The 66,053-nt window shown below is 31.8% G+C and overlaps 4 protein-coding genes across 7 annotated transcripts in view; 2 read left to right on the forward strand and 2 right to left on the reverse strand.

Annotated features, from left to right (window-relative positions):
* Nucleotides 1-23,090: 23,090 nt before the first annotated feature.
* Nucleotides 23,091-32,135, reverse strand: LOC126662050 (ribonuclease II, chloroplastic/mitochondrial). Of its 2 annotated transcripts, XR_007635693.2 has the most exons (15): nt 31,685-32,135; nt 30,806-30,950; nt 30,554-30,667; nt 30,379-30,456; nt 30,181-30,312; nt 29,115-29,336; nt 28,675-28,857; nt 28,492-28,554; nt 28,307-28,413; nt 28,065-28,214; nt 27,301-27,460; nt 26,038-26,433; nt 25,568-25,792; nt 23,877-24,356; nt 23,091-23,327 (listed from the first exon to the last, which is right to left on the reverse strand). XR_007635693.2 is itself a non-coding variant. In XM_050355941.2 (14 exons), the coding sequence occupies exons 1-14, from the start codon at nt 32,002-32,004 to the stop codon at nt 24,237-24,239; spliced, it is 2,415 nt and encodes an 804-aa protein (XP_050211898.1). In that variant the 5' UTR covers nt 32,005-32,135; the 3' UTR covers nt 23,659-24,236. The 2 variants fall into 2 exon arrangements, 1 of the variants encoding a protein (XP_050211898.1); XM_050355941.2 differs by lacking the exon at nt 23,091-23,327 and having other exon boundaries at nt 23,659-24,356.
* An 822-nt stretch (nt 32,136-32,957) lies between these two features.
* On the reverse strand, nt 32,958-36,118 carry LOC126665922 (RHOMBOID-like protein 1). The gene is made up of 6 exons (XM_050358851.2): nt 35,505-36,118; nt 35,149-35,312; nt 34,639-34,802; nt 34,283-34,542; nt 33,909-34,035; nt 32,958-33,314 (listed from the first exon to the last, which is right to left on the reverse strand). Exons 1-6 carry the CDS (start codon nt 35,891-35,893, stop codon nt 33,192-33,194), a joined length of 1,227 nt encoding a protein of 408 aa, XP_050214808.1. The 5' UTR covers nt 35,894-36,118; the 3' UTR covers nt 32,958-33,191.
* Nucleotides 36,119-56,218: 20,100 nt separating this feature from the next.
* LOC126661590 (oxysterol-binding protein-related protein 3B-like) lies at nt 56,219-61,717 on the forward strand. Its single transcript, XM_050355446.2, has 10 exons — nt 56,219-56,567; nt 57,048-57,141; nt 57,711-57,827; nt 57,920-57,992; nt 58,084-58,202; nt 58,333-58,454; nt 59,340-59,516; nt 60,237-60,381; nt 60,916-61,094; nt 61,327-61,717. The coding sequence occupies exons 1-10, from the start codon at nt 56,464-56,466 to the stop codon at nt 61,574-61,576; spliced, it is 1,380 nt and encodes a 459-aa protein (XP_050211403.1). The 5' UTR covers nt 56,219-56,463; the 3' UTR covers nt 61,577-61,717.
* A 2,934-nt stretch (nt 61,718-64,651) lies between these two features.
* LOC126665506 (E3 ubiquitin-protein ligase PRT6) overlaps nt 64,652-66,053 on the forward strand; it is a 13,491-nt gene continuing 12,089 nt past the window's right edge. For 2 of the 3 annotated variants that reach the window (XM_050358327.2, XM_050358326.2), the window contains exons 1-2: nt 64,652-65,155; nt 65,299-66,053. The exon at nt 65,299-66,053 is cut by the window's right edge and continues 367 nt beyond it. In XM_050358327.2, coding sequence (XP_050214284.1) covers nt 65,063-65,155; nt 65,299-66,053 — 848 coding nt within the window. In that variant the 5' untranslated portion in view covers nt 64,652-65,062. The remainder of the gene's footprint in view (nt 65,156-65,298) is intronic. The other variant, XM_050358325.2, reaches the window with a different exon arrangement.

A 66,053-nucleotide genomic window follows, 5' to 3' on the forward strand; every position in this document is an offset into this window, starting at 1 on the left:
GGCTTACTTGATCCAGACCCCAAACCTTAGGGGCATGAATGACCCTTTTCTCTTAAAGAAAAGAACAAACAGTCAAAAGCGCCCCTGAAGTTGTGTCACATAATCATTTAATACAAGCTGTACTTTTTTGGATGCAATTGATGATTTTACAACGTCAGTGTAAATTGAAAAAGGGCAATGTTGTCAAAACCGACCCGGTCATTGAACCGGTGAAAACAAAGGGTGAAGGGTTAGAGGTTGAACCGGGGTCCAACCGGGGGTCAAAAATAATAATACATTTAATAACTATTGATGTAATTTTATAAGAATAAATATTTTATATAATAAATATAGAAAAATAAAATTATATATAACAAATTATTACATACTATTAAAATAATAAATTAAAAAAATTAAGTGCAAAACTTCAAGTAATCTATTAATAAAATTAAACTCGTATTATTAAGGTCAAATCGATATTAAAATTATAGTATAGAAATAAATTAAATAAAAATGTAACAATTAAAATCTTTTCATTAATTATGTATGTATAATTTAATTAAAAAATAAAAGCGAATTTTATTTATCTAATTTAATTTTAAATTATAATCATATTTTTTTAAATTAAATAGCTATTATAAACCGTTAAATTAAATATATAATAAAAAGGAGTATTAAACACATAAATCAAGTTAGCTCAGTGGTAAAGAAGAAAATAAACATCGTTAGTGGGGTGGATTCGACCTGCCACTATTATTTTTTTAATAAAAGGTTTTTATACTTTGGTAGTGCTCTCGGAATGTAATCTATAAATCAGAGTACATGGGCCCACGTGATCTATAGCTACCATTTACTGGCCAACTATTCAACAAGAAGGAAGTCTGCAAGGTTGGTCCAGGACGGAGCAAAATGTAGTCTCTGTATAGGATATTGATGCATTGACTACACGCACGCGCCCGCCAGAATGCCTCCCTGGTTCGGGACGAAGCCACGCCGATACATACGATAGGCGAAGGAAAGACCCCCATTTTTTTTAATAGCGTCAAGACGTGGAAGAGGAGATATCGTATAAGCACTAGCTTCCTCGACCGAATCAAATAAAATTACAAAAGTACCGAATCCGAACCGGTTTAACCGTTTAATTTCAACGGTTACCTGGCCGGTCCCTTAAAAAAACCGCGGGTCCTTTATAATTCGGTTGTCAGTCCATTCCGAACCGGTGCTGTCACCGATTCTGAATTTTCTAGTCGAACCGGCCGGTCCGATTCGATTATGACAACCATGAAAAAGGGTTTAAAAATTGAGATTTTTAGGCATTAAACTTCAGAATTTTTGTCACTTACTGTCAGACTATCACATTTAAATGAAATGAGAAAAATAAAAAAATAAATTAAAAATTAGAATTAAAAAAAAATTGGCTCATCAAAAAGAAGATATAGGAGAATAAATAAAGCTAAATTCATTTTGGGTTCTTTAAATTATACTATTTTAGTTCATCGATCACTCAATTTCTATTTGATTTCTTCAGATTTCTAAATTTTTAATTTTTAGTTTATTTAAATTTTTAAACAGAGATCCATTAAAGAATTTAATGAAGCAAAAAAGAAATTTTAATTCCTAATAAAAAAACAAAAATTTAAATATTTGAGAAAGTCAAATAAAAATTGAAATACGATTAATTAAAATCGTATAATTTAAAGAGCTCATGATTAATTTAGCCAATAGACAGTAGAAGAAAGACGCGTAAAACGCAGGGACCATTAGTGCATACGTAAATAGCCGTAGCAATGGGAATAGCAGCCTCCGATGTGTATGGCCCCTCCCATAACCGTAAGTGGGACCCTTATCTTTCAAGCCATACTTTTGTGCTGAGATTCAGATACAATTCTTCCTTTTGAACCATAAATAATTGTATTACTATTATCCATAATTTAAAATGGTTGTTATATTAAAAAATATTTGTTTAAATTAAATTAGATGTAATTAAATATAACTTTAGTATTTTTTATAAAATGTAAATAATATTTATATATAATTAAAAAGGGGATCGCTTGGAGGAGGATTTTTACCAATTTGTTGCTTAGGGCTTATATCATTTAATATAGGGTTAATTGCACCAAAATTCACCAACTTCTGCGTGTTTTTGGTATTTAATATAATCTTTTTTTCTTAACATATTTAATATTAACTTTCATTTTTTTGGCATATTTATCTACGACACTGTTTTTGATGGAAAACGACGTCGTTTTGGATGTAAAACGACGCCGATTTGCATCCAAACCAGTACATTTTTTCAAAAAAATGCAACTGTGGAAAAATATGACAAAAAGTAAAAGTTAATGTTAAATATGCGAAGAAAAAAAAAATGTTAAATACCAAAAACACTCGAAAGTTGGTGATTTTTGGTGCAATTAAGCTTTTATATATAGCTCATTAGTTATAAATAGTTTTTAAAATATTTTTTTAAAGTTTCATTTTATCTTTTTAATTTAATAAATAGCTAGCATAGTACTCTATGTTTTCTCACATATATTATAGTTTTTTTAGTTTATTAGATATTAAATAGCGGAGCGGGATTCGGAGGCCAAAACTTATGGCTCGCCCAAAACTTATGGCTAACTTCTCGAAAAATAAAGTCGTCACCTAGTTCAACTAGAAAATGCCTGTAATTGACTAAGTAACCTTACTCACTTATGGGTAAGATTACCGTGCATCAGACCAAATACTATGATTTGTGGACCTCCTCGGGACTCTTGTGCTTGGTTTATCTGTTACTGCCTTTATTTACTTGACATATTCGTTTTAATCTCATATCAACAGTATATGCAGTTCATAGGATATGAAAACTGGAAATAAATAGGTATAAAAGCAGTAAACATGTTTGACGCGCTTGATCTGGACTGGCATCAGAGGCAAGTAACATGTACTTCTAAGCATGCATCTAACTTTAGAGATTTCTAGCAAGTAGCAAAGTCTGACTGGTCTGGATCGATTACATGCACAAAACCTAAAACCGGATGTCTAAGTTTGATTGATTTTATTAGGTGTTCTTGAATAACCTATACAACTGTTACTACTTTTTCGTATTAATCCTAAGATGTCTAAGTGACTGACTTGCATTATTTGGCTAATTTACGTGATTAGTCCTTTTAAGCAGTTAATATTTGATTTGGCATGCTTTTGGAATTATCGACTGGCCCATGTACAGTTGGTATACATACAAGGTTAGAGATATTTTGAAACCTCGTTCCCTTTTTGAGTGTCTTGCACTCGCACGAGTTTGATCGTCGGTGTGGTCAGGATTAGTTCTCGGTCAGAACAAGAAAGTTGCCTGTCTCATCGATATGGTTCTATCGGTTTAAACCACGATTGATTTTGAGTTTTGGTGAACCCGGAACCTACTCTGGAAGTTTCTGGGTTTAAGGGCCTCGAGCTCGTGGGTCCGGTTTATACTTTATGTTACATATTTGGGCTCATGGGCCCGATTTTTATTTGTTATAACCCATTACAGTACATAAAATTAAACTACATTAAATTATTTACGTTTGGGTTCAAACCGGGCCTGATTTTGAGCCCGAACGAGCCCGGAAACGTGTCTGGAAGTCTGGATCGAAGTCTAGAAGATATGAGAAGCGATTCTGGGAAGCCGGCAGGTTGGAGCGGCGGCGCCGCCAGTTACAGTGGCGGCGGCGGAGGGACTGAGGGCAGCAGTAATTTCCAGCATTCGCTTTTGAGCCTTTTTAGCTAGTTTCAGCTCATTTTTGAGTGTGTTTTTCATGCAAAAATAGTCATAAAGGTTAAAAAAGATCAAATAATACAAATAAAACAAGTAATGAGTATTTGGAGGTTATTTATAACATCAAAATCAGCAATTTAATTACAACAATTCGCAAATTAAGTAAATTTTGGCAGTTAAACTAAAAATAACCTAAACGTGCATCCTAAGTGATTTAATTGTCTAGATTTCTGGAATTAAACATTTGAAACACATTAATCTAACTATTAACATGCATTTTCATCGATTTTCATGGAAATTTCATAAAAACACATACTTTGGCAATTGTGGAAAATATAATGAAAATAACCTAATCATGCATCCCAACTCACAAAAATTTAGCAAATATGAACATAATACATAAAAAGTAATACAGGAAATATAGAGGGTCCTCAAAATTACCGGTCTGAGTCCTTGTCTCATTTGCTGGCGAAGTGGATGCGGAATCCAGTTTCGAGTTTGTGCAGGGCTGTGTTCTTGGAGAATCAAAGCGTAGTTAGGTGTTTTAGGGACTGAATTGAATTAAATTTGTTTGTGTATGTGCTATAGTGTTCGGCCAACTAGTTTTTTAAAGGCATTGATCGAATTTCTTAAGCTAGGGTTTATGTGTTTTTGGTCCGACCTCCGAATCAGCTGACTTAAGGCTGAATATATAGTGGTGAATTAGGTCTAGGGTTTAGGTTAAATCCATTTACATTTTCGTCCTTTTAGAGTTTGATTAGGCGTTGAAGAAGTGTTAAGTAATATGCTTCTAAGATTAGGATTACATTTTTAATTAACTAATTAGATTTTTCATTTTAATTGTCGGATTTTGAATTGCTAGCTAATTAAAAAGGTGCTAAAAGTATTAAAAAGGCTAATAAGATCCTATAGGTTTGGGTATGGTCAATTTTAGTCCATAAAACTTGTAAATTGGCCCATAAACTTCTAAAACATTGCAATTAGTCCAATTTTTGGACTTAAACTACAATCTCTTTGGACTTTTATGGGCTATTTACGGCTAATTGCATTTTAATCCTCCAAATTTGCAGCTGTGCACAGATTACGTTTGCTTGGATTCCAGGAAGCAAATCGATGGCTCGTCACCCAGACAAATTTCTCTTGAAATCATCATTAGACGCTTCAGTCCCTTATCACTTTTTACCTGTCCGGAAAATAGGTGTCTACACAATCTTACACCCAACCGTCTCTATAGCTAAAAATAAATCCATATCATTAACATTAATTTCCATAATGGAGCTTTTATGAAAATTAACTGTCAACCCATAAGTTAAATCATAGCAATGAAGAATCCGAGTTAAATTTTTTAGTTGCTCAATACCAAAAGGAAGAAACAGTAAAGTGTCATCCGTAAACCGAAATAGCGAGATAGGTTTATGCTTTGCTGTAAAATCATAACCCCAAGTAAACCCCAGTTGGCCAGATTTATCTACAATGCGTTTTAACCCCTCCACAGCAATAACAAATAAATAAGGCGAAATATGGTCACCCTGAGGGACAAATTTTCTTAAAGTAATCAGGTCTATAGGACTACTATTAACCAGAACAACCATTTTGCCGAAGACAAGCACACAAATATCCAATCAAGCCATTTATCTGAAAATTTCATACATCTTATAACAGAAAGCAGGTAAACCTAATTAATATTGTCAAAGCCTTATGAAAATCAAGATTAACAACCAACAAATTATCCTTTCTCCTAGTTGCCAAATGAGCAAATACATTAGCAATCATAGAACAACCCATAATGCTTATGCCCTTTAAAATAGCATGTTGGCCATCCGAGACCACCTCAGAAAGTAAATGAGCTAACCTCTTTGAGAGTAGCTTGAAGAAACTATTTACTAAACTAATATGTCTATAGTCCTTAATATTAGCCGACCTTGCCACTTTCAGGACCAACACTATAAACAATATATTAATACCTTTAGACAAGGTATTAGAATTGTGAAAATTCACAAAAAACTATAGAATAACCTCTTTCGTAAAAGAACAAGCGCGTCGATAGAAGTAGAAATTAAATCCATCACGATCCGAGGCCTTTCTTTCACCACAAGAAGAAAGAGCTATAAAAGTTTCAGCCTCATCAAAAGGCACGATCAAGGAAGATGCCTGCTCACTTGAAATACATAAAAAAATCCAAATCACATAGATCAAACTAAACACTATTTTGATGCCGATAAAGAGATTTAAATAAATCTCTTATAAAAAATATATGATATCCTTGGGCTCTAAAAACGTACCATCATCTAGTTAGACAAACGAAATAAAATTGATTTTATAGTGCTTGGAGGCCACACCATGAAAGAATTCAATATTCATGTCTCCTACTTCATTCCAATTTAGTCTTAATTTATGAATCCAAATAGCCTCCATCCCTTTTTTTCAGCCGACCCTAGCTCAGATTTAAGGCTATGAATCCATAAAATTCTCCTCCTCAGTTGACAGAATAGAATCAGCTAGAGCCTCCGACGAGAAAATTTCAGTCGTAATCTCCTCATTTATATTGTTTTGATCTCCAAAGATATTATGATTACAGGCTTTAATAAGGCGCCTCTACTCTTTTAATCTCAAGGTGAGATTGATAGAGTTTGCACAAACTGAGACCTAATTATCTGTAAGTAATTTTGTAAAATCTTCATGGTCCCACCAAGCATTTACTGAGCGAAAAGGTTTAGGATCCCAATCAAAACTGTTGGCGGACCAAAAACAAATGGGAACATATTCGGAAAGGAGCCTCAGCCAAAACAGATAAAGATGCATGAGGCCATAAAACCTTTGAAACAGCAGAAATCAAACATCTGTCAATCAACAATCTGGAATAAGACTTTTACCAGCTAAAACCTGCTATAACAGATCACAAACACTCGTTTGATATAATTAAAGAAGTTTAAACATTTAATTGAACAAAAAATAAATATATAAATCAAAATAGAAAATTTTAAAAATTTCAAACAGCGTTGATACAATTTTTTAAAAAAACAAGTCACAAATTGCCGCAACTTCTTTCTTTTTCAAATTCTTCTTTTGTCTCATCTCCATGTGCTTCCACTAATTGCTTCAATCTCTTTCCTAAATTATTTTTTAGAATTCTGAATGCATCCATTTGTTCTTTCCTCTCCTTTTTTTTAATTTATAATAGTAGCAATTTGAATAAATCTAGTTACAAAATTGTTTCTCCAAATTCCACGCAAGCCGGAAGCAACATATATATGAAGATCTAATTTAAGTAGTTGAGTTATTTACCATGCATTCTGGAGCTGTAGCTTTGAATTTATATTGAATAGAATTTATAAATTAATTATATTTTTTTAAAATTGTGTAATAGTATCAGCTTTGTTGAGATGAAGAGAGTAGTATCTTATAAAAAAATGTATTCATTAGAATTGCATTTTCTCATTATGACTAAATTAAATTCGTTATAAATTATTATTATTTTTGTTCTGTTTAAAAATATGTTACATTCCATTTTTACTTGTTTCATTGTAGAAGTTATATCATATTTTTTGTGTCAATTTATTTTTAACTTCCATTTTCTATTCCTTTAATAGTTTCAAATATGTAGAGGTAGCCACGGTTCATAATCCGGTGGTTCTGGTTCATAACCCGGCGGTTCCGGTTCGGAACCGCCGGGTCACGGTTCAAAAAAAAGTGAAACCGGCCCGGAACCGTCTAAGAGACGGTTCCATGACGGTTCGGAACCCGACGGTTCCGGTTTAAGACGGTTTAAAAAAACAATTAAAAATTGAATTAGATTTTAATTATTAAAAAATATAATTTCACAATAAAATAGCTCATAGATATAGTATTATAAGAAAATAAAGAATTTTTAAAAAAATTATAATATTAACCAAAAATTTAACTAAAACAAATATAACATATATTTTATTGTGAAAATAAAGATATTATATGATAAAGATATAATATGTATTTTAAATATATAATATATATTTTTTATCAACGGGTTCGATCCTTGAACCGCCGGTTCCGACCCGGAACCGCTGGTTCCGACCCGGAACCGCTGGTTCCGACCCGGGGTTCCGGGTTTGACCGGTTCCGGGGCGGGTTTGACGAGATTGCACTAATTAATAAGGATAAATATTTCATTAATTTGGCGTAAAACGCATCCGTCCATTTTTAAACGGGACGGAAGAAATATCCTTTTTGTATCAATTATTATTCAAAAATTCAATGTTAGGGTGCTTATTCCATTATTTTTTTTTGTGACAAATTTAATTTAAGATTAGTTTCTATTAATTGTTACTAAATAATTTAAATTTATGTAATTCTCTAAATTAATATATGTGTTAAGCTAAACTTATGTATCAAACTATCAATAAACAAAAATATAGAAATATGGCAGAAATGTATTAATTTGAAATAAACACGTCATACTACCAGAAGGTAAAAATTAAAAAAAGGACTAACCCACCGACCAACCAGATCTACAGAATCGAACACGTAGGCAAAGTGTAGTTCAATAACTTAGCAGCAGCAACCTCATCTCATCTCATGCACCTCTTCACACGTGAACGTGCTCTCCATCTATCCCGTCTCAAACTCAATCCAAACTACAATAGCCAACTTAATGTCTTGGAAAGAGTAATATTTATGACTCATCAAATTATTGGCTCTATAGTTTGATTTATTAAATTTGTTTAATTTCTTTTTGTAAGTTTTTTATATTTTCTTTTTAACAAATTCATTCATTTTTAGTTTTTATTCAATAATTAAGTTTATATTTAATAACGTAGTAATAACATAACATATGCTAGGGCGGAACTACTCTTAGACTCGGATAGGCTCGAGCCTGGACTGCCGTCGGAAAGTGGAAGGACTGGGACCGATGAAGCCGATGGAGAAGTGGACTGTGGAAAGCTTTGTTTACAGCATCCATGGCTGCATGCTGCTGTACCTGTGCAAAGAAAAAAAGATGTAGCGCGTCTTTTTTTTAAGTTTTAAATGAACCGAGCGACGCATCGTTCGGTCCATTTTTAAAAAAAAAATTGTTAAAGGCCAAACGACATGAAAAGAATAAAAAAAAGAAGCCAAACGATGTCGTTTGACCCCTTGCTGTTGTTTCAATTGTTTATAGTTGAAACAGCAGCTGAACGGGACAAAGAATATTGTTCCGTTCATCAGCACAAAAAGAGAATTAATTTCTCTTTTCAATTTCATTAACCCCACTACCAACTAGGGGTGAGCATAAACAGAACCAAATCGAGAAACCAGACCGAATCATTGTTTCCTAGAAACTTGTCCAGCCGTTCCCAGATATTTCATGATCCCTGCCTTCCGTTATCCCACGTAAACCTATTCCAAAATAGCCCAAATTTTATAGGCCGCATTTATCCACTATTTGATAAAACGCCTTCCAGGATGTATCTCAATGAGAAATTAAGAAGAAGCAAATGAAATGATAAGAGGAAATAATAACACTACATCAAAGAAAAATAAAATATTCAACAATTTAGATGTACGTATAATTGATTTTCCACAAATAAAATTTGAATTTAAATAGTGTCAAAATTAAAATTTTATTTCAGTCCGAGTATAATCTCTAATTCATCTCTTATCTCTTGGTTGTCCGAGTTTTATAATTCGGAATCCACTATAAACCTTATTTAAAAAAAAATTACAGTACGGATAAAAATCTATTCTAATTTTTTGATAGATCCGCCATTGAATTTAAGTTTTATTAATGAGCAAAATATATTGGAAGAATTTACTTTAGAATGGATTTTAAATCGGAGTAAAAAATTAACTTTTTTTTCGTTAAGAAATTAAAATACTTATTTTTCATCATAGTATCAATAGTTTTGGCTTTTTCTATAAATTAATTAGAGTAAACATATAACTAAATATAGAATTATGGTCAAAATTATGGTAAATTCAATTTGGCTAAAAATGAACATGTTTGGATTCTCATATTAATCACAGAACATAACAATTTAGGTTTGACTTTGCATGTATAGCAAGGGAGTTCATACACTTTTTGGGATCAAAAAAACTACATGCATGTGGAATTATATTTTATGATTTCTTATTATTAGTCCCATAATAAAACCTTCATCACCAAGTCTTAGGTAGATTACGCCATCCCACTAAGTGGCCACCAAAACTTAATTATTTATTAGATTATCCTTACTTTTGTGTATAAGCTTAATTATTTTTATTTAATCAAAAAAATTGAATTCGAGCCTTGTGTAATATTATTAAAATCTAATGGAGATAAGTTTTCATACATATGGTCATATTAGGTTCCAACGAGAATGTGTCAGTACTCAATACAATAAATTTGGATGATTGAACAATTTTTTTTTTCATTGTAATCAAATTGTAAATGGTTATACAATGAAATTTAAAAATCATACTGATTTTTGTTGTTATTACATTTATATAACTAAAATTCTAAGGATTAAGATAGATAGAAAAAATACATATCTGTTAATTGTTTTATATAATTCTTAATAGTTTGTATTTCTGTTTAACTGAAACCTTAATTTATGCTAAAACAATAAACAGAAATCAAGTTAAAACTTAAAGTTAGTGAGCACAATGGTCAATACATTAAAGGGACGTTTGGTTAAAATTGGGAATCGGAATCGAAATTGGAATCGAAATAAAAAGGAATGAAAATGGAAATGATTTTCATTTTTTGTCTGATTCAAAATTAATGTATAAATGAGAATGGATAAAGTATAATAAAAAAAATTATTTTTTATTTATTAAAATTATTTTTTATTTTTTTAAATTATTAAAAAATTATTTTAAAAAAAATATTCATTTTCTTTATTATTTTAAATATTTTTTTAATAAATATTTAAAAATAGTTTTTTAATAATTATATATTTATTATTAAAATATTTTGTTAAATTTTGACTGTCATTACCAAAAGTACATTCTCATACGGTAAGGGGGAAATTGGTGATTCTTATTGAAGGGGTAATCACGTTCCCATTTTCTAGTACAATTTGACAAAATAAACACAAACAATGGGAAGCATTTTTATTCCTATTCTACCTTTTTTTTGGCGAACCAAACGGCTCGTAAATATAATTTTTTGCTCGTGTACATGACTAATCATTTTTATGAACCAGTAAACAATCATTATTTATCTGAAAATTTAAAATAAGACTGTTTAATTAATTTAGAAGTTGACTGTTTAATCATTGTAAAATGAGTTTTTCTTGTTCGGAATTGGATTTCTTTGAAAATTCTCAGTTGTATTTTATTTTTGGATTTACAACTTTTTTAGTTAACTTCTAATCCTCTAATGTGCCATTAAAAGTGTGCCACTTTTTGTGTTTTTTAATTCATAAAAAAAAAATCTTATCAGTTAGTTTTATATATTCTCATTGTCTTTCAACAGTCGAGTAAATAAAAAAAAAAACAGGTGAATGTCCTTCTTGTTCTTTAATCATAGAAGTTAAAAACAGGTAAACAACAATTACTCAAATTTCTAAATTTATAATTTTAGTTTATCTTATGTAGATACAAACATTATTAAACTACCTATGTAATTTGTAAAAGGTTTAATGGCAAAAAAAACCCAAACCTTTATGACTTGTTGCAATTATATCTAAACCTTTTAATTTTTACAATAATATCCAAATTATATTATTTTGTTGCAATAATATCCAAATTGCACTTTTTATGTGAATTTTTTTAAATTTTTTACCATTTTTTGGGACTTTTACTATATTCTTATACATCAAAACATAATAATAGCCTAATATCTTAATCGAAAACAACAAGTTTAGCCATCAATTTGACTATTATTGCTACAAAAAATGCAATTTGGATATTATTACAACAACAAAATGCAATTTGGATATTATTGTAAAAATTAAAAGGTTTGGATATAATGCAACAAATCGTAAAGGTTTGGGTTTTTTTACCATTAGACCTTTGTAAAAAGGGTACCGATAAAACAAATAGTAACGTTTCTTTTCTGTAACGATTTAATCTTAATGTTCAAACCGTCACAAAACAAATAGCTTTTCATTTCTGTCTATTTTTGATGTATGCATCCCAATTCAAGTTCGTGAAGAGAGCTGGACGACTACAATGACAGAGAGATCTTCAATCGTTCCCAATTTTTCCTATTTTTACATTTTGAAGTCCAATTTTAATTCTCGCAAAGAATATGAGGTCGAAATTGAACGGAAAACGAGTTTGGAGAAGAAGAACGGATTTAATATGTTTTATATATTAGTTGTTTAGGTTAGAAGAAGAGCAATGGTACCATTTTGTTCATAATCAATTAGTTATGTTATGATCAAAACGACATCGTTTTTTTTTTTGAAATTAAAACTCAAAAAAAAAGGGAAATCTTGCCACGCTGCCCATGACCTAGCAATCCGACTTTTCATATATGTAAAAAATGGTCGAAAATCAAAATTGGGGCTGCAAAATGTAAAGAAAAAAAGGAAAGGGTGAGATTTATTTTGCAGCGTTTTAAACACTAGAATTAATTAACCTATTGCCAAAATAGTCCAAAATAATTGTATACGACATAAAATATAAAATAAAATATGGATATTCAGCTTTGAGAATCAAGGATAATAGAATCATTGAGTTTAGCATCAATGTAAAGATAAAATAATCAGACTTCACTACCTTTCTAAGTTGCATATCTATTAAGGGATACAACTTTTAATAGAAAATATCATTAGATTTCAAGAAGCAAAATCAAATGAATATGAACAAATTTTGTATACAAAACATCAACTTCATCATACATGAGATATAATTGTGTAAATAAAGGATCTAAAGAACCAAAAAAAATAACATCAAATATGTAGCAGAAGATGAAGAAATGCAAATTAAAAAATAAAGAAAAAAATAGTAACAAATACAAAGCATAAAAAAATAATTTGGCAGAAATGTCAAACGCAAAAAATACTCATATTGAAAGTGGTTCCATCATCAAAAATTTATGTTTTGATTGTCCTAATGATATCATTTAATCCTTTTAAAAATCTTATCACATGATCATTTGATATATTTATTTTTATAGTATCTAGAACTCTACAAGAGCATTTAGGATCACAAGAACATATAAGAAAATTTCTTAGACTCATCAATTCATCACAAAGAGTTTTAAAATATCTATAAAACTCAGTAACGCTAAAAACATTCAGTTTAAAAGTGAAAGTCTCCTCTTAAAAATCACCAATTTTGTGAGCATCATCTTATGAAAATCAATGTCTCATATCAATCCAAATTTACAATGTTCTATCAAGGAAAAAAAATACTTTCAGCCCGCGTTGTTCAATAAATCAAAGACATTACAAGAGTGTTACATCTTTTTCATGCTGAAAAATTGACATCATCCAGATTTGGAGTGATAATTGAATCATTAACAAATTTATATTTTTCTATAAAATTAAAGCCATTAATATAGATCTATATCTATCATTCAAAAAATTAAAAATAAAAACAAGCAAAGGATACTCATCCGGATGGACAAAGTAATGATTGGATAAATATTTATCCTAAATAATGATTAAATCAAGAAGAAAAAAATAATTGTTTTCTAAGAGCTCAAAGCTCCGACGTCATAATAAATTTTAAGAGAAGAAAAATTATTTTATTGATTAAAAAAGATAGCTCTTAAGACAGACTAATCAAGCAACCATTGGGTTCAACTCAGCAGAGTATCCATATTTTTAATCTTGAATTAATACAAAGAGTTTGATTTAAAAAAAGGTTTAATGAACAAAAAAAGCAAAAGGTTTGCTGAAAGATCATATTTTGTCCAAACTTTAAGACATCTCGATAATATCCAAAACTGTATTATATCAAATGTCCCAACTCGAAATGTAGTGTGTTGATGCTGATGTGTCGTTGACGTGTACTGTCATATATTTATCATGTATGAAAAAGATTTTTAAAATTTGTAAAGAACATGAACTTTCACTATAAATGTTTGTCCTTTATGGATCATTGTGAGGTTATTGAACTATATTATTTGAACAAAGGGTCAACGCGCCCTCTAAACTTATGACACGGGGTCATCTAACCCCATTTATATTTTTTTGAGTAATTAACCCCAAAACTCTTCGTTTTTGGGTCAAATAACCCAATAATTATATTTTAAAATGCGTAAAATACAAATCGGAGGTGAGGGATGCAAAAAAGTAATTAGATACTTCCCTGATTGCTGCGATATAATTATCCTAAATCTATTTTTTAAAATAAAAAATGTAAATTATGGGTTATTTGACCCAAAAATGAAGAGTTTTGGGGTTAGTTGCTCAAAAAAGTATAAATTGGGGTAGATGATCTTGTGTCACTAGTTTAGGGGGCGCGTTGAACCTTTGTTCTATATTGTTTTGACAAAACGAATACCAAAATATAAAAAGTTACGAAATGGTATCGAACTATAGTTTTTTTTAAAATAGTTACCGAATTATTATTATTTTTACAAAATGGTTACAATTTTGATGATGTGGACAAAAAAACATATTTTTGTAAAAAATAATTGTTCAATAACCGTCTTGTAACTTTTTAAAGTTCGGTAACCGATTTATTAAAAAATAATAGTCCGATTTCCTTTTTATAGTTCGATATTCTTTTTGTAAAAAAGTTATAGTTCATTGCCTTTCAAAAATATTAAACTCATTTTTCACAATTGGGAAATAAATAGCAGTCTATGTCAATGGCATATCAGCATCAACACACTCCTTTTTGAGTCAGAACATTTTTAAAACGATATAATATGGTATTAGCCATTAGTGAGATGTTTGAAACGTTAGGACAGAAAGTTGACTTCTATAAACGATTGGTCTTTTGAGTCATTGTGTTTTAAAAGTATTAAAAGTTTTGAAAAATTATATTTTATATAAAATTTATAATCATTAAGTATATATTTTAAATTCTTTATTTTTTGAACAATATTAAATATATTCGTTTTGTTTTTTTTTTCTTCTTAAAATAATTTAGTTAGTTTTAGGTGTCAACTAGAATGTTGGGAAACATTTAATAAAGTTGGATTTTTCTCTAAGGTTACCAAAGGACAGTACTTTCACCCTTAAAAAAACCCATTTTCCGTACCAATTCAATGGCAGATTAGGGTTCTTAATTATTTACTTATTTCTTACTACATAGTAATTATATAATACCACCGGCCTTGTCGGTCACTCATTTAATCATATGAAGGGAATAAATTAATTGCTTAATTAGAAAAATGTACATTAGAAGCTAAATGATAATGCATGGAATGGAATGGAATTTAGTAACATGTAATTGGTTGTTTATAATTCAATCTTTTGTATTCTTATTAGTAATTTAATTTTCTCAGTTGACTTGGGGCTTTCTAAAATAATGTATAACCTGTTTATTGTCGTCTGCATCAGATTTTGACTTTCCAATTTGTGCAGGAAAATATAAATTTATAAGTTAATTAACCATAGCAATTAGTTTCCCATGCATGCATGCGTGAATTAGGGCACAACATGGAGGCCATAATGCAAATTTGTATTAGTGTATCTAAATTTTTATTTAGGATCATCAATCAACCATTATGCCGACTATATATTTTATATAATCTGTTATGTACTAACTAATGCAATTTTTTTATTAGTTTCGTATCAGCAATAATAGTTTGCAAAACCTATATTAATATTGTTGATAATACTCTAAATTGGCAGTCAATCCTTTGATCCATTTTTTTTATTGAATTATCAAAATTCTGATTTTACATTTTCAAAATGAAAAAAGAAAAATCACCCCAAAAGAATAGTACGAGGATAGCAGCCCTCTGCTGCCCATCACCATTTACTTTCTATTATTTTCTCTATCTTATTTCGACAATTTTTCCTCAATAATTATCTCATTTCACTGCTTTATTGATACAATGTAAAGGTTGTGGCACGTTATTTGTGCAACAACTAAATGAAACATTTGTCATGCTGAAATTTATAATAAAAAGAGTAATAATTAAAATTATTACAAATGTTCATTAATTTATTGTAAAAATAACAAGAGATAACCGTTGCGTGAAATAAACACTTTTTTATTGATCATTAATTAGTTGTGTGTTGGTTTTGATGTGGTCATCGCCATATCTGATCATCATCAGTGGGGGTGTCAAAATGGGTAATGACGCGATAACACGATTCGTCTAACACGTAAATTTGAAAAATCTGAGTTGAGGCTTAGATAGTTCGTGTTGAAAATATGTCAACCCTTTTATGACATGAAATAAATAGGTCTTGTCACGGGTTGACTAGCCAACTCCTCTAACCCGCCTAACCCGTTTACAAATTTTATTATTTATAATAATATATAAATAAAATAGTTTTACAATTTCATAAAATTAAGAATAAAATTATATAATATATAAATAAAATTAATTGTATTAAAATTTTATAATTTGAGCATTAAATAAAAAATTTGAGAGTAAAATTATATTTATATGGTGTGTATATTTTTAAATGTTAAGTGGGCCGTGTTAGTCGTGTAATTATATTAATCATGTTAACCGTTTATTTTAACGTGTTAATCGTGTCATATCGATTCGTGTTGTGTTAGAATTGAAGATTTTGACACGATTACCCTAATTGTGTCAACAGAGTGGGTCGACACGAACACCACTCGTCAATCCATTTTGACACCCCTAATAATCAGACACTCAATATTTCTTTGTATTTAAAAATGTTTAATTAGGACAGAAGGCCACTTCTCTTTTAAACTATATCAAGAGATTTTCCATGATCACCAAAAAGCAAATCATGGCTTCTCATGCATAAGTCGAAATAAGTATAGGGAAGTTTAGGTATTTACTCCAAAAATGAAAATATTTGCACTTTATACCTCAACACGGAAAAGTTATAGAAAATACCTCATGTTTTTTTCAGATTTATGTTTTTACTCTGGGTTTTAAAATATTTATAATTTTACTCCGTTATCATCAGATTATCATAAACCCTTATATAATTTATTTATTTTCGTAGGTTATCATACAATTATCATAACCTTATCATACTTCATTATCATCTAATTATCATACTGCAGTGTTATGATATCGACATGATAATGTAGTGATACTGACATGATAATCAGACATTGTTTTATCATAACATAATCATAGATATTATCATAACATTATCATCTAGGTACCATAAATATTATCATCTCGGTATCATATGATAATATTATGATAACGACATGATAATATTATGATAACGATATGATAATCAAACATTATTTTCTCCATAAAATTATTTTTTTTCTTGCAGTGTCATGATAACAACACGATAATATATTGATACTCATATGATAATCAGACGTTATCTTTTAAAAAAAATCATTTTTTTTCTGCAGTGTTATGATAATGCAGTGATACTTATATGATAATCAGATGCTGTTTTTGTGCAGAAAATCGTTTTTTGTGCAGAAAATCGTTTTTTTCATCATAAAATCGTTTTTCATGCAGAATTTTAGATCTAAAATTGAGAAAATCAAAGAGCAATTTATTTAGAAATAAAAGTTAATATAAATCGTATTAATCACCACAAATTTAAGAAAAACTAAAATCAAATATGAAAAGTACGGCGGAGCGACGGTTGAGTGATGGCGGAGTGACGACGACCGATGAAGGAATGGTGAAGAAGAAGAGAAGAAATAAAGAACAAGAAGAAAGAAAAAAAAAGAAGAAGAAGAAGAAGAAAAAATGGCGAAAAAAACAGAGAAGAAGAGAAGAAGAAGAAGAAAGAGGAGAGAGAAAAGAGAGAGAAAAAAAAGAAAATAATGACAATTGTCATTAGTTGTCATTTGAGAGTAAAAAAATTATAATTAGAGTAAAATAATAATAAAAACTAAGTATAATTATAATATAAATATTTGTTAGAGTAAAAAAATAAAAACAATATAAAGATGAGGTATTTTCTTTAACTTTTCCTTATTGAGGTAGGAAATCAAATTATTTTTAAAAATGGAATATTTATCCTAATTTACCCATAAGTATATTCTGTGCATTAAATCTATATATTATATAATTGAGAGGACCAACGGAGAGCTCTCATTGATTCTCACCAAATAGTGCATTCTGGTGAGTTTCCAATTTAATTAAACTACTTAATTTTATTTTATTTTAATAAATATTATATTTATATTAATTTATATAAATAAATTGTGTTTGGATAGAGCCTAAACTCTATCAATGTAACTTTAACAAAATTAAAGTGTAAACGGTAAATTTTTTAATAAATTCTATATTTATGTTAATTTAATAAATTCTATATTTATGTTAATATATATAAATAAATTGTGTTTGGATAGAGCCTAAACTCTATCGATGTAACTTTAATAAAGTTAAAGTGTAAATTGTAAAAAAAAAATAAGTTACAAAGCAAAGGTTTGGGTTCCGTTTTAAATTGCAAAAGATAAAAGAAAAAAAAGGAAAAAGAACAACATTTGAATCTATATGTGAAAATAAACAAGTAATTTGCGGATTAGTTTCATAAGCAATTACATAAAAAGTGTTTGACAATGAAGCATGCAGAAGGTGAAGTTATTTGCTATTTTGCTTCATAAGTTTGAAATTTAACATGAGTAGATTTGGAGTTAAGAGCCAATGATCTTGCTCTGTCATTGTTTTTACAAAATTTGACTATAATAAATCAAATCTCTTTGAAAAGAATTAAAGATATTGATTTTAATTAAGGCAAAAATACTTAAAAAAAAACTCACCTTTAACTTTGTTTTCAATTGCACCACCACGTAGGAGAATTTTCAATTACACCCTATTTAGGGTTTTCAGTTTTGAATGTACCCCAATTGACTAAAATGACCTCATTTTATTTAGAAAAAAGTTTAAATTAATCCTTCATATACTAATTTATTTATTTTTTTCAAATGGAAAAAATAATGATACAATCTCCCTATTTAATTGGTTTTAATAATTTTATCATTAAATTAATTAAATTATCAATTTTTTTTATTTTAGGGTACAGATGAAAACTGAACATCCTAAATAGAGTGTAATTGAAAATTCTCCTAGGTGGTGGAATTAAAAAAAGTTTAAAGATGGAGGATTTTTCAGTATTTTTGCCTTTAATTAATTATATAAAAGAATCATACTATCAAATTTACTTATTCAAGAAAACGTTAAAAAATACATTTGAATGGGTTTGGTTATGTACATATAGTGTAGTTCAATTAAAATTTAAATTATTATCATGATAAGAAAAAAGTAAAAGTTTAATGTCAAATGATTTTACTAAATAAGCAATTAAATTCTTATTTTCTACATAAATTTATTTTAGTATGATAAAACGCAGTTTAAAAGCAATTTAAATTACAATATATTTTTATTGATGTAGCATACTATTTGGATGTAGTTAAAATAAACATATTTCTAACTTTTTGTATGATCGAGATTAACCAACGGATAAAAATATTAGAATCATGAATTGATATGTGAATGCATTATTAATTTAAAATATGTATTTCATTTTTATCAAATTTTCTTTGCTGAAGCATAAATATAATTAGTTAAGTCGTTTGAAATTCAAAATCATAAAATGAAAAATATATTTTACAATTTTATCGTAAATAAATATAATCAGAAGCAATGTGGAAATAAACATGTTTGTAGTTCCTACTTTCTATAAGCTATCTATATAAATTTTGTTATATAAAAGAAATTATTGAACTTGAAAGTATGTATTCATTTTACTAACATTACTTTAATAATATACGGTTATTTGCAAAATATATCACGAACTATAACGTGATTTGCAATCACAATATGAATTTAGAGATTTAGCACCAATTATATTTTGATAAATCAAAATACATAGTTAAAAAAAAATACTAATATGAACATTAAAATATATAGTCGTGTCAACATTTTTGCTCTGACATGATTGATTAGTGTTCCAATTTGCAAAAAATAAAAATTATAACTGACATTGTAAAGTTTCAAAATTCGCGTTATAACTATAAATCACGCTATAAAACGTGGTTTACTTTACAATTAACCCAATAATATTAGTTGAATACTTTACAACTATATAATTATCCGTTTGAATGACTTTTTTTTATAAATGATCGATCATTAGAACTAATTAAATAAAAATATGATAAAGAAATTAAATTTAAGATATATTAATTAAATTTATTTTTGTAATTCCATTAAATTGAGAGAATATGAAACACTACCATTAAAGGTCCTTAAAAATAATAGCTACATTATGATACAATATAAATGCATTTGTTTTAGAGAAATAATAAGAAAATTTTGTAATCTAAAATAGTTTTATAAATGAAAAATAAATATACAACATTTGCTTATGCATTATCGATTATATATCTTATAATAGAAAATAAACATATATTTTCATTCAGAATTATAAAAAAAACAGATCACACAAGTAAATTTAATGAATTTAATAATCATGATATTTGATATACAATTCATTACAAGAAGTAAGAGTAGGCAAATTTGTGAGGATAAAAATTATGCTGACATTATGTATATATGTATAGGTATAAAATACATTGGAAGGAAATAAAAAAAAAAATTAAGTGAAGTACTTTTTTTTGATATTTTTTTTCTAATGGCATTATTATTCAAATTAAATAGTAATTTCCGCGCATTTGCGCGGGCTTACGACTAGTTTCATATAATGTGTAGCACCAAATGCTGAAAATTATACAAGTGCCTCGTATAACAAATTTAATAAACCTAGAATTAATATTGTTGTAAATTAAACAGGTTTATCATAGAGATAAGTTGATAATTGTTTTATGAATCTATCTTAACTATTACTTCTCCGTTTCTTCTATAGGTTGTCAAGAGGTGTAGGTTCGATTTCTTTCCGGACTTTCCTTCATTGTGCAGTTCATCTAGATTTAAATATTTACCTCATTTTCTTGTAATAATAAGGTCTAATGACAAAAAGAAACAAATGCTTGTCGAAAGTCCTCGTTTTGTCCAAACCTTTAAAACGTTTCGATAATATTCGGAATTGTATAATATCGTTTTAAAAATGTCTCAACTCAAAAAGAAGTGTGTTGTGTTGATTTGTTGCTGACATAAACTTCTATGTGTCATGTATGAAAAACATTTCAATGATAATGAAAACTTTCGCTAAGCATTTGACATAATAAATACTTTTGTTAAACGTATGGCTTTTTTGAGTCATTAGCTGCACCTGTTGTTTTATATTTTTCATACATGGCAAATAGATGGCGGTCCACGTCAATGCCACATCAGCATTAGCACTCCTTTTCGGCTTGAGACATTTTTGAAAAACTATAATATAGCCATTTTCGAGACATTTTAAATGTTTGGACAGAACAAAAACTTTCGCTAAACATTTGGTAATTTTGGATCATTAAGTCTCAAACTAATTATGCATATAGCCAATGTATTTGACAATTAGGTAAATTAAAAAAATATATGGCATTAGTATACTTGAAATTTGTAAATTACTACATAACAACATTAATACATTTTTTATAATAAAAGAATACCTAATTTGAATTATGGGAGTGATAGACATTCTATAACAAAATAATATTTTAAAATAAGAAAGGAATGCATTAATGAATCAATGACAAAATAGTTGGCTTGCTTAAACTAGTGCATACTTGATATATAATCCTTAAAATGGCATTAATGGCCTCTTTCTAACAATGCAAGTAATAGCTTTCTAATGATTACAGTCAATTAGAAGACTAATTATACTATAAGATGTGAGAATTTTTTTTTTTTTTTTATGGAAAGATGTGAGAAGTTAGAGAAATTTTTAGATAGACCGAGTTTACCACATCATCCATAAATTAAGCCATTTATAATACAACACCTCATTAAAATGATGGTAATATTGTAATATCAGATTTGAATGCATTTATTGCATAATTATTACGATATTGCCATCATTTTAATGAGGTGTTATATTATGAGTGGCTTAATCTATGGATGGCGTGGTAGACTCGGTCTACCTAACAATTTTTGAAGAAGTTAATAAAAATTTAGAGAGAAAGAAGGGGCAAAGGGTGCATGGGAGCTGACAGAAATCATGTAGAATTGCATGTGGCTGTGACCTTATTGAAGGGGACAACACATTTAAATTACGTGACCCACCAAATTTCTAGTGTTTCTACATCCATGTGATCTTCCCCTCATCCGCTTGGTTTATAAATAAAAGAAAAACCAAACTAAACTGAATTTATTTATAAATAAAAATCAATTTTTCAGTTTGGTTTGGTTCGGTTCATTGGTTTAGGAATTAATAAAATTTCAGTATACTTTTAGCGCAGACCAAATCAAGCGAACCAACTTGTTCGGTTAGATTATGAACAACATTAGATTTTGGTTCATTTCAAACTGAATGCAGACCCCCTAATAGCAGCCATAATTATCTATTTCCTTGACAAAATAGCCCAGACACGAAGGTCAGGTTCCTACTCATTGCTCAAGATTTTCTCATCCTTCTGCTGCTGAACATGCAATTCTTTGCAGATAGGCAGGCTACTTAGATCTACTCTTCATCATGTAACAAAACTACCAAAATAAGGCCTAATTACTTAAAACCCACCCACCTTATAATTTTTTTTATTTATACCATGACTTAGAAAAATTTTCAATTATACCCTATTTTTGATTTGACTTATCCCCTTAAAACCCCCTCACCTTTTATCCCCAATTCGTTTGCACCCTCACATTGCAAAACCACCAAATATACCCATATTACGACTTTCACTTTCAATTTCACCCTCAAACATTAAATTGATCTCTTTTCACTTGAAAAAATAGGTTTATTTTTGTTTTAAATAAAATATTAAGTCCTATTTTAAAATATGTGCTAAAATTTATAATATTGATTTGAACATTTTTCAAGTAAAAAGAGATCAATTTAATGCTTGAGGGTGCAATTGAAAGTGAAAGGTCGTAATTTGGGTATATTTGGTGGTTTTACAACGTGAGGGTGCAAACGAATTGGGGGTAAAAGGTGGGGGGATTTTAAGGGAATAAGCCTTTTGATTTTTATGTTTCATCTCTACCTAATGAGTTGAATTGACCTATTTTCTTTTGAAAAAGAGTTTAAATTAATCCTTCATTTTTAACCTATATTCTAATAAAACGTTAATGTTACTCATTTATGTATCTTGTTTTTAACATTTTCATCATTAAATTAGTTAAATTATCAAAAAAATTACTTTTGGGGTACAAACGAAACATAAAAATCGAAAATAGGGTACAATTGAAAATTTTCCTAGGTCATGGTATAAATGAAAAAAAGTTACAAGTTGAGTGGTTTTTAAGTAATTAGGCTACCAAAATAACTACATAGCTATCTTCTACGATTCCTTAAACTATCCGAAGCAATTAAAGCTTTCAATGTAAAACGCTGCCATAAGTACTACAGTTATTTAATTGCTAGTAGAACATGTTATCTTGATCACCAATTTATATCTGTAATTTTGTACATACAGACCACATGAATGATCAAACACAAAACCGTAAATCTTACCCCACTAGGCCACTACAAAAATGCACCTTGGCATCCATGCTTTAAAGGAGAGAATTGGGACCTTTGTATCAGGCCACATCCTGCAAAATAGTTTTTGTGATATGAAGGAACTGATCAGATCGACTTCAAACGCCAGTTCATTTTCACCAGCCCGTTCCAGGCAAAAGCTCTTTCCATAATAAATAAATAGATAACATTAATAAGCATAATTTTCCTCCGTGAAACGTGCCTACACAGTTCAGGTTAGTTACTGGCTGAAGTAATAGAATGACAACATGCAGAAAAGAAGAAGAGATTAAAAAATGAAGCTCTTCAACTGTTAATGTCATAATGGAACGTTTCCTCCATGTACCGTTCAGCTAGCTGATTCTATTTAATTAATCAACATATATTCAGACTTGCAACCGAAAATGACTTCTGAAGTTTCTTTTCATTAAAGAATTGACTACAATTTAAGCTACTGATAATTTAAAATATTAACCTGAAGAGCACAGCTGCCAAGAAGTTATGTATGGGAGCTTCCAATGCAAACTTGGAAAACAAAATCCACATACGATTACAACTATGATGGCCATATATACGCAACGCTCCCCTAATCATCAAACAACAAAAAGTCGGAGTAAAAATACCTATATGATGATACCATAAGCAGCAGATAAAGCAATAAGCCCTTGAACCAATTTCGAGCAGTCAGGTCCCAAACTTTCTCAGAATAGCAGCACAGTCGGATAGTATTGGATAGAAAAACCATGCAGCTTGTGAATATACATTCTCCTTTGACAGATGAAACTAATTTGTTCCATAGTTGCTCCTCGAATGACTTCAGAGCTTGCATGCAAATTTTTTGATGCCAATTCTCATCCAACAAAAACAAAATAGCAGCAAGCTAAGATAAATTTGGCCAACAACCAGATGCCTTGGAATATTTTTGGGTTGCTGGGTCTACTTTTCTTTGGTTGAATACTCTTCAAAAAAATAATAAGTTATCCTTATACAGCCTCCTTGAGGGAAAGAAAATCATCACGTGGATGAGCTTCTTCCACTTTAACTTGTATTTCATCTCCAACATGTGCTCCTATGGATGCCCATGCAGTTGCTTGAAACCCAACCTGACACATCAAGTAATTGATCTCTTCAATCAAACTGTCCATATATTACATGCTTTGCTGCAAATATGTAATGATGTTTAAACATAAACGTATTTTTGTAAATATGTATTTTCACCTGGGAAAGCCATAATTGAGGTCAAATAATTAAAATAAACAGACAATACACTTAATATTATAAGAATTTCTAATGATCATAGGCATTCAACAAACTAATGCTTAAGATATCCACTCGCAGAAAGTTGATAAATAAAAACAATATACACTATTGATCAATATAGGAAATTAACATGCTAGCAAATGCTGTCAATTTAGCATTATGTTCAAAATATCTACCGGGCATCCGGCCCATTGAAATTCTAGCATCAAGAAACATTAATTATTTAGAAGAGCCATTTAATATTAATTAGGAGCATCATTATAAAATTATACTATTCTAAGTATAACAGCTACAATTTCTTAAGTCCATTATTATTTTGAGATGGAGGGAGTATTTTAGACTAGAAGATGAAATTTCTAGCTGACAATAAGTAATATTGTTATGTGTATTTCAGATACACTTATCATCGTGTTGTGTCTTTTTCATTAATGAAAATTTAAATTACCTTTATGTATAATAAAAAATTGTTGATTTGAACACATAAAATTTGTGTTAACGATATGAAATTGGCGGACCTCTTATTTTCAATATTTCAAAGTCAAATTCAAACTATTTTGCGCTTTGGAAAATTGAATATAATTTCTATTTTTTATAAAAAGGTATTTGAGTGGAGTTCAATATTTCACCGAGCTCGAACTATAAGGCTGAGGCTTGACCGAGTTCAATAAGGTGTCTAGCTTTAGATAAAGTCGAATCGAGCTCGACTGGCCTTGATTCCAGCATTCCACCAATAGAACAAACCTCAAAGTTAGCTACACTAACTCTTGAGAATCATGGCAGTTCAACAATCCCATATCTCATGAAAATGCAACTATAAGACCTTTCAATTAGTATTTAGTATCTCCTAGTAAGATCACATTGCTACTGCATGTCATCTATTAACTAAAAATCTAAAAGCCCCAAAAAAAAGCACTATCCAAAGCACACAGCAAATAAAATTGGGAAGGGTGAGCTAACATAAAAGAACACATTTTCCTGACAGCTAAATCAGTTGAATTCATCTAATAACTATTAGTAATAATAAATGTTTGCCCCACAACAGTTAAATGCTTACCTCTACCAGTAGCAATAATGCTATACGATCTTTGATGAATCTAAGAATCAGTGCACGATATCTTCTCTCCTTGGGCTGCCTTCTCAGGAATTCTATAATCCAATAGCGAAGACTGCTGTTGCAGAGCCTTTTTACCATCTTAAATTGCATATTTACCATTGATGCCATTACTTCCAGCTGACCAGCTGAAAAAGGAGGAGTTTCACCTCTGAGAACTGCTTTGACCTATAAACATGCACACAAGTTTGTTGAAGATCTTAGCATATAAAGCATGGGCTTAAGCTATATTTAATAACGTATGATCACATGTAGGTTCATTCAAATTGATAAAAGAAAAATAATTATGTAAAAATAGAACACCAGATACTGTTTTGTTACATGACAGATGGTGAAATTTACTACAAATTCTAAAATACTTCTCTTTAATTTCATTGATAATTCAGTGCATCAACTTGAATAAAATAACTCGCCTGATAATGAGCCAGAAGATCCATATATCTACGAATGGGAGAAGTAAACTGAACATAACCAGGAATTCCTAAAATCCCATGGCGTACAGGCTTCCTGAAATCATATTCAGCAGCACGCATTAATTTAACAACCGAAGCGCTTCTAACAGGTCCTTCAGGAAGATGTGCAAATGCAGATACATCAATGTTTGATTGAGGCTGTCCTCTATAGGGTAAAGGAATGTTATTGCAAGAGCCATAGGTGGCCATAACTTCTCCACAAAGTATCATCATCTCGGTAACAAGTCGCATAGCAGGGTCAGCTTGGTTTTCAACATAAAGGTTAATTGATGGCTCTGGATCTTCAAGATTAGCCACCTTGATGCGAGTTTCTAATGTGGATGTCTCTACCGCACCCTGACAAGCAATAAATTTTCTTAACGAAATATCAATTATACGTAGCATGCATGACCACTAAATTAGTCAACACAAGTCATCAGATAACTCTTTAAACTTTAAAGATCAAAATTAACCACTTCCTATTCAATGAATCATTGAACCTCTAAAACAAATTTTTCTCTCCGACATTTTGTTCAGCCATGTATTGATGAAAGGCTTGCGCCTTGCAGCATGTTAGCAACCTGAAAGTGATCTTCTCACCATTGGAAGATATGAGTTTAGACTTCTTTATATAATAGAAAGTAGGGACTGCCTACAGATCTTGCAATGCTACAGATTATGTTTATTAAAAATGAAAGCAGTGCTGTTTATTATAAACTTGTCATAATATTCAGGAACATCAAGCTTAAACCATCATTTACAAGCAGATTTTCTGACTACAAGAACAATGCTAAAATGAGACAGTTTTTCATTTGCAGATGGGATACATTCTTGACAAAATAAGGTTAAAGGCTTATGGAGCCAGTTAATCCTAAATGAGAAAATGAATATCCCACCATCAATCGTGAGAGAACGATTCATAAAATTTACTCGTAATTCCACATGATTGTGAGAGAAAAGTGCAATCGACACGGTTTGATGAATACTTTTTCACACAAATGAAGTAGAAATTCCACATATAGCCAGTACATAATTACCATTTACATTAACATGAGTATTAGCTATTCACCGGCCATGTTAGCAGAACTACAAAAACAATTATCAACAGGAATTCAATTCAATGATGAAGGAACCTATATTAAAACGGGAAAGCCAAGGACTTGATCAAACTCTAACCTAAAAGATTTCATGTCCCATTTTTGACTAAAATCAAACACCACTAACCTGTTGGAGACGCCACTGGAACCGGCGAGATGCAGCCTCAGAAAGAATTCTCAACTCAGTCTCCTCTTCAAGGTTCAAATTAAGCAGCTCAGATGCGCTCTCATATGTTAGCATGTAGGTCGGTTTGATGATTGAGTTAACCACAGAATATTCTGCAATGCTGTTTTAATGACATAAAATACACTAAATTAATTAAACAACTACATCTTGCAAGTTGTAACTTCATGTTATATGCATATTCCACAAAAGATAATTACATGATGAGTATTGAGTACAGTACCAATCACAGAGAACTAAACCTACAGCGTATTTCATCACCAGGTTTCAAATATTTGAGAGCTAATCACATAGAATTGCCACAATTTGCAGACCCTTAGATGGTGTCTATAATCTAGAGAAACTCTGGCAAGGTGTTTGGATGTTCAAATAAAAATGCCCATTCAGTACTCCAAATGGCACACAGAAAGAAGTTACTGGCTAGCAATGCCACTACAACTGTGGCAAGTGACAACATAGATAATGTAGAGATAGGTATGGGGCCTTTTGGCTTCCTAAAATACGGTCATCTAGAGTCTTGATTAAGTGCTTTTTGATGGTCATGAAGGAAAGAGATCATCCAACTCTGTAGGATAACCAAAATCACAATCTGAAGCCAATAATAGAGCCTCATAACTCTTGAGGTTTCATCAACTTATTTACAAAATCAAACATGCATTGATGAATAATAGATAAATATATAAAAACAACCAGAAAATCACATTTACCAGCCATCAGAATGTAGAACAACAGATACTGAAACAGCGTTGCAGACCTCTCCTTGTTTCAAACTCATTCCCTCCATGGCAAGTTTCTCTGGAAACATTGGGTAAGTAGCAGTGGGCAAGAAAACAGAAGTTCCTCTTTTCATTGCCTCCCTGCATTTACAGTACATCTTAGCTTGTTTAAATTATGACCTAACATAGCATGGGAAATGCCATATGTATGTCAAAGAGATGTGCGCTAAAACCTGTCTATTATGCTTCCAGGCTGTACATATCGACCAGGATCTGCAACATGTATCCAAATTTTGATCCGACCATCTTGTAACTTCGTTGCACTTAGGGCATCATCAAGCTACATTCAATTAAATATTAGCAGTACATATTTTCGAACAATAATTATATAAATCAAATCGAACATACTACAATTTACCTCATCAGCCTCATCAACATCAATAGCATAGACTTTCAAGTGAGTGAGATCTTTCCGGTGGATCTACACAATTTCAAAAATTTAGTAAGAGTTATATAGGTGAAAATATGAATTGACATGTCTAATACATAATTTGAAATCAAGAGATCTCAAATTTTCTTTCACAACAAAAACCTTGCGCACCTTGTCCGGGTCAACTGACTCTGATAGAAGACTTTCAGCAGCCAATTCAATAACATTTGAATGATCAGTACGAATGTTTAGCTTCAGCATATCAAGGTTAACATGAACAGGGAAATATCCAATGTCTATGAGAAGGTTTACAGCAGAGGTAGCTATTTTTGGCATTCCCATTGCCTTTAGGATCTGATGAAAAAATAAACATTGCATACACATAACAGCAAAAATCAGTTTGCAGTAAACAAGCATTTGACAGAACCAACAAAAAGAAAGTGGTACTCACAAAATATTCATATTTTCAGGGTAATATAACCTAAAATAAATTTCATTAAAAGAATATAAGCCAAAGCATTTAGTAGAGGTTTTAAATCAATCATCCTGTCATTCAGAAAATTTATGTATACTGTCCCACTTCAAAAACTTAATCTAGTTAAGTGAGTTACCATTCCTGCTGTTCTTTTTTGCTCGTCACTTTTGCATGCATCAATAGCATATGCTTCAAGCGACTCAATTTTGAGTCTGATTTTCTCATCAACCATCCACGAAGATTTTGAAGGTTTAGCATGTGAAGCCACTGCCTTAGCAGACTTTAGTTTTTGGACAAAACCCTGAAGTTCTTCCTCAGCAGCCTCTTTTGCAAGCTTTCTGCGCATAAGTTCTTCTACCTAGTTATCATAAAATGCAATTTGATGTTGTCATTGCATAGCATGCTATAGAAAATTAATCAACTAACAAAATAGTGTAGAACTCATAAATGTTAAAGATGCAGAAACATCCTATGCAACATCAAAATCCCATTCAGAACGATTCTGCATGATGACCCTTAAATGTTATTTAGTTAGTAGTTCTATTTTTCAGAAACAAATACAATTTAAGAATGTTTTTTCCTATGATTCTGTTCCCAAATTATAGATTTCAATGGATAATGATCATGAGAATAGTTTTGTAAGGGCATGGTGATTCAGCCTACTTTCGATCAGTCACTCTGGTCATCCACAGTGAGATTATACCAGCCCTACATATTGGTGCTACCTCATAACAAGTTCTCTGTACAATTAATAAGATTTTTCTAACGTATCTTTTTTTGTTCAATAAGTTTGCAGTAACAAGTTTCAGACTTTTATATTCATCATTTTGATGATACAAAACTAGTGTCAGTGTCATTCAAAATTGTGATGCAAAAAACAATAATAATAAAATATCTTGTTAGCTCTGTATTTAAAATACAAAAAAAAATAGCAATTTGGGCCCTTTACAATAACGTCTCAGTCAAAATATGATTACAAACTGTTCAGTATAGGTCAAAAGCCTATTAGTTGATAAACTCAACAGATGAAAGTTTTGACCAATTTTTGCACTATTCCGTTTCTTATTAGACAGTGGCACACAAGGTATTCAGCTAAAAAATCTTCCAATCAGGAACAGCAGAAAAGTTGCTTAATGATGTGACAAGATTAGCAAGTTTTCTTGTCAGCAAATTTAAAGAAAATGTGTTACAAAATTTTCTACCTGTGTAGTAGGTCGTGGTCCATAAACAGAACGGGAACCTTTTGTTTCTAAGACTGCAAAATATATTTCATCTTTTGATAGTAAAAGATGTGCACAATAGCTCCCAAGAGGCTCTGCACTACCAAAAATCATCTGCATAGCAAGACAATATCATCAAATATGCAAAGACACACGAGAGAAAAGTTATTATGCAAATACCTCTGCTAATTCCTCTGGCGTCACTGATTTATTCTTTTCAATAAGCTCAACCCAAGCAAACTCTAAAAATGATGGGTCCTGAACATTTAAATGCAAGCCAAATTTATCAAAAAAGAAAATTCTACATGTCTAAAAAGTCAAAATATTTTTAACCCGTAACCATGCAAGAACTAACCAAGTTATCTTGAGCCTTCTGAATAAAGCTTGATATTTCCGTGTGGTCAAAATTTGCAATGCCTGGAACGATATAGGTAATTTGTTGTGGTTTAATAGAGGACGTTACACCATTCTGCCAATTTAACAAAACAAAAACCAATTAAGCAAATGAAAACTTGATTACACTTCAAGTGGAAGTAAAAAAGCAGCTCCAAGTTCCAACACCTAGCAACCTATTCAACATGCCCGCATTAGTTGTTTCTAAAAGAACCTGATCATACACCATCCAATTCTTCTTTCCATCAGGTTTCTGTGCAACTGCCAACAGTATCCTGTCAGAATCCTTCTTAAACTCCAGCAACAATCCTTTCTCTAGTACTAACTTATCATTGAGTAGCTCTCCACTGCTAGTTAGTCTGCATATTTGTTACTATCAGTATATCATTCCATCCAGCACAATTATCAAACTAAAAAATATTATCCCATAAATATTCAAATTTATGACTTCATGCTAGTAGTTTATAACCCTTATCCCCAGCACTGAAAGTAAAATGGATATAGTAATCCATTTAATGTCAGTCTTCGGATTCGCCGTCATAAAGAAAAAAGAAAAGCAATGCTTCCCTCCAAGTGAGGAATGAATTGTATGAAATAGGGGTAATGTCACATAAATTCACGAACTATACGAGTTTTCTCAATTTAATTCTTGAACTTTAAAAGTGTCAAATTTATACACCAACTTTCACTTTATCTCAATTGGATACACGAAGTCATAATATACTGAGGTAGCAGCCAAAAAATGACTTCCACCTCAGCAAATCACACCAATGAATGAGTTGCACCTCATCATATTATGACCTCGTGTATCAAATTGAGACAAAATGAAAATTGGATAATAAATTTGATATGTTTTAAAGTTCATGATTAAATTGAAAAAACACATATAATTCGTGAATTTATATGACTGACATTACCCTATGAAATATACAAAACAAACACTGCCACAAATATCTAAAAGTAGAAACTATTGATCAACTAATTATGTAATTAATTCTTCAATACTAATTAAATCAAATTGAAAATGAGAAATAAAAAAAAGCATAAAAAATAATTGTTCATAGTTATAACAAAAATAAAGTAGAAAACGCACTTGATAGCTGAGCAAACCAGCTTTCCCCTGCGTTTGCGAAGAGCTGCGAGCTCTTCCATAACACTGTCAACGAGGCTTTGCACCGAAAATCTCCTAATACTACGACTAGAATCTCCATGATTATTTTGGAACGGCGAAGATATGTCACACCGAATTATCGGCTTCGACCGAGACCGAAATTTTGAAGAGTAGTAGATGATCGGCGACGCCTTAAAATGGCTAAAACGACATCGGAGTTGCAAACGAGGAGGCAAGGAAGCAGCCGCAGCGGAAGAAAAGCGCAAAACTGAACAAGTGTTAACGGCTCGAACCGTTATCATGTTTATGGGGAAGTGAAAAATAATAACCACATAAGGCTGCAGTGCTCAGTTTTTAGCGACAGTTATCATTCCCCGTTGTGGATTGTGCAAGAGAGTAAGGTGTGTCTATGCTTGCTTGGTATCATCTATGGTGGATAAAATGGTGCGTTTAACAGAAGGTCAAATGTACAAAATAACATTTTAATTTTTTCAAAAAGAATTTAAGAGTCCTTTTATTATATTTCCTTTTCGCTTAGCCCTTACTTTTTAAGTTATTTCTGTAGATTTTTCAAATGTGGAATTTATTTGCACTATTTAAAAATATTATAGGCTCAAATGAAAAACAAAAACTAAAAACAAATTCTTATAGGGCCAATTTTGATATATATTTATTTTTGACATTAACGAAATTTCCCCAGAAGTATCCACTATTTTTCAATTAAGCCCTCAAATGCTCATTTTAGGAAAACCTGCAATCCTCGCTGTCCCTCGGACACCCGATGTGTAGTGCTATTTATTTTTGAAGATTAAATTAGAAATATATTATCCTAAAAAAATTAGAGATATATTATTCTTTAGTGATTTTTAAAAACAAAATTGAATTACTTCAATTAATTCAATTAAGGATTTAAAAATATTTGCATATTACATTAAACGGTTGAATTGCTGATAAGTATAAAATAATGGCTTAATACATAATTTAACCTCCAAATTATACTACTTTATTCCTTGATTCCTATAAAGAAAATTCATTTTCTATGGATTCCTCAATCATTTCGCGAATAACACGCCCGCTAAAGTGGACAAATAATATCTAATTTTGTTCTACTAGACAAGAAATAAAACACTCCTTGAATTTTAAATTTTTAATATATATCCATCACAAATTCAATGAATAATTACGTGTTGGCAAAAGAATTGTCAATAAGTTGACAAAATTGATCATATTCTATGAACTCTGCAATCGGAAGATATACTGTTATTAGAATACTTTTATATAAAACTTTATCTATCACATTGTCCGTAAATACAATGGACGGTCTATGTAAAACTTCACCCGTGCATGCATAGATGACTATAAACTAATAATAATTAACAGAAAATACACACCAATTACACAAGAAATCAAGAAAATATCATTTTGACAAAAAAATATTTTGTACACAATTACTAGTCATATGGAAATCTCACATCAGCTTGTGAATAAATCAACGGCAGAGCTCTGTGCACAATCCCTGAATCTGAGAATTGGTTGCATCTGACAATCTGTAGATGCTGGTTTTTCCATTGGTTGTGCATGTCACATTTAGCTGGCTGCCCATCTGGGTAGACTGCAAACATAAACACATCCACAATATCAAAACATAGCTTAAATCCCAAGTTACCGATATCAGAACTTAACCGCTGATACTTGGACAAACATGAACAGAGGTTTTGGGGCAAAACCCATTATAAAAACAAGAAGAACAGCCACATTAGTCGACAAACTAGACTGTGTTTCACGAAAAAGATCACGATGAGCGTTTTGAATATGATATTAATAAATAGACAAATTCTTCTAGTGCAATCATGGTGCAAGGCCTACTGAACTCTCACAACTGGTGTTTTGTGTATGTTTGGATGGATGACCTCACTTCTCCTTTAAGGAAAGTAAGCTCGAACTGACTCAGTCAGACACCCAGAAGGTCGGGAAATCTTAGGCTGTCTAAAAGATAAAATGAACAAGTAAACTAAAAATGATACTTTCGACTCTTTCAGACCTACATAATCACATATCGTGCTAGCTTGCAAGTCGTATAATAAGGATAAGATTTGAGACTCTTGATTTTACATTACTAATCCAACCTTTGATGGAGGACAAAGTTAAATGACATGTACGCAACTTGTTGTACAGGAAGAGGAGTTAGTTGTTCAACGGTACTTACCAAGCAGGTCCCTGGCTCCGTATTGCAGCTCCATCTCGAAGTAGGTATGCAAGACAAATAATGACACCATGAACAATGGTCATTCGCATCAACACCTCGGAGAAGCAACACCAGCCCAAGAGTTAACCTGTCAAACTTAGCTTAGCTTCTTAAGATCTCAAATGTTCGAATTCAGACATCACTATGTCTAATAGTGGTACATGCCAAATAATGAAAAAGAAACCAAAACAATGCACTGTAAAAAAGATAAGTACAGAAAGTATCATTAAGCAAAACAATTAGTTATTAATTTTTCTGTGAAACGAATAACTTAAACTATTCTCGTATCATTCTGGTCAGATAGATTAATTCTGCTAAGACAGGAAGATGCTTACCCTGCAATTACTAAAATAAGGGAAATGATCCACAAAATGCACTGATACATCTTGAACTTGGATTTAACAACTGCTGGAGCATATCCTGGAGGAACAGATCTTCGGCTAACCCATCCAAACTGCGGGCGGATTAAAAACACAAACCCGAGCAAGAAACCAGCAAAAAATCCTCCAATATGGGCAAAGTTGTCAACTTGTGGTAGAATTCCAATTGCTAAATTTATTACAACGATGACCAGGAGAGTTGTGAAAGCTGCTACCTGAACTTGCACATGAAATTGCGAGGAGATTGATATCGGTAATTAAAGTAACAAAAAAGCCAACAGTATTTTGAAAAAGAAGAATTCAGTTAGTACCTTATTAGAATAAATTGACCAATTTGTGATGAGTTCAGACAGCATGGCCCCAAGTAACCCAAACAATGCACCAGAGGCACCAACAGAGATATTTGATTGAAGGAAAAGAGCTGACATCAAACTACCACCAAATCCAGAGATGATATATATCAATCCGATTTTAACTGTAAACAACCAAATACAAATATGGAAATAAGTATTGATCTCATTGTAATTCCGTCAAAATGCTACACGGAAACCTGTCGAGTTATACGTTTTGGTGTTTTTGTATCAGCTTCCGGACATACTTCTAAGACTTGAAACTTTATATTTATAAACTATTCTTATAAGAAATATCATTTCGTCCCTTCTCATTTAGCAGTTCCCACTTTAACATTTCCGTTTCCGTGCAACAACAAGCTCAAATATTATCCTAAACAAATTCTTTTATCTTGAAATCAAAATTACAACTAAAAATGTGCAATTTGATCAATTATAATTTCACTAAAATTCAAAGCGAAATTAACTTACCAAAACCAAATTCTCGTTCAAGCCGGACGCCAATAACTAAAAGACTCAACATATTAGCCAACAAATGAAAAACTCCAGCATGCAACCAATTGCAAGAAAGCAGACGCCATCCTTGATGATCATCAACTACTTTACTCACATATAAAGCTCCTACTTTCAGCAGCCTAATAAAACCAATTAGCAGCCATTAATCCAACAAAATTTTAGTTTTAATAATTGGGGAGTAATTGAATCCACGACTTAAGCAGAATGCTGCCAGCGCTTATACCATTCGAGCCATAGCTGGTTAATTCAACAAATTAAACCAAAGAATTCAGATAAAAATCACATTAAAAAACAAAAACAAAAACCCTTACGTGGTAGAAGAAGGGCCAAGAAGAGGATTCTCCTTAAAACTCTGAAAGGAGAATCTCCCAAGAAACCGAGCAGTACAAGAAACAGAATTCTTGGGGCAATTATTAACAAACATGGTAATAACGAACATAACTGTATTAGCAATAACAAAACAAGGTATAATCCAAGCTACCCATTTCTTGAAATCCTTATCCCGATCATAAACAACTGGAGGAGGACCACTGTGAGCTCCAGATAATGAATATGTTTGATTATCAGGCGTGTGCGTACCAGTTCTGTCTATTTCAAACGGGTGTACTGCGTTGTACCCGCTCATTCTGACTTGAATCTCTGATGGTTGAGAAGAAGGTGGATGATAGTGACGATCATGGTGTTGATGATTCTTCTCCATTGTTGAGACAGAGAAGAAGAACGGGGAAATATTCAAAGGAAGAAGTTCAAGAATGTATAATAAAATATGGAAGTAGGAAAAGGAGAGGGAAATCTCAGTGTCGTTAAATGTAATGAGGACTGCAGGTTAGTCAACCTTCTTTTTTTGTCGCTAAATAGATGCTTAAACGACAGAGATACCGTAGGTTCGGACAGGAATGACGTTTCGGAAACTTTTTGATGCATTTTTCTTAATTGTTTAGTGCAAGACAGTATAGAAACTCTTATCTTCCCCACCTACTCATTTTCTTGTCATTTTGACTATAGCGTAAATTATTAGTATTTTATTTACAACTTTACATTACAAATTTTGACATTTCTTTTTTTTATTTTTTTTATTTACAAAAAATACTTATTTTTTAATTTCATAAATACTTTTTTCGGTTTTCAATTTTGATTTTCGGTTTTTTTCGGTTCTGTGTAATAAATTATAACACTTCACTAAAATAAATTCATTTTTATAAGTGGTAGTTTTCCAAAATACATGATTTAGTATTTTATTTACAACTTTACATTACAAATTTTGACATTTCTTTTTTTTATTTTTTTTATTTACGAAAAATACTTATTTTTTAATTTCATAAATACCTTTTTCGGTTTTCAATTTCGATTTTCGGTTTTTTTCGGTTCGATCGACCGAACCGACTAGCAATTTTTTTATATAGTGTAAGATTAGTGTATATATAGTGTTAATTTTTATTTTTTATGGATTATTTCTTAGAATTTTTTATTTTATTTTTTATAGTATAAAAGTAGTGTTTTTATGGTGTTTATATAGTGTAAAATTAGTGTATAAGTAGTGTATTTATAGTGTTTTTGTGGTTTAACCATGAAACACTGCAAATACACCATAAACACTGCAAATACACCAGAAACACTGTAAATGCACCATAAATATACTAAAAACGGCAGAAATACACTATTAATACATCAAAAATACACTAAAACGTAAAGATATTATAAAATTATTACAAATGCACCATAAATCAATATTTTCTTTACAAAATCAGTAGCAATAAACAAATTTATGAATAAGAGAAGAGAAAATAAATAATTATATGAATAATAGAATAATTTTATAAACAAAAAATTATAGATCTATAATAATTTATTTACAAAATATTTAAATCATTACAAAAAATCTAAAAAATTACACAAATCTAAAAACGAGTCGAGAAATCCATAGCGCGAACGGAAAAGACGAACGGACTAGCACGAATGGGAAAACAACCGGAGACGACGAGAAATTCATCGGAAGTAGACGAACGGAAGTGCGACCGGAAAGACGAACGGAAAAGACGAACCGGAGGAGATAAACTGAAAATCAAATGAAAAAGAAGAAGAAAAAAAGAGAGAAGAAGATAGAGAAAAGAAAAGATGGCTATGAAAAAGTTTTAACCTAAAATGAGATAAGACTTCTTTTATATAATAGGTATTTTTTATAAATAAGTTAGTTTATTAGGTAACATATGATAAGAGGAAAAGATGGGGTAAAATGGTGTAAATACTTTACCCAAATCAGATATTTGGAAAATAATCCCTTTTTATAATTCAGTTTGTTATTTGCATACACTTTTAAATAATAATATTATAAAAATACCCTCATTTTAATAAGGTGTTATAATATGATTGGTTTAATTTACGGATAACGTGATAAACCGAGTCTATCTAAAAAAAAAATTATATGAAAGATATAATACTCTTTTTCATACAGTTTAAGAAATACAATTAATGTTTTAATTTTTTACAAATTTATTTTTATTTTTTTTATCATGCCCTTATAAAATGTTATGACTATAAATTAATAACAATAAATTATACACTTTAAATAAGGGTAATATGAAAAATAAACACTCTAAATTGTATTTATAAAGAAAGTGAACTACTCACTCAGTCCCGTTTAAAAAGGGATATATCTATTTTTTTGTCCCACTTAAGAAGGCTAAATCATAATTTTTGTGACATTTTATAAGAAATTCTCTCTTATACTCTCATTTTCTCTTTCTATAATTAAAGCTAATACTTTACACACAAATTACAAGACAATAATTAATAGGGTTTAAATAAAAAAAGTCAAAAGTAATTATTATTTTCTTAATCTATGTGCATAAGGACTATGTCTCTTCTTAAGTGGGACGGAGTGAGTATTATTTTAGGAAAAAAATAAAGAAAGTGGAATATTGTTTTGTGACACAGAGAGTAATAATTTATACTATAGTCTAAATTACAAGAAAGTGAGTAATATGGTGTTTTTTTTACCGAAAGATATAAAATCATTAATGAAAATTGTCTATAAAATTTTCGACCCTATTCATACAGATTGTGCTAGAGTATTACAACAATCTCGTCTCTAAAGGATTTTATGGTTAATAAATAAACCATTTATATCCACATAAAAACACCCTTGCATACACTATTATTCATCACACTTTGGCAATCTACTGCAATAAGATCGATGTAGTTGCAAAGGTTTTATTAAAAATATCTAAGATATTAAACTTTATAGATCACTAGGCTTTCTTCAAATTACAGAAAGGTCACTAAAAAAACTTTTGCTAGAAAATGGTCATTGAACTATACCTTTTATTACAAAAATGTTCATGTTGTTACAAAATGAACACTAAAATTTTTGTGAATTACAAAAAAGTCATTGAATAATACCTTTTATTACAAAAAGGTCATTGAACTATGTTTCTTTTTGTAATTTTGGCTTACCACGTAAGCAAAAATGTTGACTTTTTGTGTAAAACATAACGTTTTATATGGTTTAACCCCATTGTAATAAAAGATATAGTTTAATGATCATTTTGTAACAAAAGGTTTTTTAGTGACCTTTCTGTAATTTGAGGAAAGCTTAGTGACCTACAGAGTTTAATATCCAAAATATCTACTACTACTTTTAAGTCTATGAAAACCTCAAAGGAAATTAGGTTCACTTTCGTTGACAATCTAACTCCATCTCTAATTGCACAAAAATTCTCCCACACTTGTTTCCAGCTGACCTTTATATTTTCAGTTAGCTGCTGCTCTAACTTTTCCATTGATATCTCTTATGACCACCTTATGCTAAAACTTTTGCTACTCTCTCATCAAAGCTTGCACTTCTGCAACTTGCCACTTTCCGAGTCTTATGATAATCTTCAAGATAACACACTTCGCAATTCAGAAGTTGGTTCTCAAGTTTAATTGCATTATCAAAAACAACCACTTCATGCTTTTCCAAAGAAGCAAAAATAAAACACTAACGGCGGAAAAATCAGTTTTAGGCATTTTATTGTAAGCATGATATATCCGATCTTGAATGCTCCGTTTCCCTTTCAAGCTTTAGAGCTACTGCTACATCCAATTCTTCGAAACCGCATGAGCACTTTTACAGAACCACAAAACATGAATATTAGTCTCATGATCAAAACCGCAGGACAATCATGATTAATCTTCATCCTTCTTCTGGTAAGATTGACTCTTACATGAAGCCAATTTTTGTAGCATTCCAAGGGGAAAAAATCTTAAAAAATTTCACAGGTATATCAAGCCCCCGTAAATACTTCCACCTATTTGATAATTCTAGAGGAATCAAAAGAATATGGAATGCCTTTTTCTTTTTAGAGAAATTTAATACCCGCTTTACAATAATATAGATACCTTTAGAATCATAATGCCATCTCAACTTATCATCTATGTACTTACCTAGAGGAATGCTTAATATGGACTACACATTATTTGAACTAAAATTTCCATTAAAGAGATCCTCATTCCATTTACTTGTATGCAACTTTATGTTTTAAATGATTAAATTTATGTCAAATAAAAAGGTCGCATAAGATATAAAGTGAAAAGGTGCTAAGTGAAGTTTAAATCTCCTAGTTATACTGACGAGAGCTCACATAAATATATGTGATAAAAGGAAAGTCAAGAGGAAATTTAAGGTTTATTACGGATTTCGGAACTATCACTCTCATTTTTTAGTGCTGATCTCAGTCCGAGAAATCAGCTCGTGACACTTGATTAACCTCGATTTCTATCAAATCTATTTCATTTATCAACTTGCCATTTCTTATATTTTTTGAAATATCAGAAATATCCACTTTTTCTAGTTCCACAACATCATGAGTTTGATTGATCCATTTTTTTATTTTATCTTGAAATCTCTCCACTTTCTTTTTTTTATTTTTTCTGCTAGCGAGCTCTTCTTCTCAAATTAAGCATCAGTATCATCCTTTTCTTCCATCACCTTACCTCTAGCACGCTTACTTTTACTTTCCATCTGTTGACTGGACTAATGGTTTTGTAATTTTGTTTGTCATTTTTTACACTTTTAAATAATAATATTACAAGAATATAACATGATGAAATGAGTCAGCCTAATATTTTCTCGTGATTATCAGATCATTTTATTTATATTTCTTTCCGTCCTTTCCATGTTTACTATTACATTGTAATAAAAGATGACCTAATATACCACACTTGTAAGTTGTAACAAAGGTCTGGCAATTTTTCATACCGAATAACAGCCATAGCCAACGTTCGTTGTGCATTAATTTTGACTTTAAATCCCCGCTTTAACGGTTTTGCTATATCCATATTTATCATAACTCACGAGTATTTTTCCAAGCAATCTGCAGATGCACCAACATTCCGCAACTTTCATTTGAGAACTCAAAGAAAGTCATGCTTCCTTATTGAGACATATTAAAGGAAGATTATGTAACTGGATCCAAAATGAAGTATATCAAATTTCATATTTATATAATTTTCTACTCCAAATGGTTGTTCCAGAACTATCAAATTTTTTTGGAATTTCAAATGACCACCAGATAGAACTTTTTTACGATTTTCAAGTGATTCAAAATGAAACATATGATAAAGAGGTTGGTTCCCACCGTCCTCCATATGTAATTGTTTGCGTGGAAAATTTCCAAACACGCGAATCTTTGAATTTATAATGGGTTATGTATGGAAGTATGCTTTATACCGAAATTTAGTCAGAAAAGTGTGTTGTTTGGTTAAAGACACTTAACCACGTGATCTAATAGTAATAATCTGGGAGATATGAACTCATGCGAGATTAATACTAAAAACTACTCCTAAATTAACCAACCGCGGAGGTTGGGGATAGAAAAGCACAGAGCTTTGAAGTTGTATTTGTTTGATGATTTGAGTTGTCGCTAATACAAACCTTAAACTAGCTATTTATAGGGGACAAACCCTAAAATAGAAAACCTGGTCTAGTGAGATACAATCTCTTATTTAGATAAATATTAAGCTAAATAACTAAGATAATGACTAAAAATAAGATAATGACTAAAAAAGATAACTATTAAACTAAAATAAGAATAAAAGGATAATTGATGGCTTTTGGGCTCAAAAAACCCGAATTAGCCCATATGAGCTCTTTTTGGGCCAGTGTAAACAATGCCCCCCACGTCTTTTTAGCTGAATGTCAAGAAAGGTGAAGAGACGTATTTTTTAACACGTGACTTTGAATTTTTTTGTAACAATAATAGTACCTAGTTACTAATCAGCCGTTTTGTCCGAAAAATTAAATCTAGCATCTGCATACGGCCGATCAAATATCTATAAAATAAGAATGGACACAGTTTTATGATCGGCTAAGATAAATATTTGTAATGTCAAAAATGTCCTAGTACCTTTTAATCGGCAAGCATGCTTCACACCGATTGGGACAAAATATTTTTAAGCAATTTGACATTCTATGTAACTCACTGCATCACACCATGATGAAATCCATATTTGCCATGCAATTTTAACATCCCAAAATGTCCTTCTTTCTGCCACGTAGACCAAGAAACCAGATATTGGCCTTGTCTTTGCTAGCTATATATATGGCCAAACATAATAAATTTCTTTCATGTTTGGCCGATAATGTGTGAAATGCAAAAGATGCAATATATTTTAATCGCCACTTCGTCATGCTATACCCACCTTTCTTTAAACTCTTTGCTAGCCGATGTCATCTAAATAATTTATCGCATTTCTCATCGGCCCTCTTTTTTGCTATTTGGTCGATAATTCATTGAAGACCTATTTTAACCGACTACTTAACACAACATCAACCAATTTATAATATTGTGATCGGTTTACCCTCAATTTGGACGATCAGTCTTTTTTTTCGTGGTTGTTTCAAATAGATTGTCCAAAATTTAAAGTGAACTTTTTTATTATAAATCGGCTTATTCTGATCATTCATATATTGAACTCTTAACCGAAAATATAGTAAAAAATAAGTTGTACCTTGACTGAAAATTCCATTCCATTTTCCATGAATTATTGACCACGACACATACCTTGGTAAATTCTTAACAATCAATTCGGCGTAACTCATCAAGGCGAATGGTGATCGGCCTTGCCTCCCGGCGTTTTCATCATCAACAATATCGGTTTGTACAAAAACCGATTGCATTTGATCTCTTAAAAGGAAAGGAGACCGCCCATGCCCCCCAGTATCCTTGACTTGCCTAGCAATATCAGCCATGATATTATCAAGATCAATACTGATATTAAAATCATCATGGATGCAAGCTTCTTCGGTCTCAGTATCGCTAATATCAAGATCAGCATCGATATCATCACCAGTGCAGATTTCATCAACACTAACGATCTCCTCAATAGAGATTAAAGAAAACTCAGTAATCTCGTATTCAAAAAATGGCTCTTTGATCTGTTCGCCTCCTAACACTTTGGAAAGATTATTTATAGCCGAAGTTAATTTATTAAAATCGGCCGTAATCTCCCTTTGGATAGCAGCACGTTCGGCTCTCATATTTTCTATGATCGCCGATAGTTGACTCGAATAATAAGACATGATTTGATCAAAACTATGATCGCACCACAGCTTGTAAGGAGTCTGAATTTGACACTTTTCTTCTTAAATGCAGTCCTTGTGTCAACCATAACACGTCCCCAGTGTAGTCGCCAAAAGATGTTTGCGTGGAAAATTTCCAGACACGCGAATCTTTGAATTTATAATGGATTCTGTATGGAAGTATGCTTTATACCGAAATTTAGTCAGAAAAGTGTGTTGTTTGGTTAAAGACACTTAACCACGTGATCTAATAATAATAATCTGGGAGCTATGAACTCAGGCGAGATTAATACTGAAAACTACTCCTAAATTAACCAACCGCGGAGGTTGGGGATAGAAAAATACAGGGCTTTGAAGTTGTATTTGTTTGATGATTTGAGTTGTCGCTAATACAAACCTAAAGCTAGCTATTTATAGGGGACAAACCCAAAAATAGAAAATCTAGTCTAGTGAGATACAATCTTTTATTTAGATAAATACTAAACTAAATAATTAAGATAATGACTAAAAATAAAATAATGACTAAAAAAGATAACTACTAAGCTAAGATAAGAATAAAAGGATAATTGATGGTTTTTGGGCTCAAAAAACTCAAATTAACCCATATGAGCTCTTTTTGGGGCAGTGTAAACAGTAATTAACAATTCAGCTGACGCCCTTTCGATTTACATTTTTGGTAAACAAAATTTTGCCACCGAAACTTCAGTTTTTCATTTTCCTTGTGCTGTAGTCAAAGAAAATTTTATGAAAAGCGATTGCAATCACTTTATTATACTATCTATATATACATTTTCATGGTCGGATTCAGACCGACCCCAATTAAATTTGATTTTTTGAATATAAATTTAAATTTAATCTAAATTCAGCTTAGTTCAGCTCGTATTTAAAATTTATATAAATTCGGGCCTCAAAAAGAACAATTATTCTGTTTACAAAATTGGAACCAATACAGATTCAGATTCAAATCATATTTAAAAAAAATGGATAATAATTACTTAAATTTTATGAGATTAGATTATAATTACTAATTCTTTCTCGCTTTTAGAAATTATTTTTTCAAGACATTCAAATGAATTCAACACTATCATCTTTCATTTAATTTGACCAGCTAACCTGGTTAAAGGGCCTAGTTATCAATAATAAAATTGAATTTGACCTCAAAATTAAATTTATTTATTTTATCCAAAAAAATATCCATAAAATTCTTAAAAGTACCTAAATAAATTTTAAATTTATTAAATTATAATATATATTTTGATGTTGCAACTTATGTTGGGTTGACCGATAACAGAAAGGGAAGTTCATACTTTCTTTAAAATTAGTTTAAAATAAAGATAAAAATATTTTGCATTAAATTTAATATGTTTCGACTCGAAAAGAAATATAAAATTCAAAATGTTTCTATTGGATCTCAAAATACAATTTTTTAATTTAAAATAAAATTAGATCAATAAATATGGAATTTTAAGTCAAAATGATCTAAAATATATTAAATTTAATTGAATTTTTAACATAATTTTGAATTTAATTTTAATCTTTTAAACTTAACTGAAAGAAAATTATGAATAACTATAAATATATTATTATTACTATTGATTAAATAATTAAATTTTTTTAAAACTTATTTGAATTACTTTATGAAATTTTTAGAAAGAAAAATAAATTTAAAAGCTAAATTGAATTTTTTTTCACCATCGATCAAATTTTTCTAATTTATGAATTGAGGTATTATTTAAGTAGATTAATCGTGAGAGAAAATAGTTGACTTTTTAAAATAAAAACTAAGAATTATGATCTAATGTTTTTTGTATGAAGTTTAAATTACTATTGTTTTATTTTTTTATTGCTTTGATGCATTTTAAAAACTATAAATATGATCCATAAAGTTATTAGATTAAGTTGATAAATTTAGAAAAAGATATAATGTGGTGTTAGAATTTTCTAAAATCTGCTATGTTAGTGTTTGAACTTCGACTTTCTATAAATTAGTGTTTTAAATTTTAAATTTTTTACCAAACAAGTGCTTTCTAACTGTTTTTTGATTATCGCCGTATTATATAATGATAAAAATAAAGATTAAGATTCTCTCAAGTTTAAATGAACTTGATGGGGTCAAGATCACAATTTACACCGTTCATTGTAAAATAAATGGTGTGGATCAGTTTAATTAAAATTGATCTACTTTGATCTACACTATTCATTTAATAATGAACCGTGTGGATTTAATGAATTTGACCCTTCAAGTTCAAATGAACTTTAGAAAATGTCAATCCTAAAAGTAAACCTCGTATTTGCTTAGTCGTTGTTGTCATACTAACCAAAATTACTATATGCAAATGATATATTTTTATGTGGAATTAAAATGATAAACCATATCAACAAATCAAGAGATAAATACCGAACTTCTATCTAAAACAATTGATACAGAAAATCCATATAGACTTACATTTTTATAAATATAGATCTATGCCAACTTTGTTGCAGTATAAGAAATCTTGAAGGGAATGAAATGCACTGATTTTACCATTCGGTCCACAATCACCTATATCGAGTCAAAACCTTTATGTGTCCTAGAAAATCGACAACAAAATTCCTCGCTATCTTTTCACATTTTCATTATGGAATAAATGGTTACATAAATTTTTACGGTCGTTGGTGCTCCAATTTGACTTGTTAATAAGATACAAATCTAGAGACCTAATAGACTAAACTGATCTATTTGACTCTGAAAATACAAATTTGTGATCTAGTTGACTTAAAAAGTTAAAATGTATTTATTTAATTATGCGATACAAGTTTGAGAGATGCATTGACCCTTTGTTATTTTTCTTATCTTTAGAGGGCGAGTTGCACCCAAATTCAAGTTAAATGACGTAAATATTCCTTAGAAACAAGTTTGGGGGGTGTATCATATCTTTTGCTTAATATCAATAACTGTCGTTAACTAAATGTGTCTGTCCACGTGCTTTCCATGTGCATGACACATCATTAAACTAATGCAGCTTCAAATCATGGCCGTCCCCATAGTAATCATCAAAATTCACGCTGACGAGCCCCCACCTGTTTTGTTCTTTAAAACAATTGAATTAAAATCAAGATTGATTTCATTACGTGGAAGATTATTTTATTTTAATAAACTAAATATTTACTTTATTCATAAATGAGTGGTTATTATTTTTATCAGGTAATTAAATTAATAAATATACTTAAAATAAAATAATATAGAGTTTAGGTCAGTGTATGGAAGAATTAGACGATTTGTTTAGTAATACATATTTTTCTAATAAAATTTATAAATATTTGGTACATATAATTTTTAATTTATTTACAATTCAATCCAAATATTTATAAATAATACCATATAAGTTACCGTATTTAAAAAGTGTTATCCATAAAATAAAATATAATATAATTTTTTGATTTATTTTTATAGTAAATTGATCCTCAACTACTAAATACTTGTAAGACTTCTCAAAAATCTATTCAAAATTTTAGAATATCTTTCTATACTAACCAATTAAAAATTGGATTTCTATTTTCTAACATAATTATTTTAAATTTTTTAAGTAAAAAAAACTATTTTAAATTTTAATTTCGTATATTATATTAAATATCACCACTTAAAAATATACAGGACAATAAAAAACATCTCAACTTCCTCTTTCAAGTTTACTTATAATTTATTCAAATTTGTAATATTTTTTATTATTTTATAAAATTGTTTTTCTAAATGAATGTATTATTTTTATCTAAAAAATTTATGGAACTACTAAAAATGATTAATTTTAAAAAAAGTTACTATTAATATATAATGTACGAATGATATAAATTTTTTTCTTAGCATCTTATAAATAGTTCTAATTTAAATTAAATTAATTTTAAAGGAAGTTCTTTTTAAAAAAAAATTTTATTAAAAATAAAAATAATATAAGTATTTTATAAAATTGGGACTTCTCAAAATTTAGAAGCTCGTAAATTTAAGTAAATTTTGATTTTAAAATAGTTATACTTTGAGAAATAATAACTTTAGTAATATAAAAATTGGAATATGTTTAAACTTAATAATATTTATAATAAAAAAATAAAAACTAAGTTTTATGAATATATTTTTTATAATAAAAATATTAAAAATTTAGAAATAATATTTAATAAATTTAAAAATTTATAAGAATGTTTCTTTAATTTTTTAAATTAATATAATTTATAACTTAGAATAAGTAAGTTTCAAATAAAAAGGTAATAAAGAAATTTATTAAAAAAGTAGTTTATACAAACGATTAATTCATAAGAATATAACTTTATATAAAATTTAGATACTTTTAAAATTGTAATAGTAAATATTTAAAATTAAAAACTTAAAAATTATCACTAATTTTTACAAATTAAATTCATGAGAATACTATGTTAATTAATCATGAAAATATTTATTAAAATTAAATAAATAATCTATACAAATCGAAAGCTCGTGAAAATATAATTTAATATTTTAATTGAAAAGGTAATAAATTGATATATAAACTAAAAATTATAAAAAATACTTTACTAGTACTTTGAATTATATTCCAAATCAATCTTAAGTGTAATTGTCTTTAACTGTTCATTTGCATTTTTACTAAATTTGATATATGTTCGGTTAGTTTTAATTAATAAAAAAAGATAAAAAATTTGAACTATTTGTCATATTTTATAAGGTTAATTACTATTATCTTTACGAGATTTGGTCTGAAATATTATTATTTTTCCATGAGTTTTAAAAAATGACTATTTTCTTTTTTATATTTGTTTTTTTTTTTTAACTAGAACCCCTCTTCATAAGGGGGTTTAGTTAGCTGAAATATAAAATTCAAAAAAGGAATATTCATTTTTTAGAATTTATGAGAAACTTAAGTAGTCTGCACATGATTCATTTTCACACTGATTTCAATCCAATTCGTCAATTCGAATTGAAATGGAGTAGTATTTTAGGCCAAAATTTATGGATGTAGTATTAATTAATTCTATTTCATATTAGGTACTGTTAAAGAGAAAAATAATTCTAGCAGTTTACAATTTTTTAATTTGAGAGAAAAAAAAGAAATTTTCTTTTAAGGTTTGTCACTGATCTATTCAAGTTAATTCTATATTGACATTTCTTTACATTTATTACTGATGGATACCGAATCCTACTGTAAATATAATGGAGCCGAGTCACAGGAGATCCACTCTCAGATGATACCGGACTCTCCCTGAAGATCCGAAGATACGGAAGATACGCCGAATCCCTTAAGATTCGGTGATATGACAATGAAGACCGAATCCCACATGATCCGCCCAAAGCGCGTTAGGTCCGGAATTCGGGTAATCGACCAAGAATGGAAGTATTGTCCTATTCGGACACAAACACTATATATGGAAGGATAAACTCTACTTTAGGAAGATAAGACTATTTAGGAAGACGTTCCTAAATAGGACTCTCATCAGATTAAGGTAGATCACGACAAATCAGGAGAATCCCTACGATATCGCCGAATCCCTGCAAAGTAGGATTCACCTGCCTAATACAACTCTACTAGGTATATTCGACTACTATAAAAGGAGCACAAGGTATGCCTAAAATCACAATTACATTCATATACACAAAACGCTGCTCAAATCTCTAAACTGACTTTAGCATCGGAGAGTTAATCGGACAACCACCGTCCGGTTAGCTTCTACCCTGTTTTGCAGGTCTTACTCACCGGTTAAGAAGGCAGACTCCATCAATTGGCGCCGTCTGTGGGAAAGGCTTGACTAAACTTCAACAGAAGGAGCTTTTCTGAACTCAAAAAACAAATCTCATTGAAGAAGATGACTTCTGAAAGAGTAAACCTGAAAGACAAACAACCAATGGACCCAAAAAACACTCCAGAGATAATCAACGTGACGGAAGACGGGCTTCACAACGCCGGGGAAAAAAGCAATACCGGAGGGCCCTCTTTTTCAACACCTCAATACCAAACTAATCTGATGAGGGGAAGCAACCCAATTGCTTTCAATCTGGGCACTGAAGAACAACAAGCACCAAGCGTAGCAGCACAAGATTCACACAACGAAATGCTGAAAAAGATACTAGAATCAGTACAGGCAAATCTAGACAGATTGGCTAGCGAAGCCAAAAGAACGAACGACAGGAACGAAGAAACCATGAAAATCCTAAGGGAAAATTTCAGCCCTACAGCTCCCAGAAGAAGAGGAAGAATAGAAAACGCAAACCCAAGCCGACGAGAGACAGGAGCAGAAAACAATAAGAGCAAGGAACCCCGAACTAGAGGGAATGGAGAAAGAAACGAAGCAAGAAACCAGCGAGAAAATAGAACCAGCGACGAAGAAAGTCCGAACAGAGACAAATCTAACGAGGAATCACCAGAGACACCCAGAAATGAGCACAACCAGAAGGACGCCCGGAGTGGTTTAAATTCAAATTAAGAGAGACGAACGAAGGAAGAAGGAAAAAGAAGACGCCCCGCCAAAGAGCAAGCGACAAGAAAGAGATGCAGGGAAAGAGCAAACTAAGAAAAAACACCAAGAAGGAGAGGGCGAATCGTCCGACACACCCCAAAAAAGCAAGGCCACATATGTGGTGGAAGAAGATTTGGAAGAGAAGATCGCCAAAGCACTCAAAAAACTAAAATATGAAGAATTGGATATAGACGATCTCAGGTTGAAAGGATCACCACTCTCGCCCGAGATCATGGAGGAAACCATCCCACACAGCATGAAGCTACCGATCCTGCCAACTTTCAATAGGGAAGGAGACCCCCGAGACCATACCTCTAGATTCACAGCGACCATGGGGCTACTCAGCGTATCAGACGCCATTCTCTGCAGGGTTTTCCCTACCACACTCACGGGCACGGCCCAGAGATGGTATAACAAATTAAAACCAGACTCGATCAAAAGCTTCGCTTCGCTTTCAACAAAGTTCCTTAATAGATATCTCACAAACATCCCAGCTAAAACCACTACCAGCATCCTAAGATCCTGCATCCAAGAAGAAGGAGAAACCCTGCGAAGCTACATCGAACGATTCAACAAGCAAGCCATGAAGATCGACAATCTGAACGTCGACATGGCGACAGAAGCATTGCGAGAAGGGACGCGATTCGGAAAACTGGTGGACAAGCTACTAGTCAATAAGCCCACGACTTTCTCGAACTTAATGGGCATAGCCCAGAAATACTTCGAGTTAGACGAAGGGCGAAGGGCGATCCGTGGAAAGGAAGCAAAAGGAAAAGAGTCAAAAGAGAGATCCAGAGAAAAAACCAAGTCCAAACCTGATGACAGGAGAGGAAGGCCAGAGGAGAACAGACGATTCGCCCCCCAGACAAGATATGAATCGAGATATGATCCCAGAGATGACGAGAATAACTTCACTCCGCTAAACACCAGCCGAACTAATGTCCTCATGTGGATCAAAGAAAACGTCAAAAACGTGGTATGGCCACCAAAGATGAAAGCAGAGATAAGAGACACCAGAAAATACTGCAAATTTCACGACGATTACGGACATGAAACGGATAGCTGCAGAGACTTAAAGGTCGAGATCGAAAGGATGATCGACACAGGCGAGCTGAGGAAATTTGTGGCCCGAAAAGAGAAGAGCAATGACAAAGGAGAAAAAAGAAGCAGAGAAGACAAGCCGAAAGAGAAAGAAGACGAGCGCCCATCCAAAATTTTGGGAACCATAAACATGATTAATGGTGGAGGACATAGCAGCTCCACGATCAGGAGAAAGCAGAGGAAGGAAGTGATGAACATACGAGAAACTCACATGCCACCAGTGATCTTTGATGTAGAAGACTATGAATACCTCAAAGCGCCCCACAACGATGCTTTGGTAGTAACTACTATCACTGAAAATTGGAACATGGAGCGAATCCTAATCGACGAAGGAAGCGCGGTAAACCTCATGACAAACGCAGCATACAAAATGCTCGGAGGAACTACGTCAAGGCTACGCCGAGTCCCAATTCCGTTATCAGGACTCGGTGGCCCCTCCATCACTCCACTGGGAGCAGTCACCTTGGAAGTAATAATCGGCCCAGAAAGAGGAATAAACAAGAAAGTCATGTCACTGTTTAACATAGTGGACATGGAATTAACATACAATGCCATCCTAGGAAGACCTTTCCTCCATGATTCGGCGACAGTAACTAGCATAAGAGCGTTGGCAATGAAAATACCAACCGAAAAGGGAGTAGTGACGCTGAGAGGAGACCAAGGAATAGCCAAGAAGTGCTACGACGAGTCAGTAGTGGATCCCCAAGAAAACAAGACCGAAAAGAAGGAAGAATAGGAACGGAAAACGACCCATCGTCGGTAACGACTTTACGTCTTACCAGATGGCGTCAAATCTATCTTTAATATTTTGTATGCCATCTTTTTATCAATAAAAGTTCAATTTTCCTACTATCTGATTAGCCAGACGAACCAATAAAGAAATAAAAATCAAGAACAGCCACGAATGATTAAATCAAAGATGAAAGAAGAAAAAATAAACTAAAGATCAAATTCAAGAAAGGCAAAATCACCAAATAAGGCGAATCAACACAAAAAGGCTAATAGCCAAGAAAACGAGTTTAAATTAACTCAAGACAAAATCGTCAAACTAGGCAAATCGCCACAAAAGAGTTTAGATTAACTCAAAAAAGGCAAATCGCCAAAAAAGAGTTTAGATTAACTCGAAATAAAAACAAAAATAAAAGAGTTTAGATTAACTCTATAAAAAAAAGCAACGCCAAGAACAGGGTTTAGAATAACCCTCGAGGCAAGACAAGTACATAAACAAAAAATTGATATAAGGCGAAAGCGCACTCTCGAAGAAACACGAAGAAAATATATTCATAAAATTGCGAATTACAAAAAACAAAATTCGTACATTAGCAAATACAATCAAAAGAAAAACTACTGGACACGGTCTTTAGATATCTTGACAAGAAGGTCACGAGCGATGGCCTGGGGATCCAACCCATTAACTCCAGAAAGATCAATATTAGGATTCTGCTCTAGAAGCTTCCTCCCAATCGCAAGGCGATACTCGCTTATCAAAGCAGAATAAAAGGCTTTCGTATCCAGCAAACGGATGTGAAGACCTTCAACCTCCGATCTTAGCTTGTCCCTCTCCCCACCAACAAGGGAATTGATTCGAATAAGCTCCTCAATCTCTTGAGTCAAGTCGTCGGTTTTCCTCTCGATCACTTTAACTTGGCGATCGTTAATCGCATCCTGCGCCTTAAGTTGCGCCAAAAGGGAATCATGCTCTTCCAAAGATGCCTTCAATTTTGCCCTTTCAGACTCGGAAGTCGCCAAAAGAGAAGATAGACGCTCGACCTCCTCCTCGGCACACTGTCGGCGGTCGTTCAATACCAGAACAGATTGAAGAGCCTACAAACACCAAAAACAAATAAGTTAGGAGACAACTGAATATAAAAAATATATTATATTCAAGAAAGAAAACACTTACAGAGAAACCATGAAAACAAGCCAGATCGGAAAGCTCCTGACCCGGCCTAGCACAAAACCATGTGACATCATCAGGAATCGCCAAAGTTCGGATATATTCCGCTAGCACTCTAGGATTCAGCAAACTAGCAGGATCCTGACCTTCGACCCACTGCACCAAATTTGGAGCAGAAGAAGAGTTTCCAGGAAAACTCTCCCTCGATGGAGAACCATCGCCAACTCGACGTCTTTTCCTATACGAAGAATCTAGGTCTTGACCCAAAGCAATCGCTCCCGAATCAGCAACGACCAGCCCATCTGAATTCACACCACCAACTCCCCCCGAGACGTTAAATGATGCTAGAGGGAGAAGTAGCGATGGAACCGCCTCGTCACCCACTGGATCAACCAAGTCATCATCATCATCTACAACAATAACTTCATCACCCGCAGGCAACGCTATCTCGACAGGAGCAACGGGAATATCAGCAGGAGCCACATCCACATCAACGTCGCCAGGAATAACGTTGGCGATATGAACGTCAGGACCACCCATCGGAACGTCCAAATCTACTTGAAACCCGGAAAGGAAATCGTCAGAAGAAGAAGACATCCTACAAAAGAAACATCAAAAAGAACTTAAGCAAATTAATATATCTTGAACAAAAGAGTAGCAAAGATCCGCCAAGCCTCGAGGAGGATCCTCCAAAGGAAACCATCGACGCCGAAGATGACTATTGACCAAGACATCTAGAACGGGACGTGATATAGCACCACAGAAAGATATGTCGAAAGCAAGCTTTGACTCGGATAAACTTAAAGGAGACGGACAACTCCGAACTTGGTGAGAAGAAAAACCATCCGAAAAATGAAGAAAAGCAAATTTATGGTAAACAATAAAGAAACGCCTTCGCCAGCGACTGGTTAGGCAAGGAAGATAAATACGAGATCGCCCTTCTCTGCCAAGGGCGAAAACGAAGCAACCATCGCACTTCCTAAAGTCTACAAAATGATACAACACGTTGAGAGAAGGGGTACAACCCCGAAGCCTACACGCCTCCGAAAAGGCGAGCACTACTTTAATCGTACCGGGATAAAGTTGTCCCAGAGCAACCTTTAAATCCCTGCACACTTCTACTAAAAATGAGTCTAAAGGAAACCTAAGACCAGCAGCAAATTGCTCTTCGAAGAGAACCGCCCTACAAGAAGATCCCGGAGAATCGGAAGCAGCCATATCGGCACCGGGTAATATTACCCTATAATCGAAAGGAAAGCTATACTTAAAATAGATATCTAAGACTTCACTCCTACGAAGCTTTGATCTGGTAAAAGCCATAGCAGCGCATGCATCTTCCACTCGACTAAGAGGCATCCTAGAACAAGAAATCACAAATATAAATACAAAATAAAGATCAAACAAGAAATATATTGAAGAACACATTGAAGAACACATCGAAAAACACCAAGTGCAGAAAAGGAATTTCCAGAACGATGATCATGAAGAACATATACAAGGAAGAAAACCATGTTAACATCCAAATAACAAAAGAGAACATACCTGAAAATCTGGGTAAGACAAGTCACGAAGAACCAAATAATCAGACAAAGAACGAAAAGGAAATAGCTGCAAGAAATAAGAACAAATTCGAAAAGCAAGTAAGAGGGAAAAGAAGAAATGCAAAGAGATTAAATACGAAGAGTTTTTGAATAAATCATTAATCGTTAAATCACTAAATGTCGACACGTGGCAACACAGAATCTTACTAAAGAAGAAACGTCATCCACAAACATATGAAACGACTCGCCCGGAATACGAAGCGACTCGCCCGTATAAGGGAACTCAGCTCCAAAAGAGCTAAAATCCACTAAGGCATAAACGCCAAACTACTTCAGCTCACTTGCGGGGGGGGCTAATGATGGATACCGAATCCTACAGTAAATATAATGGAGCCGAGTCACAGGAGATCCACTCTCAGATGATACCGGACTCTCCCTGAAGATCCGAAGATACGGAAGATACGCCGAATCCCTTAAGATTCGGTGATATGACAATGAAGACCGAATCCCAGATCCGCCCAAAGCGCGTTAGGTCCGGGATTCGGGTAATCGACCAAGAATGGAAGTATTGTCCTATTCGGACACAAACACTATATATGGAAGGATAAGCTCTACTTTAGGAAGATAAGACTATTTAGGAAGACGTTCCTAAATAGGACTCTTATCAGATTAAGGTAGATCACGACAAATCAGGAGAATCCCTACGATATCGCCGAATCCCTGCAAAGTAGGATTCACCTGCCTAATACAACTCTACTAGGTATATTCGACTACTATAAAAGGAGCACGAGGTATGCCTAGAATCATAATTACATTCATATACACAAAACGCTGCTCAAAACTCTAAACTGACTTTAGCATCGGAGAGTTAATCGGACAACCACCGTCCGGTTAGCTTCTATCCTGTTTTGCAGGTCTTACTCACCGGTTCAGAAGGCAGACTCCATCAATTACTACTATTATAGTTTATTAATGGAGTTAAATATAAAAATAAGTAATTATTGTTCACTTAATATTCTAAAATAATGAATATTATAAACTATTTTTTTTTTCAAATGCATCAAATATTATAAACCGGAGGGACTATTTATTAGCGAAAAAGAGAGAGAATAAAGATGCTTATAGCTTTTTTTTATAGATAACTTTGTTTAGCATAATGAGTCATAGCACGGAAACGGAAACGGAAAACGGAAACGACACGAAACAGACACGCGGAAACATGTATTTTTCTAAATTGAAGGACACGAAACGTGGAAAAAACGTGTAAATAAAAAAATATAGGGATATATTTATAAAATTAGAAAATGTTATATATATTAAATTTTATTTATACAATTATGCCAATTAAAAAATAAATCAAATATAATTAAATGCAACAAAAATAAGGAAATAAGTTATATCGTAACGTGAACAATAAAAATCATGGGCAATTGGTTCAAAAAATTATTTGTTGAGAACTTTTTAGGTTTTTTACAATTTTTCTTATTTACAGAGACGGCCCGAAACGTTTTCTTATATTTTGAGAATTTTTAAGAGTTTCCGGTTTTCCAAACGTTTTCGAAATAGGACACGCAATTTCGTCGAAGTTTCCGTACTTTTTAATGACATTAAGGGGGTGTTTGGTTCAGCTTTTTGATGGAGCTTTTGGCTTTTACTTTTCAAAAAGTTCCACCAAAGTGTTTGGTGAGAATTTTTTCAAAGCTTTTTGGAGCTTTTTGATCCTCCAACAGCTGCTGTTTGAAAAGCTCCATTTTGGAGGTTTTTGCCAACAGCTAATAGCTGTTTCATTATTTAGACAAAATTACTCTTATTAGAATATATCATTTTTTTAATATATAAAATTATTTAAATTATTTTTATATACTCTAATCATTTATAAATTATATAAAATTATTTATTTATATTAAAACAACTATAATTTAATAATTTTTTAAAAAAATTATTATAAATTTATCAAAAAAAATATCTAAATAAATTTAAATAAAATATTGCTTTTTATAAAAAATAATTATTAATTTTTTAATTAAATAATATATGATATAATATATTCATAATTTAATAAATAAAAACAAAAATTATGTCCTTTACGGTCATTTTATATATAAACAGCTACAGCTAATTAAATTTCACCAAACACTTATGGTCTACCAGCTATCAGCTATCAGCTACCAGCTAACAGCTATCAGCAACAGCTAACAGCCACCAGCTATAAGAAACAGCTGAACCAAACAGGCCCTAAACCTCTAAATAGCATGAGCATGCCTTGCCCGTTAAGCATGGAGCCAGCCAAGCTAAGTTAGCCAAAGTTGTGACCTAAAGCCGCCTATTTGGATTTTTGACCCACAAATCAAACCCACACGCTCTTCTAGAAACGCGTGAACCCCATCCCCCCCATCCCTAGAATTCTCTTCTTCTTTCCTAACGAATAAAATGGGTAATAATTTTCTGACTTCAAAATCCAAAATAATATAAGCGCCAACCCACACAAAAGCATCTCCTCGCTGTTGCTCACTTTTTATTAAACTATTATTTTAATATTCAAACCAATCTCAAATTCTAATTCTTAAACGTCTCCGTCTCTCTATTTTCTTTTCTCGTCGTTCTACCTATTGTAGCTGCTGCTGCTAAATTTGGAATACCAATTTTTCGATTAGGGTTCGGTTTTCTCAAGAACACATATTATTATCGTTATTATGGCTCCTAATGATCCTAAACAAACTAGTAGTAGCAGTGGCGGCGGTGGATTCTTCTCCTCCTTCGTCTCCAGTTTGTCCGCCATGACCAGATCAGTCAACGGGTATTTCATTTGTTCTTTCAGATCTATCTTTTGTTTTTAGGTTTTTTTTTATTTGATCATCAATTTCTGATTTAATCTGATCTTGTTTAGTTTTACTGTATTTTGTTGATATGAGACGGGATTGCTGTTAGTTAACGTTAGATTTATCTTGTTTTAATCACAGTGTTGATGTTTTGTTATGTACTGATTAATAGATTAAATTGTTTCCATACTATTCAAGCTGACTGGATATTATTGTAGGTTTTGTTTGGAATTAGATTTGTTTGCAAGATTTCAACTAAGTTCATTAAATGTTTAACAAAATCTTGTCATTTTTAGCATGATTTTTGTGCTGTTAAAATTAAAGAAATAATTGAACTGCTGTCACTAGGTTTATTCAAGTGCATTGGTTGCATTAATTAGCTGTTGAAGAAGTTGCAGAGACACAACCGGTGTTTGTTTCTAATCTTGATTTTGATTTTCTTTTAATTTGTTCTTTAGTTTACTGGGATACGAGGGGCTAGAAGTTGTTAATCCTGAAGGAGGCAATGAAGACGCGGAAGAAGAAGCTAAGAAAGGAAGATGGAGACAGGAGGTATGAACAGTTATCAATTCTGCATCAGTGCATAACCTAGGGATTTGTGCCTTACCGACTTGGTTGGATATTCGATAGTTTTCCATGAACATGAAGTAAATGGAAAAAACGAAAAGGAAGAAAACAGGCAGGAAATGGAATATTAAATGATATGTTAGCTAGAGACGAGTTAGACTTGTATTATGCCCTCAAATTGATTTTTAATATTTGTGTCTTCAACATAAACGATCCCTTTCCTTCCATTCCAATTCCGCGTTAGATAGCGGCTATGAATATGTTGATGTTGGATAGCCTGTATCGCAACATTGAGAATAAATTAATCCAAAAGTCTCTTTGCTTAGGCTTTCTCTTTCCTGGTAATTAATTTAGGCGGCTAACCTGTCATGTCAATACGATTCTGTATCTGATCAATCAGAAGAAGTGTACTCGCTAAATGCAGATGAAAAAAATACCTTCTAAATTTAGAGGAATGAGGTGCTTACACTGTGTTATGTAATGACTTGAGGTTTTGGTTCTTGTTTTTAGCAGATATGAGTATAGTTATATTTCTAGCCTTTTGTTTTCTTCAGGACAGGGATAGCTATTGGAAGATGATGCAGAACTATGTAGGATCAGATATCACATCTATGGTGACACTTCCTGTTCTTATTTTTGAGCCAATGTCAATGGTGCAGAAAATGGCAGAGGTTCATACTGAGTTTCCTTGTTTTAAATCTTTGTTTCTTAAAGTTATGAGTACCTTATGTGTTAATATTACCTACCTGTATTTTTGTCACAGTTGATGGAGTACTCACATTTATTGGATCTTGCTGATGAATGCGAGGATCCCCACATGCGGTTGGTGTATGCTGGTAAGAACCGTTCCTCTCTTTATGCTGTCTCTATGCTTGCATGTGCACAGTTCATTTTGTGGCTCGGGCCTGATGCTGTGGCTGATTGCAGCATCGTTTTTCATATCTATCTACTTTGCCTTCCAACGCACATGGAAGCCATTTAACCCAATTCTTGGCGAGACTTATGAGATGGTTAATCATGGCGACCTTACATTCATATCAGAGCAGGTGAGTTACTTAACAATTGCAGCTTTAAATTGAGTTTTTACGTGCTATTTTTTTTCCTCTTAGATTTTGTTTGGTTTAAACTTGTTATGGAACCTAAAGTTAACTTGTTCATGATTCATCAATTTCACAGGTTAGTCATCACCCTCCAATCAGTGCTGGACATGCTGAAAATGAGCATTTCACATATGATATAACTTCGAAGGTCAAAACTAAGTTCTTAGGGAACTCGCTCGAGATCTATCCTCTTGGAAGGTATAGCAACTGTTGGTTCTTAGTCTCTTTGTGACAATTTATAAAGGTTGCTAGGTTGAATATTTGAACTCTAGGTTTTATCTACATGCTTTCTATGTGGACATGAGCATCCTTGTTAACTTACACATGCCTTATGTGAAGAGATGAAATCTATAAGATGTTTTGTGTAATACAAAACTATCGAGATTCTTCAAGATATGTCTAAGCTGACTATTTGTCCCGTTTTCTTCTTGTCCTACCATATACCATAAAGACAAACGTGGCAGGGAAAATGAAGAATTGATATCAAAGATTTCTACTCATTGATATGCTCATATCTGTAAATCTGTAGTTAAAATTTACAGCTAGCATTGTACACGAGCAAGCTCAGGAATTTAGGTTGAAGAATTATATAGACATTGTTCAATTTGCATGAGAAATAGACAAGTTTATGCTTCTTAGAATCTTATATCTTGTGATTTGACATCATCTTGTAGTGCGCCTGAAGGAAGAAGAAAATTGGTTTCTATTCTCTTTGACTCTTTTTAAAATTTAACGATTTTCATACTTGGTGGAAATAGTATAGGGGAGTTATAGAAGATAGAAAGCCTTACCTCTAAATCCTCTTGGAAAATTTCACTTAAACTTGTTAATTTCTTATTTTTACATTACTGTGCCTGAAGAGGGAGAACTTTTTATGTGTGTTTTGAGCCACCAGGTAATGTATGAATTTGTACTTCACACTTAATGGATTCAAATGTATTCTCTTCCCTGTAACAGTACTGGTGTGTCATCTGATATCTCTCTTTGCATTTCTCTAAATTTGGTGTCATTTACATCTAGCTTGTCTGACCATTTACTTATTTGTATTATATATCTCAACATTGACAATGCATTAATATGCAGGACGCGGGTAACCCTAAAAAGGGATGGTGTAGTTCTTGATTTGGTGCCGCCTCTCACAAAAGTTAGCAACTTAATCTTTGGACGAACTTGGATTGACTCGCCTGGGGAGATGGTCTTAACAAACATGACAACCGGGGACAAAGTTGTACTTTATTTTCAACCTTGTGGTTGGTTTGGGTATGATTGTTTCCCTGTGCTTTTCATGTGCATGATTGTTAATATTAAGCGCAGCCTCTAGGATCAGTTAACCCCTAGGTTGTGCCTTGACCAATATGATGCCACTGTAGACAGAGACTCCTGTTGTATTTTGATACATGAGCACCTCACACCCTCAGGTTTGCCTTTGCTTTGCGCCTTCTATTTTATGCCCTGGGTGCATCTTTTGATACTGTTTCCATCGTGATGTACAGTATTTTATAAAAATGAGCAACTCAGGCTTCTCACCCATTCCTGCCTTCCAGATCTTACACCTTCAATAGCTCTATATTGATTTGCAGCACTTGCTGATTCTGATAATATGTTCTGCCTGGGTCAGTTTTGCTTTGTTTTATTCAAAATTATTTTAATATTCTAGGTTGCTGACTTAAAAAGAACCCATTTATTCTATTATAGACAGCATTTATGTGGATTTTTTCAAGTCCACCTATGATCAAATTAATCAGTTTTTCTTGTTTCCTTTTGGAACACTACCCTTTGGCAGTTTTTATTACATGTCAATTGCCATATCTTGGTAAAACACAGACCTGGATTATTAGTTTATTCTGGATGATACTATGAGAGGTTATGGAGTCTTCTCATGTAGGCACACTTGCAAGTGATAAAACAACCAGTTGTAGCTGGTTCTTAATGTACATCCTATTCTTTCAAGTAATTTCTTGTTTTAACGAACATTTGCAGTGCCGGTCGCTATGAAGTGGATGGATATGTTTATAATGCGAATGAGGAGCCCAAAATATTGATGACTGGAAAGTGGAATCAATCGATGAGTTATCAGCCTTGTGACCTGGAAGGAGAACCACGTCCAGGCACCGAACTAAAGGAGGTCAGTGTTATTGCTGTTTTGTTCCCGTTTTTAGGAAGTGGGTTAAGTTTATCTGGAAGCTATTTATTTTTAATTTGCTGATATGAGGATCCCTACAGTTCTCCTAGTACTACAGTTTTTATAGTGAGATGCAAAATGTTAGGGTGAAAATTTTGCTTAGTCTTTGACCTCTTTATTTTAAGTCGACCCATTTTTTTCTCTGTCTATGTGATATACCTCTATTCGGATGTCCATGTTCTGAATGTATAATTGAATTCTTCTCTGGATATCACATAATTCAATGAATACATAGACTTTGGAGGAATTATAGGGTTGCTTTGACATCTGATTTATTGTTTCTTTTTATCCCATGCAAGTTATTTTTGAAATTGATCTTTTGCATGAAAATTCCTTGTCTAATGTCTATTGAAATATGTTTAAGATGGATAATTCTGTGTTAGTGGTTAAAGTAATTTATTATTAGTGGTTGGAATGGTAAAATAACTTATTGTGAATTGACTCGTAGGCTGTAATTCTGTTATTGCTGTTATGCAGGTCTGGAGAGTTGCAGAAACTCCCAAAAACGACAAGTTTCAGTACACACATTTTGCACACAAGATCAACAGCTTTGACACTGCTCCAAAGAAGTTATTAGCATCTGATTCCCGTCTACGTCCTGATAGATATGCTCTTGAGAAAGGCGATATAGGCAAAGCTGGCCATGAGAAGAGCAGGTTTCTGTCCCCCCTTTTCTGCCTTTCTTTTTATGCATCTAATTTTTATAATTTGCAGAAATAGCCCCAAACGTTTCGTATGAGTTTTTGGGAGTTCCGGAAACAAAAACATTTCCGAAATGAGAAAATGCAACTTCCTCAAAAATTTCGTGCATGTATGCAAACTTGAAGAAATTGCATGTCGCCTGTGAGTTGATCTAAATTCTTTATTTGTTTGCCTTTTGTTTAACAGTCTGGAGGAGCGACAGAGAGCTGAGAAGAGAAGCCGAGAGGCCAAGGGTCAACAGTTTGTTCCCAGATGGTTTGATCAAACCAATGAGATTCACCCAACTCCATGGGGCAACTTGGAAGTGTATCAGTACAATGGCAAATATAGCGAACATCGTGCTGCTATAGATAGCTCGGATAGCATTGAGGAGATTCACTTCGGTTCAATAGAATTCAACCCTTGGCAATATGATAATGTAGCTGCTGCGGAATGAGCATTGCTTCGATGTTGTTTACTTGTATCATATTTTTTAATTATTTAATTATTCAGTCTTAGTAGTTTTTTTACTTAAATGTTATTATGACAGCAGTTTGAATCTGGTTTTGCAGTTTGAATCGTATTTGCAGTTTTGTTACCTTTTAGTTTCCATTAATCAATCAATAGTAATGTTTCTAAATGTTTTTTCCTGAAGTTTTGAGATTTTTTATAAATATGTTCTCAAGCAATTTGGAGTTGGTATGATTAGTAAGCAGATTGTTGAACTTAGGTCGTCTTTGGATCGAAGTGATTTTGCCTTTGGTTGACTTTTCAACCTGTTGAGTGCAGTAATGTGTATTCTTTCCAAGTCTTTTTAGGGTGTATGTTAAATATATTCAACGTTTGAGAAATGAAAAAAATTTATGACATGATATTTGATAAACTTACTAAATTCCCCCCGGTTTAATTAAAAGGTCAAATTATCAGGCATAAATTTATTTTGATCTGTAACTTAAATTATTTTCTGAAAACTCGTAAAACCATAAAATTTAAATAAATTTTTAAAAATAGCTGTTAAAATTTGACTAAATTATTATAATTATTAAATTTAAAAATAATAAAAAAAGTAACTACATTTATAATTTTGACTGTGATCTTTACAAATAATGTTACTAACATTTTTAATAATGATAGTTTTTTAAATAATAAAATTTATAAATACTGTATTATTAAATAATTTAATATTTCAAAATAAAAACAACATAATCATAAATAAATTATCATTTTATGAATAACTATTAACATTTTTTTTTAATTTTTATGGATTTTAATTGAAGAAAAATAAATTTAAAAATTAAAATCAAGTCAATTAATAAAATTATATGACACAAATGGTAGTAACGAATTTGATCAAACACAGAATTATTTTTTTGATTTTTCAAACACTAGTGGTCTAAATTAGTTCGATCTAACTTTAGAGGTTTTAGTCATTAACTCTAAATCTTTATTACTGGGAAGTTAACTCCAAAAAATAGCCATTGATATTATAAATTGTCAAAATTTAAAATTCATATTAAAATTTAAATATGTTAACATTTGTGATTTTTAAAGTAGTTAAAGTTTATTAAATGAAAATAAGTTATTCAAACATCAAATTAATATAATACATAATCAGGAACATTACTTCTATTTGATGTACATAATGAACATTTATTTATGAATTGAACCTACGATCTAACAGTTTGCTGCCTAGAATTTATATCATTTACGATATAGCTTATTGGTTATTGAACGATTTATTTTCCAACTTACAATACTTTAAATGTTCGTTTTTTAAGTGATAAATGAATATTCTATATAGGTGACTTTTTTAAAAAAAATTGACTTTTGCAGCATCATCATGTGAATTTCAGCTGATTTTAAATTTATAATAGGAGAGATTAAAAATTGTGCAACTTAACATCTACGTATGTAAAATAAGAAAGTAACCTTTTTGTTCTCCTTTTCTTTGTTTATTTTTTAAAAATTGAAATATTTGTTGAAGTCTTTTGATGATCAACTTCATTAAAATAAATTTATTTCCTTCTTGAAAGTTTATTTGTTTTTTAAATATCGGTGGAAGTCTTTTTTTGAATACTTGTTGAAGTCTTTCTTAAATTTATTTTAATTTTCCATATTTATTTCTTTCAATATATTTTTCCAAATAAGGAAAAAACATTATCTAGTATTTTTAGGGAGTATTACGTAGTAAGTTAAAATTAAATAATAACTTTTAAATAATAATTATTTAAAAATTACATTTATTAATTGTTTAGGTGACGACTACTCATTTTTCTGAACCGAAGTCCATGATTACCGTCAAACCTCGAAATGTGGACCTTCCGCAAACGCACATATCAAGCAATTCTAAAATATAATGGTCAGTAGCCCACTCCCAACCACTCCATTTATTGAAAAGGGCGTAGTCGGAATTTGAATCCGTGACCATAGCTCCCACATGGCTGAGACTTACCTCTAGACCTAACCCGTGCGAGCTACATTTACTAATATTTTAAATAACTCTAATCATTAAAATATTAATTAAAAGTGTGTTAATTTAATGATTTTCAAAATGTAGCCAATTAAAACTGTAAACAAATCATTTAAAAATAATTATAATATACACATTTATAAATATAAAGGTACGACATATTTGTTGTTTGATAATTAGAGAGGGGAACACTTGTGGAAGAATATGAATCCATGACCTAACAATTTGATGTCCTGCGCTTATACTATTTGAATTATAACTCATTGGTAAGGAATAATAGTTAATGATATCGTACAGACAAATAAAAATATAAAGATGAATTTTTTTTAATAATGTATTAGTGATAGTCTAAAAATAAAGTGAGATATAAAAATTATTCTAACAAAAAAAATATAATTTATAATAGAAATTGTAACCTATTTTCATGATTTTTTTAAATAAATTAAATTAAACTAAATTAAATTTATATTATTACATTAGTTTTAAAAATAAACATTATTTTATTAACTAGGAGTATTTGCAAAAACAAATTCCAACATTTCACTTTTATAGCGATTTAATCCCAACGTTTAAAATATTACGAAATAAATCTCAACCTTTTCTATTTTTACAATTTGTAGCGCCAACTGTTTTTCGACAACTTCATGCATACGTGACATCCATATTAGATACATGTATTGCCATATTAAATCTCAACGTTTCAAAAAAATTCAAATAAAATCCTAAACCCGTGTTTTTACATTTTGTAGTCCAAAAAAAGAGACAAAACTGCCGGAAAACTTATGGAGCTACAAATTATAAAAATAAGAAAGGTTGAAATTTGTTTCGTAATGTTTTAAACGTTGGAATTAAATAGCTATAAAAATAAAACGTTGAGATTTATTTTACCGATAGCCCTTTTAATTAAAAAGTAAACTATATATATATAATTAATTAGACAAACACACCTCCTTAAAGCATTGAGAAAAAGAGAAAAAAGTAAGAAGCATAATTTGGTAAAAAAGACAAAAAGAAATCACAGGAAAAGAGTTTAAAATTAGAAACAAAATCCAAATGACTCAGAAATACAAAATGCAAAAACTGATGCTCCTTCCTATAAACTGACTCTACAATTTACTCATTTCTTTATCTATATATATAATATGTCAAACACATAACAAAACATCCACAATTTCTAGTGAGAGAGCAGAGAAATGAAATCCCTAATTCTGAAAAAAAAAACTAGGGATTTTTAATCACTCTGTTGCTAGCTTCAACAATTGAAATCAACATAAGATCCTACTGATTATTACTGTTAGTATGATTGTTAAGCTGCTCTGTTTTTATTGAATTTTTTTAGGTCAGTAGAAGAACAAAATTGAAAAAAAAAAATATAGAAAGAAACTGGGTAAATTAAGAGATTGTTTGTTGCGGTGGTTTTGTTCAGATTGGGTGCTGCATTTGTGTCGTTTTGACAGCGGTTACTCTAACAAAATGGACAATATGGACATCGATTCACCCCCTGAAGAACACACTGCTGTTATTTCTACTGCTACCTCTCTCAAGCCTCGTGATCGTGTTTTACGGGTACTATGAAGAATTTTTTTCTTTAATTTTGCTTCTCAATTTTGTTTTTAGAAGTTTTATTTTAATTATTTTTCAGTGTTTTTGTTGTTATAATTGACTATTGAGTGTATGTATTGTTTTTTGTGTTTGATTGTGTACTATAGAGGCTAGTTCAGCTTGGTGTTGGTAAGGAGTATTTACAGAAGCGGTATGCTGGTATAGTAGATTTTCTCATGAATAATTCACCCACTCGGACACACGAGTTGGTTATTGCGGTTTTACCGCATGACGACGAAGTGGCCGAGGTTATGAAGGAGAATGAGCTAGGTGGATCGAAGAAAGCGTCATCTTCGTCGCAGAGTCCGACTATGAAGCAGTATTACAGGGAATGTATGGTTTGGCTACAGTGGATGATGTTTTTGGGTGAGCCTTCTCTTGCTTTGAAAAAGCTTTCGAAAATGAGTGCTGAACGGGGTGTTTGTGGCGCTGTTTGGGGGAATAATGATATAGCGTATAGATGTCGGACGTGTGAACATGACCCTACGTGTGCTATTTGTGTTACTTGTTTTCAGAATGGGAACCATGCTGACCATGATTATTCTATTATTTATACTGGCGGTGGATGTTGCGATTGCGGGGATGTTACGGCATGGAAACGGGAGGGCTTTTGCACGAAACATAAAGGTGCTGAACAGATACAGCCCCTTCCGGAGGAGTATTCCAATTCGGTTGGGCCTGTTCTTGATGCTTTATTTGTGTGTTGGAAAGTAAAGCTTGCATCTGCAGAAATTATCCGCCGTGATAATCCTAGAGCAAGTGATCGTGCGGTATTGCGAAAAAAGGCCGCAAATGAGCTGACATTTGTCGTTGTTGAGATGCTGCTTGAGTTCTGCAAGCACAGTGAAAGTTTGCTTAGTTT

Source organism: Mercurialis annua, linkage group LG1-X (genome assembly GCF_937616625.2).
Source record: "Mercurialis annua linkage group LG1-X, ddMerAnnu1.2, whole genome shotgun sequence".
Lineage (NCBI taxonomy): Eukaryota > Viridiplantae > Streptophyta > Magnoliopsida > Malpighiales > Euphorbiaceae > Mercurialis > Mercurialis annua.

Coding starts and splice junctions, on each gene's coding strand:
- LOC126665922 (XM_050358851.2), bottom strand. CDS start 35,893: ATGGAGAAGAATCATCAACACCATGATCGTCACTATCATCCACCTTCT. Junction 35,313..35,504: donor CTTGGCCCTTCTTCTACCAC/GTAAGGGTTTTT, acceptor TGGTTTTATTAG/GCTGCTGAAAGTAGGAGCTT. Junction 33,315..33,908: donor CGGAGCCAGGGACCTGCTTG/GTAAGTACCGTT, acceptor TTATGTTTGCAG/TCTACCCAGATGGGCAGCCA.
- LOC126661590 (XM_050355446.2), top strand. CDS start 56,464: ATGGCTCCTAATGATCCTAAACAAACTAGTAGTAGCAGTGGCGGCGGT. Junction 57,142..57,710: donor AAGGAAGATGGAGACAGGAG/GTATGAACAGTT, acceptor TGTTTTCTTCAG/GACAGGGATAGCTATTGGAA. Junction 58,203..58,332: donor TTACATTCATATCAGAGCAG/GTGAGTTACTTA, acceptor TCAATTTCACAG/GTTAGTCATCACCCTCCAAT.
- LOC126662050 (XM_050355941.2), bottom strand. CDS start 32,004: ATGATAACGGTTCGAGCCGTTAACACTTGTTCAGTTTTGCGCTTTTCT. Junction 30,457..30,553: donor AGAAGGCTCAAGATAACTTG/GTTAGTTCTTGC, acceptor TTAAATGTTCAG/GACCCATCATTTTTAGAGTT. Junction 29,337..30,180: donor GACCACGACCTACTACACAG/GTAGAAAATTTT, acceptor TATGATAACTAG/GTAGAAGAACTTATGCGCAG.